The sequence below is a fragment of the Pongo pygmaeus genome, chromosome X (genome assembly GCF_028885625.2).
Source record: "Pongo pygmaeus isolate AG05252 chromosome X, NHGRI_mPonPyg2-v2.0_pri, whole genome shotgun sequence".
Classification (NCBI taxonomy): Eukaryota; Metazoa; Chordata; class Mammalia; order Primates; family Hominidae; genus Pongo; species Pongo pygmaeus.
This window is the reverse complement of record NC_072396.2, coordinates 107,745,187-107,806,134: the sequence shown is the minus strand read 5'-3', so window position 1 is coordinate 107,806,134 and position 60,948 is coordinate 107,745,187. Positions and strand designations below refer to the sequence as shown.

General features: G+C 44.4%; 2 protein-coding genes across 9 annotated transcripts in view; both read left to right on the top strand.

Moving 5' to 3' along the window:
- Window positions 1–8,280: 8,280 nt before the first annotated feature.
- On the top strand, window positions 8,281–31,372 carry LOC129025224 (glycine receptor subunit alpha-4). The gene is made up of 9 exons (XM_054472885.1): window positions 8,281–8,642; window positions 11,747–11,877; window positions 12,167–12,234; window positions 12,473–12,696; window positions 12,836–12,918; window positions 14,482–14,622; window positions 17,519–17,733; window positions 23,145–23,297; window positions 29,356–31,372. The coding sequence occupies exons 1-9, from the start codon at window positions 8,572–8,574 to the stop codon at window positions 29,644–29,646; spliced, it is 1,377 nt and encodes a 458-aa protein (XP_054328860.1). The 5' UTR covers window positions 8,281–8,571; the 3' UTR covers window positions 29,647–31,372.
- Window positions 31,373–48,798: 17,426 nt separating this feature from the next.
- Window positions 48,799–60,948, top strand: part of MORF4L2 (mortality factor 4 like 2) — a 12,641-nt gene continuing 491 nt past the window's right edge. The window contains exons 1-4 of one of the 8 annotated variants that reach the window (XM_054472890.2): window positions 48,799–48,977; window positions 51,710–51,799; window positions 58,284–58,436; window positions 59,890–60,948. The exon at window positions 59,890–60,948 is cut by the window's right edge and continues 491 nt beyond it. In XM_054472890.2, the coding sequence (XP_054328865.1) occupies window positions 59,914–60,780 (867 nt within the window). In that variant the 5' untranslated portion in view covers window positions 48,799–48,977; window positions 51,710–51,799; window positions 58,284–58,436; window positions 59,890–59,913 and the 3' untranslated portion in view covers window positions 60,781–60,948. Of the gene's footprint in view, window positions 48,978–49,795; window positions 50,335–51,709; window positions 51,800–58,283; window positions 58,437–59,889 lie in introns of those variants that run through there. The other 7 variants (XM_054472887.2, XM_054472888.2, XM_054472891.1 and 4 more) reach the window with 7 other exon arrangements.

Here is a 60,948-nt window from a genome sequence, read left to right as displayed (position 1 = left end):
TTTACCATAAGTCACAGCAAAGTTTCATTTGGGAGGAAGTATTGATCACAACTACTCACTGTTACTTAATATTTAAGGATCCAGTTTCTTCTTACTTGACTGGAGCAGCCAGTTGGGGGATAGGCCTACGTGGCTTTGTCTCTTGACTTGATGATGAACTTGTTTGACTTTGGGAAAAAGGCCTATGCCATCACCAAGCTCTGTGGAATGCAGGCTGGAGAAAGTTTAGTTTCTTCCTACAAAAGTCTCCAGGAGGTCGGGCACAGTGGCTCACATCTGTAATCCCAGCATTTTGGGAGGCTGAGGCAGGAGGTTCACTTGAACCCAAGTTTCGAGACCAGCCTAGGCAACAAAGTGAGACCCCCATCTCTACACAATAAAAACTTAGTTAGGTATGGTGGAATGCACCTGTAGTCCCAGCTACTCTTGAAGCCGAAGTGGGAGGATTGCTTGAGTCCGGAAGGTCAAGACTACAGTGAGCCTGTGGCTGTACCACTGTGCTCCAGCCTGGGTGACAGAGTGAGACCCTGTCTCAAAAAAAAAAAAAAAAAGAGTCTCCAGGGGGGCCTTTGATTCCTAGGAAAGCAGGATGCTTGTCCTTTCTCTACTCTCTACTCATCTGCTGAGCCCAAAGGGAGCTGCATGGCAGAATCAAGGCTCGTGAACGGATCATTCTATACTTCCTATTGCCCCATTCTTCAGATGAAGAGAATGACCTTGATTCCTACTGGGTATCAGGAGACTTCAGTTGAACTCTGGAAGATGATACTCTGAACCTGCAGGTGAGTAGAGGTCTGAGTAGATGCAGAGCAGTGGAGAGGCCAAAGACTGAATATGAAACTGGACATGAGACAGACATCTAAATATTTTCTGAACACTAACTACAAAAAGAAGCCTTGCATTATTTCTGCTCCAGTCTATCTTTTTGGTTGGCTTGATTTTCACCAACTTGCAAACATGGTATAGTTATGTTTGGGAAAGTGGAGTTGGAATGAGAGTGGAAGTATAAAATGTGAGGCAGAGAAGATAGAGATGTATAGTTTTTAGTCTTCTTTTTCCCATCTGTAAAATGAATCTAAGAAAGACCGATAATAGCAGATCACATTCAAACTAGGAGTTAAAGATACTGAAATTTATCGAATAATTGATATGTATTCCATCAACTTGAAACAAAGGATTTTCCTGATCTCTGATAATTTGGACACACATGCGGGCCAGAAACTTCTCCTTCATAGTAACTAGAATGACTTTCCAGTCTTCATAGGGTCAAGAGAATCTTTTTGGGGTAAAGAAATGGGGAGGGACCTATGGAACCATTAGAATCTATGGTGAACTGAGCTCTACACTAGGATGATGATTATGGTGATGATGATTATTATTATTTTGAGACAGAATCTTGCTCTTATCAACCAGTCTGCAGTGCAATGGTGCGATCTCAGCTCACTTCAACCTCCACCTCCCGGGTTCAAGCGATTCTCCTCCCTCAGTCTCCCGAGTAGCTGGGATTACAGATGCCAGCCACCATGCCCAGCTAATTTTTGTATTTTTAGTAGAGACAGGGGTTTCGCAATGCTGACCAGCTGGTCTCGAACTCCTGACCTCAGATGATCCGCCTGCCTCGACCTCCCAAAGTGCTGGGATTACAGGCGTGAGCCACCGCGCCCGGCCTACACCAGGATTTAATTAATGCAATTAACATGAGCTAAGACTCCCCAGGCCCTGGTCTTCTTAGCACTGATTAACAGCTGCTCCAGGATTTGGTCTCTGGTCTGAGGCTTATCTCTTTAGTTTAGCCTTCTCTGGGAATCTTCTGACTGCTGCTGTTTGCTACTTTATCTTGAACAGAATCTCAGCAAACATTTAGCCACAATCGGAGCCATCAGAAAAGAGCCACTTCAAATTCTCTACCTCCAGAGCTCAGGATAAGCTGAGCTCCCTGGCCCTCACTTCCAGTTTCCTCCTGGGTGTTTCTCTGCAGTGCTAAAATGTTCATCCCTACTCAGTGAACTTTCTAAATAGTCCTCTTCTACTTTATCCTACCATTTCATATACCTGGTTCTGTACATGGAAAATAATTTGGTCTCCCAAGTGCTTTTGCTTAAGGTGATGCAACTGAGCAGACTTCCTGGATCTATGCCATGGCTTGTCTGAAAATGTCAAGTCCTCAGCATCCTATTTGTCTTTCCCGAAACTGGACCATAATTAAGGCTGATTGTACTGGATTTGCAGTTGTGAAACAGCACCTGCCTTTGACTCAGCAGTGGGCACACTGCTGTGGAAAGTGAGGGGATTATAGAACACGTGGGATTTAATGCATGGTTAGAAAGGCAATGTGAAGGTTACAGAAAGAAACTGACAATGGGCAGGAAAGAAAAGTCAGAGTTCTCAAAGCAACACTCTCTCAGTGTCTGACGATGATGTTGCTGACAGTGCAGGAGTGGGTGGCAGCAAAAGCTCATGTATGTGATCTGCTGTGTGGTTTGGAGTTGCCTATTGTCTGATTAGTATCTGAGGTGACTCTTTAGGAGTGCCTGTCATTGATTAGAATCTGTGATTTGGGGCCATATGCAACATAACTCTGCAAAATGAATACCTCCCCTACCTTGTAGAAAGAGAAATGGCTCAATTTGGCATCTTACCTAGGGATTCCAATTATTCTGGGCAAGTGACTGGCTAGAAGCACTTCATTAGCACAGTAAATGTAGAGACCTCAGCCACAAAACAAAGACAAGATCTACCTGCACTCAGGATAAAATGGACTAGTCGTCACACTCCATTTTCTTTGGCCACACACTCTTGGATAATAATTGTTAGCAACAGGGATATCATCTTCAGATTATCAAGGAGAGTTCTGTGTGTGTGTGTCTGTGTGTGTGTGTGTCTGCATGCACACGTGTATACTCAGATAATGAACACTACAGAAGTGCAAGTTTAGGCTAGTACATCATTTGTAATGTTAAATTTATAATTTTGGCGTATAACATTTGCCAGCTATAACTATATGATTGGTGTTAGTAATGCAAATTCAGATTTCTGCACAATTCTATGCAGCTATCAACCAAACTGTTCTTTACTTTAGTGTCCAGTGTCCTATTACAACAAACATTGGATTTATTCATAGTAAAACCAAAAAAGAAAAACAGAAGAAAAGACAGGAGAACAGACAGAAAGATAGACTGAAGGAAAGATAAAGTGAAAAGATTGAAGGTGGAAGAAGGAAGGAAGGATCCTAAATAATTGGAAACCACTCAGAGAAGCACCACAGCTAAGGATGCTGTTAATCTCACCTAACTCTTCTAGTGAGGAAGGTGCTTGTTAACAGTTGCAGACAAATATGTATGCATCATCAGAGATAATCATGAGATTATCTTTTCAGGATTCTTCGGTATGCGTATTCTGTAGGGTTGGATTATTGAAGGATAAGCTTCTTGAAAGGGTGTCTAGCAGGTGGTGACCTGTGTGATGTGACTAGCAGAAAGATTCTGGGATAGATAAAAATGAAGCTCATTACTGCCTGTTGAAAAAAATAGTCTATTTTCTAGGCCATATAATAAATGCCCTACTCATATGCTGTGAGAAGCACTCAGGCCCTGGGGCATAGCTGATGACTCAGGCAGAAGGCTTCTTTGGGAAGGAATTACATTAGTGACCCACTAGAATGTAAGCTACATGAGGGCATGGACTCCACCTGCTTTTTTCACTGTTGTATCTCCAGAGCCTAGAATATCTGGCATCTGGCATATGATTTGCACTCAATAAATATTTGTTGAATGCATGCATGAATTAGTGGGAGTGTGATCCATTCCACACAGTAAATATTCATTTTTCCAAGTTCTGTTGCTTTTATGTTATGTAAGGGCTTCATGCCTTACATAGCATGCATTATCACAATCCCCAAATGAGTAAAATAAGATATTCATGAACATGATCACAAGCAAAAACCAATTTACCTTTGAGGAGAGGCATGACATGGTCCTATCATCCCCGAATAAGAATGTTGCAGAGTTACAAGAGCCAAGAGACAAGGAAAGTCAATGCAAACTCTGTGGAAACCTTAATGAAACTCTTCTGCACAGCTAGTGAATTGCTCTCAAGTGGCTGATGTGATGAGTAACGATTCTGAAGATCCATTCAGAAGGAGAGAAATGATGCATATCTGGATGCTAGTCACTACACCTTCCCTAGCTGGAGCTTCACCACTCTGTTGCTCCCTGGATCCTTAACAGAGAGCCCAGCAACAGAGGCAGGGCCATTGTTCACTGGTGCCATCCTGATGCTGACATCTGGTTTGTCTTTGGAGACTGAGAGGAATTCGGTTAACCTCTCCACTGGCCTCCCCAAGTTCACATACTTCACGTTTTTGTCTGCAAAACTCATGCCTGAAATATTCTATTAAACAAAAGGATGAAGCCAAATCTTTGAAGCATCAGACTTGAACCAGTCACTGTCCAAAAGTCAAGAGAGCACTGAATGTGTCTATCATATCTGCAGTTTTGTTCTTCCTTACTCCACCTGAGTCTAGGACTGTGAAACCTCCACCACCACTACTGCCCCCACACACTGGGCACAATCCCCTTAACTCCCAAGGGTGAAAGAGCTTCCTGCCTCTGATGCCAGTGCTCCTCAGCACCAGAGGTTGAGCCTCCACTTTCAAGTAAATTGTCATATCCTTGGTAGTTGAAAATAACCCTGAAAAGAAAAATTCACACGCAGCAAAAAGATGCAGCCTTGCTCCTTAGAGATCCAACTGAAACGCCACGGTCATTGTCAGCAGATTTTTAAAAAGGCGTCTGTCTTTTTTTCAACCCCCCTCCAATTTCTTACCCTAGTGCTTCTGAAGAGTAGCTAAAGCTCTGAGAGTTTCCTTAGATTGGGGAACACAGCCTGCCTTTCAAGCTACCCCTCAGCTCACTCTCTACTTCAATAAGTGAGATAGGCAATCTGGGGGCCATACCATCTGGGTAATTGGAATTGAGTCCAGAAAGTTATGCCAAATGGTTCTCCAACTTTGCCCCCCAAAATGTAGCCCTGGAAGTCACTGAATTTACCAAACAATACCCATCCCAATGCAGACCTGCTGCTCCTCAGACTGAGGTTTCAGGAAGCCTGCTTGTCAGCAGGGCACAGTTGCAATTTTCCCTGCATAGGGTTGAAATGTGACAGACTCTTTTCTGGAATGAAACACTTACGAAAATGTGCTTCATCCATTTTTAGCAGCTTGGTAGTTTTTTCACGACAAAATAATATCTTTCATTCTGAAAAACACTTTGCCTATTGTAGCTTCTATACAACTTCAGCACTGCAATAAAGCCAGTTCTCGGGTGAGTATGGCAGCCAGTTGCAAAACAGGAAAAGGGTGCGATATATTTTGGAACATGATGATGCATATACTCCATAGCTTAGTGATGAGAAGAGAAAAAGGTTATGGGGCAAGGCTCAACACAACTTTGTACCCTTCCCACAGCAGAAAATGCTGAGGTCATCTTTGGAAAGTGTTGCTTCCTGTTGTTACAGGGAACTCGTCCAATTCACACCTCTCCTGCTGTTTGTGAATGCCTAGTGCAGCTTACCCAGTTCTTTACCTTCCTATCTCCCTTCTATACCCCAAGAGCCTGCTTCCAGCACCCTAGGAAAGCTGTATCTCTTCACCATGTCAGCCAGACATTTGGTCATAGCTACAGCCTCTCACAAGAAGGGATCTTTCCTCTCATGAAGCTGACCCTGCTATGATCTCAGCACTCAGAGATCCAATCTGGCACACAGGAGGTGGGACCGAGACAATAGACAGGTCCCCAGGGGCCTATGTCTTCCATTAGCTAAGAATTCCAGATGACCAAGTGTGAGGCCGCAGACCTAAGGGACAAGGGAATAAAAACTGCTTTCTTATTTTTCCTTATTATCATTACGTCATGCTGGCCTCTCTCTGTGTGTCAAACTTCTTGTTTGACAGAGAGAGATGCAGAGGCACTGAGCTTGAGGAAATATTCCTGCCCAGGATGCATCTTTTAACAAATGTTCACTAATTGCCTATAGTGTGCTGGGGATTTGGTGGATGATGTGTCTCTGCTCATCAGGGAGCTCGCGATAGTAGGGGAGACAGGCAAGTAATCTGGTAATGTGACAGTGTGACAGAGTGCTGCAAAGGTGAGGGTCCTGTGGGAACACATTGGACAGTCTCCTATCCTATACCCAAGGGACATGGGGGCAGCTCCAGAAGTGTTCCTTACAAAATGACAACAAGACTCATTCCAGAAGGGTAAGAGTGGAAGGAAGAGTACTTTGGATAAAGGGAACAACATACAAAAACACCAGGAAGCTGGAGAGACAGAACACGAAACTCTAGATGCATCAGTGGGACAAGCAGAGTGACCAACCTTGGGCTGCAGCCTGAGAGCAATGGGGAACTGTTGAAGCAGGAGAAGTGACATGATGAGTTTTGCTACAGGAAGTGAGTTGCACAGAGGAGACAAGAGCCACACCCCTCCCCGCCAGACCCCCAGCAAGGAGCTCTGCCCTGGGAGGTTCTGTAAGGCTCAGTTCCTGCCTGTGGAGTGGGGGTCATGATGCTTAAAGGAAACAAGGAGGGAGGGTGAGCAGGTGAAAGGGCAGCTAAAGATGTTTTAGGATATTTTACATTTACTGACCAAATAGGCATTATTTGAGACTTGTAATGTTCTCAGTCCCAACTCCAAAAGCCCAGCTCCCCTCTCTATATTTTAGTGTGTATTCAAAATTCTCTTCTTACCCTTTCATTTATGGTTTGAAAATTTCTCTTCCTTAATAATAACACAGCCAAAAGGGAGCTGCAGTACAGGTTCCACTCATGGCTGCCTCATTATTAATCCTTCCATATAGCCAATAGGCCACGTGGAGGAGCTTCCAATCCCCTCAAACCCTCTCTGGCAAGGTTGAGGAGGCCACAGTCAGCTCCAGGATTGAACCTCAGAAGGTGGCACAGACCCCTCCCCACAGCATGCAATCAGAACTCCGCAGAGCTGGTGGGAGAGTTCCCCCTGAGGGAGAAATGAAAACGCTTGGCTTCTCACTGTTGTCGTTTTGGAGGAGAGTGTAAAAGAGTGAAGATACAGGGGAGGTGGAAAGAGAAAACTGGGGATGGAGAGAAAGTGAGGAAGAAAGAAGAAAGGGAGACAGGCACAGAAAGTGAGATGCAGAGAAGAAACAGCGAGGAAGATTGGAGATGGAGATGGACAGAAGGTCCATGAAGGAAAATTTCAGGGAGGGGGGAGGAAGAGAGGAGTAGAGTGAAAAAAAAGAAGAGAGAGCAAGAGGAAATGGGGGAGGGGAGAAGTCTCAGAGGTGTTTAGATAACACACTGGAACCTTTGAGGAAGAGTCAGGCAGGAGAAAATGGAGCTGCCAAAGCACCTTGTTGCTATAAGCAAATGTGCAGGAGGCAAGGGAGGAGGCCAGCCCACCCCTCTGCCTCTGTCCTCCATCCAGGGCTGAGGGCCACTAGGTCACTGCTCTTGACCCGCTGCGATTCCTCTGAAGCCAGCAAGGCCTACTGTGTCCCAGCCTTGCTCTGCATCTCTGTCCCTTCCCATGAGCCAGGCTGGGGAAGGAGTGTCTGGGAGGAGGAATTCTGAGAGCTATAGAGGACCCCAAGAGACGACGTGAGGGAGGAAAGCAGGCAGGGGAATGTCTGCACAACTACAAGGGCGAGGTGGGATGGGGGCAGGTAGACACACAAAGGGACAGACAGACTAAGCAGGCAGACCGCACCTGAGGAGGGTTCCCAAGTTCCTCTGTATCATACATCTTCTGTGTCTCTGTCCAGAGAGTTGGGGGAAAGCTATTCCTGCCCTCAGCCTCTTCACCTTTTCTCTAACCTGAAGCTGTCAGCTTGAGAATACCTGGTGGTGCTGCCTAAACCCTCTCAGGTCTTTTTCCCCCTGGTAAAAATCATTAGGACTTTACTGTTGGGCTCCAGCTTGGCTCCAGGATGAAAGGAAAGCTGGTCGGGAGTGGGAGGTGGGGGGCGGGGGGAGCAGGGCCACTTACATGCCCTCCTGCAGCTGGGGAGTTAGAGGTTGGACAGAACACCTCTGGCCCTCCCCAGGCAGCCACGGCAGCCCAAGCTCCTCCCTAGCACACAGGCAGGCTCTGAACCCCACTCCAGCTGCTGCCGACTGTGCCTTTAAATTACTGCTTTCGGAGGGTGCATCTAGGGGGAGGTGGGAGGCAGGAAAACATCTTCCTACCGGTCTCCCTCTTCCCTCCCCTCCAAGACTCTTCAGGATTTGGAGAGTGATTGCTGCCCAGAGAGAATCTTTTCCAGCTCCCAGCTGGCAGGCTAAGGCCCTCCGGAGCCCAAGGGGAGCCCAAGCAGAAGCCAGTAGGGTTATCTGTGTCAGGATCATTTCCAGGGGAATAGTTCTGGCCCCTGGCAGGTAAAGACTGGCCAGAGGAGAAGAGGCAGAAGAGGAGAGAGAGCAGGCTCTTTGCGAGCAGCCCAAGTTGGAGAAAGGCTCTGTACTTTTGGTGTTCCTGCAGGGATATCCTCTCTCACGTTGGCAGCCAGGCTGAGAAAAGGCTTCAAGATCCCCGCAGAATGACAACTCTTGTTCCTGCAACCCTCTCCTTCCTTCTTCTCTGGACCCTGCCAGGGCAGGTCCTCCTCAGGTGAGCTGAGTGGGGGTGAGAAGGAGGTGCATGCAAACACTAGCCAAGGGGGATGGGCAACCTGGGCATCTGGCACACTTTCCTCTAAGTTTGCACAAAGCCCGCAGTCTGGAGGGCTTCAGGGGAGGACACACCCTCTCCCAGTTAGGACCCCAAGAGCTTTTTATTAGAGATGTCAAGGCACCGGTCATGCTGAGAATGTTTCTGCACAGGTGGAAGCTTCCTAGGCCTGGGTAGGGGCTAGGCAACTAAGCCCCAGAATGGAGGGTGTCTGTCCAGCCACCTAACCCTGTTTCCCTATCATCTGGGCCACACACTGCTCAGATCACTAAAAATGACAGCAACATCTGTCAACTGCCAGCCCAAGAGGCTTCAAGTAGCAGGGATTTGCCCCAAGACCACATCAGGATGGAGCTGGGCTAGACGTTCTTTGGCCTTCTGCAGTCACCCTGCCTGTGCTCACTTGGTTGCTCCCTATTCCTTGAGGGGGAAAAAGTAGCAGTCACTTCCTGGGCTTGCAGGAAAGACATGCTTTGGGCTCCCTGTAAATGTTCCCCCACCAATTGCCCCTTTCTCATTAGACCAGGAGCCAGCCTAGGTTGGCAGGGTGAGCTGAACAGGAAAGATGGCTGTAGCCTGGGCTGACCTGATCATAAGAGGAGTGCCTCCCAAGGTGGAGGGGGTCAGTGCCACTGCAGCATACTCCTCCTCCTCCTCCTCTTAATCCAAGAAACATCGCAGGGCTGCTTGCCTCTGTGAAGCCTCCTGCCCCACTGTTTGCAGACACATTGGCTGGCAGGCAGGCAGGGATGCAGAGCAGGGCAATAAACTTCTAAAGAGTGAAAAGCAGCTCAAAGTGGAATGGCAGCACAGCTGGAGTTGACAGGAGGATGTAGGCAGAAGGGGGCACCACACTGGGCCTTGCAGGCGCTCCAGGAGGGGAGGCTGCCTCAAAGCTCAAGCTCCAGTAGCAGCATTCCCACTGGGGCTTGGAAAGCAGAGGCAGTTAGAGCAAAACAGACCCTTAGAGAGTCTGGAGTCCAAGCCCTTCATTGTACATACGGAAACTGAGGCCTAGAGATGGGGAGTGACCTGCCCAGGGTGGCTCAGCTACCTAGCACCAGAGTTAGAGTTCTCTCCCTGCACCACCCCAAGACTTTACATGAGAAAGACTGTCAGCTCTGGATCCTCCTAGGTCCTGAAGGTGTTTAGGACTTTCCAGGAATGAAAGAGAGGAAGGAGTGGCTGCACACAGTGACTCTGCTCTCAGGTCCTCAGATAAGTTAGCCCCAGAAGAGGGTACTGCAACAGGGGCTGGGGCCCAAGACTGCTAAGCCCATAGCCTGTCCCAGGATACTAGGTCTACGATTAGCAGGAGAGGTGACCTGAGAGTGGGGCTGAGGACGGCGGTGAGGGTCCAGTTTCTCCATGTGCAGGACCATGTGGCCTCCCAGCAGGCAGGTGGCAGGTGGCCAGAAGCAGCAGCAGCACCTGGCTAGCGTGGACAACCTGTGGTGAAGTCACAGACTTCTGCTTGCTCCAGCAACACTACCAGCCTCTTTGGATTTTCAGAGCCTGCCTCTGTCCCCAGGGTAAGGGCTTCCTCTTGCTTAGAAGATTCAAGGAGGCAGGACTACAGACGGTCAAGGTGGGGCTGCCACTGACCTTCCCCTACTTTGGCTCCTTGGCAGCCCACTCTGGGCTGCCTGCACCATAGTATTGTGATAGATAGAGCTAGTTTTAAAGTCAGTAGCTCTGGATTTGAATCCTGGCTTTACCACTCACTGGCTGCATGATCCTGAAGAATTCACCTCACGTTGCTGATCCTCAGTCTTCTCATTTATGTAATGGGGGTAATCATAATACTTAGTTGAGAGGACTAATGTGAGAACTAAACTAGACAGAGTGTGTAAAGCATTTAGCATGGTGCCTTAGCTATTTTTATTATTCTATTGGTCACTGGATAGTACATGGATCTACTGGGAAAGAGGAGCCCAATGGCTCAAAGAAGACTAGTCCCCAGCAGGACAGCAGTTACTCTGCTGCCCAGTCCCACAGTGCGGCAGCGGCAGTGACAGTGGTGGAGTCGGCTATAGAGCAATGACAGCAGGCAGGAGGGAGTAGGAGGTGCCTGGCCCAGCCTGAAGTCCAGCTGAGCTCAGCCCTGAGCACTGCTCCTGTCCCCAAGGCTTTGCTGAGCTCCTAGTCCCTAGTTTATCTGTTAGCTGGCAAGTTGGTAAGTAGGCATATGAAAGGGGCTTTGCTGCTGTTAGAGGGAAACCTGTTAGGGGAAAAGAGGGCTGGCTTCTAAGCTATGCCAAAGCACACTGGCTCCTTCCCCAAAATCAAGCTGTTAGCGGGGAAAATACGGGAGTTGACCTCAGCATGTCTACCCTACTGGGAGGCTTTTCCCCGTCCCTAGAGTCCTGCTTCCCCACCATAGTTGCCAAAACTAGTTCACCTGCCTGCAGTGGCATGGCCCTTAACTAAAACGTAGCTCAAACATAGCTTCCTGTTGGAGCACACGCCAGAAGCCAAAACTCCCTCTTCAGAAGCTGGGTCCTACTTCCTGAGCAGCCCAGCATAAAGCCCAAGCAACTGAAGCCAGCTCTCAGAAATACAAGTTGTCCTTGAGCCCTTCCCATCCTTGACTAGGCTAGACGGGCAAAACTTTGTAGTAGCCACATCATTTCCCACAAGACATCACTCACTGAGTGTTTTCCAAGTACCTTCAGAAAGAGAACACTGGATGAGGCCTCAGCCTAGGGTTTGAGTCCTGACCCTGTCACTAGCTCTGAGACTTTGAACAAGTCATTCCTCCTTTTGAAGCCTCAGTTTTCTCATCTGTAAAATGGGAATAACAGTCCTCACTCCCATCTCACTGAGAATTCGGAGGGTAAGAAGACCTACTGTCTGTGAAAACACTTTACTGGTACTAACTGGCAGGCTGCCGTGTTGACTTATGGCGTTTTTGTTCTCATTTTGCAAATGGCACCCAGATACCCATCATCTTCTATCCTCCTGCCTGAGGGGTATGGAAACTGAGAGTCTGTGATAAGTGCAGCACACAACTGGCCTCAGACTTTTTTACCTCTCCTGTCCAGGGTGGCCTTGGCAAAAGAGGAAGTCAAATCTGGAACCAAGGGGTCCCAGCCCATGTCCCCCTCTGATTTCCTAGACAAACTTATGGGGCGAACATCTGGATATGATGCCAGGATTCGGCCCAATTTTAAAGGTAAGAAATCTTCATCCGATAAAAACCCCTCCCTCCCCATCACCTTTGGCAGCACACTAGCCAGCCAGCCCCTATTGCCTCCCCTAAGGAAAGGAGGCTGGAGGTCCAGGGCTGGGGCTGGTTCTAACAGCTCAGAAGGAGCCTCCTCACCCCACTGCCCATGGGCCTGTGTATCTGGCACTGATTTCTCCCAGCAGTGCCCTGGCCTGCAGCTCAGGGAAGAAGTTCTGGAAGCTGCTCCCAGCCTCCTGGAATGCCCTGCCAATAGCCTGTGCTTTGCTACCCTCAGGCCCACCCGTGAACGTGACCTGCAACATCTTCATCAACAGTTTCAGCTCCGTCACCGAGACCACAATGGTAAGGGATCTCCCTGCTCCCTACTTCCAGCCTAGTGTGAGTGGGAGGAGCTCACCAGATAGCAAGCTGGCGTCTTTTGCCATATCAGCCCAAGGAAGACTCCTTCTCCAGTGAAAAATGCCTACTGCCCCGAGATGTGTTCCCAACATTCCTCCTCATGGCTCTCCTGCCCCTACAGGCTTGCTGGGCCCCTGGGAATGGCAATGTTTCTGAAGGGCCCATATCTGCACCCTCCTAGGACTACCGGGTGAATGTCTTCTTGCGGCAACAGTGGAATGACCCACGCCTCTCCTACCGAGAATATCCTGACGACTCTCTGGACCTCGATCCCTCCATGCTGGACTCTATCTGGAAGCCAGACCTGTTCTTTGCCAATGAGAAAGGGGCCAACTTCCATGAGGTGACCACAGACAACAAGTTACTGCGCATCTTCAAGAATGGGAATGTGCTCTACAGCATCAGGTGCACCGGGTGGATAGCCAGGAGAGTTTGCGTTAAGGGGAAGAATTTGGATGAAGACTGAGGGGTGGGAGGAGGGTTCCCTTGCACTGTGATGGGCCCTAGTAAGCCAATGTCCCTTCTTTCTTACTGTCCCCACTAGGTTGACCCTCATTTTGTCCTGCCCGATGGACCTCAAGAACTTCCCCATGGACATCCAGACCTGCGCGATGCAGCTGGAGAGCTGTAAGTGTCTATATAGAGTCACAGAGAGCCTGGAATAACGGTCAGTTAACCCGACCTCATGACATCACAGACAGGAAAAGGGCCACTCACAGTTGGGAGGAACTTACTCAAGCACACCCAGCCAATTCTTGGCACAGATGAGACTAGAAACCAGGGCTCCCTAACCCCTATCCCAGTGTGTTTTTCATCCCCACATTATTTGCTGATCTGGCTGTTCCATGGGGCTGGGGAACAGGAAGGCATCAGCCTTATGCACAAATGTGTTTGTGCTGTTTTGGGGGGCGATTTGAGCGACATCTTCTCTGCCCAAACGTATGTTCCCTCTCACAGTGCCTGAAGTAGTTCCTCCTTTACTTCTCTTGAATTAAGACATTGAAGATGCTTATAAAAATGCCAGAGTGGGCAGGGTGGGGGCACTCGTGGAGCCCTGATTCCCCACAAACACAGATAACCTTTGTAGAGAGGTAGGAGATGACAGTTCTAGGCAGAAGACAGTGCCTAGAATGAAGAGGTCAGCCAAGGGCTCCTCTGTGGCAGGGCTGCCAGCCTGGAGGGGCTGCCCAAAGCGCAGAGGAACCAAGGATGACAAGGTTGGGCCATCACTTATTTCCACTCCCTCCTCATCTCCTGGGTTGGGGGACACTGTTAGATCTGGAGTGATCCACTGGATGTTCACAGAAGAAGGCTTATAAGGCTGTTTCCAGCATAAAATAACTGTGATGCATAGAATGTGTCCTATGTGGTCAGCTCTTTAGAGTTCTTAAACCACTTTCACATCCAGGCTCTCAATATCCCTTCACAGCAACGCTGAAAAGTGGGGAGAGCAGCTACTATAATTCCCATTTTTCAGAAGGGGAAGCGACTTACCCAAAGTCACAGAGCTACTCTGGGTCAAGGCCCAACACTGGATGTCTGTGAGCCTTGGTGTTTCTGCTCCCATCTCTACCTGACATGTGCAAATATGGTCATATACGTGGCATGAGCCCTCATGAACTGCTATGTATGTGTGAATAACTTGACATGTTCAGACATTAGCTTCAAATTTGCCCCAACTCAAGGCCCTGGCTAGGATCTATGGTATGCACATTGTCCCATGCATGACTGGCAGGATATAAATAGCTGTCTCCTCCCTGAGGTGATGTGGCAGAAGCCCTGGCTCTGAGGCTAGCTCAGCTTAAGACATGTGTTCGGTACACATGCTTACTCCCCTCGGCTTGAGATATGGCAGGAGGCTCCCAGCTGTGTTCCTTGACATCTTTCCAACCCTCTTGACCTGCTTTCCAGGTCTGCCAGAATAATTTCTCTTTGGGCTTTTCTCAAGCTTGAGAACAGGGTAGGAGAGGAGTCTGTAATCTTCCTGATTTACCTGCCCACTCAGGATGGGCCCATGAGACAACTGACCAAGTGTCCTCTCCAGAAAAGTTTTCCTTTCCATGATGAGCATGAAGCTCCTAAACCCCAGACCTTACTCCTCACCTGTTCTCTCCTGCCTGTTCTGATCCTACCCCTACCCCCACCCAGCACCCACACTCTGCAGCCCTCTGCCATCTCTGTCACTTTCAGTTGGCTACACCATGAATGACCTCGTGTTTGAGTGGCTGGAAGATGCTCCTGCTGTCCAAGTGGCTGAGGGGCTGACTCTGCCCCAGTTTATCTTGCGGGATGAGAAGGATCTAGGCTGTTGTACCAAGCACTACAACACAGGTAAAAACCAGGATCTTTATTGGCTGTGAGCCACAGGAGAACCTTCAGATGTGAGGCAAGGGGACAAGGCAGCTGGCCTCTATCGAAGGTTCAATCTATGTCAGATATGGGGCCAGGTGCTTCATATAACTTATCTATTTGTGATAACAATTATAAACACCATTTTTCAGAAAGGGAAAACTGAGGTTCTAAGAAGTTAGTTAAATCAAGTGTCCAAGTCACACAGCTAGTAAATGGCAGATTTAGAATTTAAATCCAAGCCTTCTAACTCCAAAGTCCGTGTTCTTTTTCCTGTCTCATGCTGCAGAGCAAATGACAGTGGGTGGACAGTTTCCCACTTTTCCTGGGGTCAACTTTGTATGGAAGCGGGGAATCCACATCTGGTAATAGGGAGTGACTATGCTGAACCCAGAGGGAACAGGCCTGAGGGCAGTGGCCAGCTTACAGTCCACACCTCCCACTGTCGCTACCACTGCCAGCTCTCAGGAACTTCCCAAGTGTGAAATGTCAGCTAAGAAGTGGAGAAGGGCTGCTTTCCCAGGCTGAGCATCTGCCCCCCTGCAGCTTCTCTAAGAGTTGCTGGCTCCACATTTTCCCTGACAATTTGTCTGCGCAGAGCTCTGACCCTGAAGTAGAGGCAGCAGCCTGAAGAGGGGAGATCCCGGGTCCCTTCCATGGTGGACTGATATGTTTTGGGTGCTGCCCCATGAATATGTGTGTGCATGTATGTGGGGGTGTGGGGAGTGGGAAGAGGAAAAGGCCATTGAATTTAGAAAATGCAAGGGGGAATGAAAATTGATATAAACTTTTTGAAGTAAAAAAGTTGGCAATTTGTATATAGATCAGTGGTTTTCAAACTTTGGTGTGCATTATATTCCCCTGGGGAGTCTATTAAAATGTTGACTCCTGGGCTCTACCTCTCAGAGATTCTGATTATGGTTACCTATACTTGGAGTGATGCCTAGAAATCTGCATTTTAACAAGCATCCTGAAGATTGTGGTGCAGGTGGTTCAGCAAACATGCTTTGAGAAACTTTAGTCTAGAAGCTAAAATTGTTTTTCTACTTATTTATCCAGGAATCCTACTCCTTGAAATGTCTTATATGGAAATATTCCAAAATACTGCATTGGCCTTAGACCCCAAGGGGGCTCCTGGGTGGCTGTTTATATTAGCAAAAACTTGGAACTGTTTTAAATATCCACCGATAGGGCAGAGGTTAAGTAAATTACAATTACATGTGCGTCTGCTTGGTGGACTAGTATGCAGACGTTAAAAGGGATGGTTACAAGGTGCTTATATCAATGTGGGAAAGTACAAGTGAAAAAAGCTAAGATTCAGAGGTATAAATACAGAATGATTATATTATGGTAAAAGAAACAAACCAAAAGCATACATTTAAAAACCTTGAGTGGAAATAGCACTAAGTGTCTCTAAAGTAATGTGATACAACAGATAAGAGCAAGAACTTTGGAGGCAGATGGAGCTGAGTTTAGATTCTGGCTCCATCATTTACTAGTTGAGTGCCCTTGAGAAACATAATTTAATCTCTTCATGCCTCCGTATTCCTACCTGTAATATGAGAGATAATAATTTTACTTGCCCCAAAGAGTTGCTATAGGATTAAATGAGATAAAGTATATAGAGTCAGGTCCCTTAGTAAGGGTTTGATAAATGTAAGCTTACAAATATTATTATTCCTTCTCTACTTCTCATTTTCTCTATACTAAACAAGTTTTAATTTTGGAATTAAAAACAAAACTGCTATTGCCAAAAAGAAAGAAGAAGAAGGAAAGAAAGGAAAGAAAATATAGGTACCTAATAAAGGCATGTCACGGCAAGAATCCCAGGGTGGGATGAAGTGAGGTGGATTCAGGGAACAGTAAGAGGTCACAGCATCATACAATGTGTCAAAGCCATAATCAGTCATTGACAAAATCACTGACTTTGAAGAATCAAGTAGGCCTGATAAGACTACACCTAGGCCAGAATAAAATAACAATATATGCATCTTCTCCTTTTTGTTTGGATTATCCTGAGCCTCTGCTTCCAAGAGAAGCTCTGAGTTAGTATTTTCTCAGCCCTAGGGCCCCGGAAAGCAGAGTAAAGTGAAGGCTGGCAAAGGAGGTGGAGCATTGGTCGGTGTGCCTGGGCCAATGCACTTTTTGTTGGTGGAATAGAATGCTGCAGCCTGATGCTCTATGGGAACCCGCTCCCTGCTGTCTGGAGCTGGTCTCTCTGTTGGGCACTGTTTTCAGATGTTTGCTATCCGGCTCTTCTCACTTGCTTAAGACACAAGCAGTGTTTATCCCAGTGAATTGTTGTTGCTAGAGAGCTTCTGGGGCACTAGCAAGCACAAGCATGGCCCCTGAGATCTAAGTGGAGTCTAAGCTAATTGCTTTGTTAATAATGATAACAATAGTAACAGCTACCTATGTGTCAAACACCTCAAATACATTATCTTGTTTAATTTTTCCAATAGCCCAGTGATGCAGTTGGTATCACTACTCTGTTTTACAGGCAAGTAAACTGAAGCTCAAAAAGCTTGGGTGTTTTGCCCAAAGTCACACAGTGGAAGGTTCAGGATTCAAACCCAGGCAGTCTGACTCTGGAGCCCTCCTGCTCCTTATCCTCTTGCTGTGCGGTCACGTGAAAGGCCTTCTGCTGGAAATGAAAGTGCTGGGAGCCAAAGGCCAAGTCTTTGATGGTCGCTCTGAGAGCTTCCTTAGTACATACATCTGGCACTACCTGGGGCCATTATGAAAGGCTCATTCATTGGCCCAGCTGAGGTACCCAGAGGCTGGTCAGTAGAGGGCTGCCCTAATCCTGTCCTAATCCCCTCAGGCTCAGCTACAGGCTGGGTACCTGGGGCCTGACACCTCACCTCTCTCCTTGCAGGGAAATTCACCTGCATCGAGGTAAAGTTTCACCTGGAGCGGCAGATGGGCTACTATCTGATTCAGATGTACATCCCCAGCCTACTCATCGTCATCCTGTCCTGGGTCTCCTTCTGGATCAACATGGATGCTGCCCCTGCCCGTGTGGGCCTGGGCATCACCACTGTGCTCACCATGACCACCCAGAGCTCTGGCTCCCGGGCCTCTTTGCCTAAGGTGAAGAGACATGCAAGGGAACTTGCTTGCCATAGAGTACCCCATTTCCCATTCATCCCAATGTGCCCTCCTGCTCACCATTTACCTTGGATTTAAGGTTCAGAAGACCCACTGGGCAAAAGCTGATGTCCTGCATTCTCTCTCCCTGTAATATACTGCTAATAACATTGTTGACAATGTGGAGGCTGGGGTTAGGGATACTATCTGGCTAGGGAATGAGGAGAGACAGTGCTTTACTTTGACTCTCTTCAGGAAATACTAGCATGTCCAAGGTCAAAAGATCCTCAGCAAGTAGAAAGTCCTACTCCCTCATAATACAGATGAGGAGAATACAGCCCAGAGTGGTAAAATAACCTTCTTAAGATCATGCCTTATAAGAAACAACCAAAAGAATATCTGAGTTTTGAACCAATTTCTGTCATCTTACTGTATCAGAAATTAGAAACTATCACAAAGCGCTCTAGAGACAGTATCCATTCTTTTGGGATGAGAAAATTGAGGTAGAAAGCAGCAATTAAAGTCAGTGGACTCCAGTTGTCTGGGCCCGGTGATGTTTTGATTACGCAGGAAGATTTGTGCTGATGGGACTGGGCACAGATTCTCCCTGCCTCATGTCTTCATGTAGGGAATTTAGAGGTCACCTCAAAGTCCTTACAGTCAGCAAGGCTCTGAACAAATCAGGGAACAAGAACATTTATTCATTCAATAAATATTTATTGAGCATGTACTATGTACCAGCCACTGAACTTTGTCATGGAGAAATAACAGGAAGCAAAAGCAACACAGTTCCTTGTGGATCTTACAATGAACATATTCCCTCTTGCACTGATTTGTTGGGAACCAGGCCCTGTGATCTCCCATCTCTCAGTGCTAGTTCCTAAGAAGACTTTTTACTGGGGGCTTACACAGCAGGTAATTTCAGGCATCCATGGTGAATTTATGAATTTGCTACATGGCAGGGGTTGGGGGGCTAGTGATTAGGAGTAGGAGATTGGGGTCAGACAGATTTGGGTTTGTCTCCCAGGCTCATCATCTACTAATAATTTACCTTAGGTAAATTCCTTGACCTCTCAATCATCTTGCCTGTAACATGGGAATAAGAATATTACCAGTTCCGGCTGGGCGCAGTGGCTCAGGCCTGTGATCCCAGCACTTTGGGAGGCCAAGGCAGGTGGATCACGAGGCCAAGAGTTCGAGACCAGCCTGGCCAACATGGTGAAACCCCATCTCTACTAAGAATACAAAAAAATTAGCTGGGTATGGTGGCGTGTGCCTATAATCCCAGCTCTCGGGAGGCTGAGACAGAAGAATCGCTTGAACCTGGGAGGCAGAGGTTGCAGTGAGCCGAGATCTCACCACTGCACTCCAGCCTGGGCAACAGAGCAAGACTCTGTCTCGAGACAAAAAAAAAAAAAAAGAATATTACCAGTTCCATAGGGTTATTGCAAAATATAATGTATTAACACACAGGACAGTGTTTGGCACATAATAACCGCTCAATAAATGTTAACTATTGTTGTAATTATCAGGTGTCAAGGTTGATAAAACTGAGTGATGAATCTGGGGCTAAAGCAGCTGGTGTTGTCCCTAATTATTTTTGAGTTGTCAGAAACCCTTTGAGGTGATCCAAAGCCCTATAGCGATAAATGGTGACAAAACTCAGATCAGAATCACATGTCCCAGGAAACGTTGTTAGAGATCATTTTCTGTAAATGTGTTTTCTAGATGGACAGGGATATTGACAAGGCTCTGAGAGGCAGGCTGGACTTAGGCAAGGGCTACACGGCCAGACCAGGCTGTGATGGTCGTGTTTTGATAATGATGTTGTAAGGAGACCAGAAGCAGAAAAGTAGTTCAGACCTAAGAACCCTGCCCTAGTTTATTGCTTCTGCCATGCGAGGTGATTCATCTCTAAAGCAGAGAGGTACTGCAATTTATGCCTTATTCTTGCCAAGAGAACTTCCTTTTCTGGTTCCCTCCTGTGAGTGAACATAATCCATCTGCTCCCAGGAATCACTTAGTTTCCTTATTTGGAAAAAAAAAAGTTTGTTGGAGGGTTGTTTGCAGCATTTGGTACCTTCTTGTCAGATTTTAATGACTTCTTCATGGCCTCATTGGCCAGTAAGCAAAATATCCAGGCCTGCACCCTGAACTAAATAGCCTCATTAGCCAGCCCCTCAGAGCAAGGGGCTCAGTAAGCCAGGGACTGTCTGCTCACTCTTGAGTTTGTGCAACATTAAGTTTGGTGGGGGCCCATGAGGTCAGGCCAGGGGCTTCCAAAAGTCACACCAACCTCACACCCCTAATACAACTCTAGTGTCCAGAATGAGAGTGGTAGAGGCTTACTTCGTAAGGGAACTCGGTTGGAGTGGCCATTCCTCATGTTCCCAGGAAACAACTGTTACTTTGCCTTTATGGTGCCACCAAAGGCACTGATTACCACCTCTTTGCCAGGACTTTGATCCCCTCAACTGCAGGGAGCACAAAGCAGAATGGAAGGACTAAATGGAAGTTTATTCCAGAGGCTAGGAGATTAGACCTAAAGTTGCAGCAGGGAAGGAGCCACTTCTATCTAGATCCTATCATCTAAATGGCCTACAGCTATTGGGGCAGGTAGTGGTAAGGAGGGTAGAGAGCAAGCAGAAGCCAGCAGATATACACATCACATGTTGCTAAACCATCTAGCTGTTCATTCATTAAAAAAAATATTTACTATAGGCCAGAAACTCAGCTAGGCATTGGAAGCGGAACAGTGATCGAGATAGAAACAGTCTGTGCCATCGAAGAGCTCACAGTCTAGTGGAGGGAATGGCCAGGTATGTGATGGATGCTAAGAAGTTGTAGGTAACCTGAGCACATACAGCAGGACAACCAACACAGACTGGGATGATTAGGGAAGGCTTCCCAGGGGATGTGGTATCTAAAGTGAGAGCTGAAGGATAAGTAAAAGTTATCTAGGTAAATGAGAGAAAGGTTAGAGGAGACTGGTTCTTTGGGAAACTACTGAAATAGTTCACCACAGCAGATTACAAGGGGTGTAATGAAACTGAACAGGTAGGCAAAGGCTAGATATCATGATAAGGGGAGCAAAGACTGTATCGTAAGGGTAATGGAGAACCACTGAAGGATCATAAAGGGGAGTGATATAATCAGATTTACATTTTGAAAACAACTCTGGCTGCTGTTTGGAGAACAGATAGGAGGTGGCAAGAGTAGATGCAAGGAGACCATTCAGAAAACTTGCAACCCTTCAGATGTGCTAGGATAGTGAGTGGATAGATTCCTGAGTTTTTGTTTTTGTTTTTGTTTTTTTTGTTTGTTTTGTTTTGTTTTGTTTAGACAGAGTCTTGCTCTGTCACCCAGGCTGGAGTGCAGTGGCACAATCTCAGCTCATTGCAACCTCTGCCTCCCAGGTTCAAGCAATTCTCCCACCTCAGCCTCCCTAGTAGCTGGGATTACAAGCATGCGCCACCACACCCAGCTAATTTTTTTTGTTTTTAGTAGAGATGGGGTTTGGCTATGTTGGCCAGGCTGATCTCGAACGCCTGGGCTCAAGTGATCTGCCTCTTGGACTCCCAAAGTGCTGGGATTACAGGCGTGAGCCACCGCGCCAGGCCGAGATTTTTAAGATGTATGATTGACACACTCATCATTAACAGGACTTTCTTCCTAGTGCTTAAAGTGTCTTTTTCTTTGATGGTCTAAGGACCTTCATGGCCATCTCTTTATAATAATGAGTAATTACCTCATTTTTGATCTTGATAGCAGGTATTTGATATCCTTGGGAGCACTGTGGGACTGAGGGATGGTGAATGAAATAGAATGCCCTCTTAGTAAGTGGCAAAGTGGAGACACCAAAGGATGCTTCATCAGGGTTGCCTAGTAATCCACTGCCACCATCTCAGTGACATTGCCCTAAAAGAGTTAGAGCAGGGTTTTTCACCCTTAGCACTCTTGCCATTGGGGGCCAGATAATTCTTTGTTGTGTGCGTGCACGTGTGTGTGTGTGTGCGTGTCTGTATGTGTGTCTGTGTGTGTCTGTATGTGTGTCTGTGTGTGTGCGTGTCTGTATGTGTGTCTGTGTCTGTGCATGTCTGTGTGTTGAAGGCCAGGCAGGGAGCTGTGTACTGTAGGATGTTTAGCAGCATCCCTGGCCTGTACCATTAGATGCTTGTAGCCACCACCTCCCGCAAAATTGTGCCATCAAAAATGTCTCCAAATATTACCCAATGTCCCTGGTGGGGGACGGAGTTGTCCCCAGTTAAGAATCACTGAAGCAGAGGATTTATTTATCCAGTGAAACTTGCTCCTTACCTGGGGTCTGCAGCACCCTCCTTTCCCATCATAGCAGCAGCTGATGAAAGAAGTGGCCTGTCCGAAATTCTGTTCTTGCTGGGGTGCCCTATGTGGTGAGCTCAGCAGCTCAAAACTAAGTAGCAGGTAATTTGGTCGAGAAGATGAAAAGGTCTAAACCTGAGCTCTGTCCCCTACTCCTGGCCCCATCCAGCTGCAATGCCTGGAAGAGGCCAGAAAGTGGGAGACAAAAGTACTTAGAGGCTGCCAAGGAAAGCAGTGAGAGGAGAGTACAAGGGACTGGATAGGTGGATGCCAACCACATCTTGCAACTAGCAAAGAATCCTTAAAGGGATGGGTGGTGTTCCCTCAGTATCCCTGCCCTGTTCTCTCCAGGGTGAGAGATGAGGCCCCAGCTCACTACTGAGCTAAATTCATCAGCAGAGCCTTTCCAAAAGAGCAATAAGGAAAACCACAGGACCAAGGGAAGAACAGGGGTGGAGGTGGGAAAAGAAGGAACTCCTAGTCTGTCAGTGAGACCGCAGCCTAAGTAAATGGCAATGCCACTGAATTGAAAGCCCAGAACCCTCAGGTCCTAGTGCCACCTTCTCACTGGGTAATCTTGGCTAAGACCATCTGCTCTGGGCCTTAAGTGTCCTCATGTGTCTCACATCGGAATTGTGAACCCTGCCTGACCAATTACCACTGAGGCTGTGAGGACCCTAGGAGATAACAGAGGGAAGACAAATGCAGTGTTCATGCTCATTGCTGTTTATTGAAACAAAAGAATCAGAAGAAGATCAGAATGAAGACAATAATAAAAAGCAGAAGCAGAAGTACAAGAAGAATAAAGAAAGAAAGGGAAAGAATTGTAGGAAGGAAAAACTTGTAGAAGTAGAGGGTGGAGAGTGCGAAGAGGTGGAGTATGATGGGCAGTCCGATCTTTTCCATCTGGGCTTTCAGACAATGGGATATGTCGTGGAAAGCTTCTTTAAACACCAGAAGAAATTCAGGATAAAGCTCAAAAAGAGCAGGCAATCGATAGGGGTTGAAAATCCACTCAGTAGGCCACGGAAGGACTCTAAGAAGGTTGATAGTTCTGTCGCTGGATGTTGTAGGTGTCCTACGTGAAGGCAATCGACATCTGGATGGCTGTGTGTCTGCTCTTTGTGTTCGCTGCCTTGCTGGAGTATGCTGCTGTAAATTTTGTTTCTCGTCAGCATAAAGAATTCATACGACTTCGAAGAAGAAGGCAGAGGCGCCAACGCATGGTGAGTACAACTAGGGAGGGGCCCACTGCCTTTCTCCTTTGGACTCCTTCCTCCCTACTCCTCCTCCCCACAAACCGAGACCCACCCCAGGGCTGCAAGGACTAGATAGGCAATCAGAAACCCTGGATTCATACGGGCGCAGTGGCTCACGCCTGTAATCCCAGCACTTTGGGAGGCCCAGGTGGGTGGATCATCTGTGGTCGGGAGTTTGAGACCAGCCTGATCAACATGGAGAAGCCCTGTCTCTACTAAAAAGACAAAATTAGCCGGGTGTGGTAGTGCATGCCTGTAATCCCAGCATGCCTGTAATCCCAGCTACTCGGGAGGCTGAGGCAGGAGAATCACTTGAACCCAGGAGGCGGAGTTTGCGGTGAGCCAAGATTGAACCATTGCACTCCAGCCTGGTCAACAAGAGCAAAACTCCTTCTCAGAAAAAAATAAAAAAAGAAAGAAAGAAACCCTGGATTCTAGTACTAAGCTGGTCACTGTTAAGCTAAGTACTTTAATCTCTTTGATTCTGTTTCCTTATTTGTCCAATGGGACATCTGTAAGTCAGTATAGTAGACTGATTAAGGGCATGGGCACAGTGCTTGACATAGAATAAGCACTGAAGATGTTAGCTAGTAGTAGAACCTTACCAAGTTAGCTAATAAGAGATTGCTTTGCCAGGCACGGTGGCTCACGCCTGTAATCCCAGCACTTTGGGAGGCCAACGCGGGTGGATCACAAGGTTAGGAGTTCGAGACCAGCCTGACCAACATGGTGAAACCCTGTCTCTACTAAAAATACAAAAATTAGCCGGGTGTGGTGGCGGGCACCTGTAATCCCAGCTACTCAGGAGGCTGAGGCAGGAGAATCGCTTGAACCTGGGAGGTGGAGGTTGCAGTGAGCTGAGATCACAGCACTGCACTCCAGCCTGGGCAACAGAGTGAGACTCCGTCTCAAAAAATAAGTAAATAAATAAATAAATACATAAAAAAAGATTGCTTTGAGAAGTAGTAATTGCTCCCCCACAACCGGGAGAAAGGTAGCCCAGGTTATCATACACTAATTGGTGGTTAAGAATTCAACAGTCAGGCATTGGTGCCTTTCTAGGGGAGCATTATAAAAGGACCCCCATAACTAAGTTGGAATTGAGAAACCACCACTTGCCTGTTCTGACTGTTGGATTTCTTCTTCTTGATCTTCATTGGGTGCATTAGAGTTGTTGGGCTTCAGTTGTTGTTCTCCCTCACTCTTTTCTGTTAACCTCATTTCTTCTACAGTAAAGTGATCACCTGGGGAAATATAAAAGAATCTTGTCGTCATGACAACAGAGGCAGTTTACCCCCAATTGCCCAGACAATAGGTGCTAGGTAAGTTGTCATGACAACAGAGGTGCCTGGGCCAGCCTCACAGATGCAAGTGTCCAATTATGAGCAAAGCTGAAAGGCTTGCTGAGCTACATAGTGGTTGCTTAACCATTAGAGACACAGAGTTCTGGTCTGTCTTCAGCTCTGACTCCATGTTTTCTGTCTAATCTGGAGGCTCTAAAGCCAGAGAGGCAAGAGCATAATGACCTCTGGGGGATGGGAAACAATGCTGTGAACCCACTGTTAAAATCCTGACTCTAGCTTGTCTGGGCCACACTAGCACAAGGAATGTTCTCTCCTCCTAACACACCACCTCCCACCTCAGCTGCTCCAGGGGCACCCCTACCATATGTCCGCACTAAAAATATCTCACAAACTGCCTCTTTGGTTTCATGTCCCTTGCTAAGGTCCCTTTCTGCTGAGGGCAGGGCTCCTGTCTCATCTAGTGGTTTGAATTTATCAGTCCCTACCCTTTAGTCCTTTAGTTGATCCCTGGGCAGTACGCCCTCTAGTGGACTAATCCACAACTACATGTCCTCGAGTAGGACTCATTCTTCAAGAAACCTTAAAGCATTTCCTAACCCATACCAAGGGTTAGAAAAATATATGTATACACCTAGCAGAAGGGCAAGAAAAAAGGACACTCCATTTTCTTTTTTCTTTTTTTGAGACGGAGTCTCTCTCTGTCGCCCAGGCTGGAGTGCAGTGGCGCGATCTGGGCTCACTGCAAGCTCCGCCTCCCGGGTTCACGCCATTCTCCTGCCTCAGCCTCCTGAGTAGCTGGGACTACAGGCGCCCGCCACCACGCCCGGCTAATTTTCTGTATTTTTAGTAGAGACGGGGTTTCACCGTGTTAGCCAGGATGGTCTCGATCTCCTGACCTCGTGATCCGCCCGCCTTGGCCTCGCAAAGTGCTGAGATTACAGGTGTGAGCCACCGCACCCGGCCAGGACACTCCATTTTCTAAGCTAACTGTCCCCACCCCCTCTTTAGCTGTGTCGAACAAATCTGCCTGCAGGTAACAAAATCTTATCTTTATAGGAGTTTTGATCTTGGTGCCTTCTCAATGCCTACCTTGGAAAAAAAAAAGCAGACTGCCAACCAATCCAGAGTCCTTTCACCAGCTAAGTTGCCTGTATGGATGTCCCAGCAACAAAAAGGCTGCCATTGTTACTGTAGAGCTATTCCAGGTTGACTCTAGTCCCACCTCCTTTCCTGAACTCCTGCAACCCGCAACTGCCTGCAGCCTGTCCCCTCCTGCTCATACATATAGGCTGATCCTGAGCTCATAATGGAGTCTGTCATGACCAGTGCTCAATTATTACAAAGTTACAACAGCAGCCTGGGCCTTGCTTAGGACTCTGGGGCCTGCCTAAAAGTGGGCTGAGGCTTATTATTAACGTGAATAAAACTGAAAATCAAACCCGTGCCATTCGTCATGTCCTTTTTTGAGTCTTCTAAAGTCACTGTTATCCCAGGACCTGTAGCAGGTATTTTGGAGGCACCAAGCAGGCTGAAAAAATTGATGGAGAGTTCATCCATTTCTAGAACCTCTGTCCGGGCCCCACTGTTCCAGCTAGGGAAAAAGAATTCTTCAGTCTGAGAGGGCAGGGAGAAAATCCATGTGATCTCCAGGGAACCCTTAGCCAAGAGTCAGTTAGGAGTGTTCTAGAAACCAGCCAGCCATTCACGTCTTTTCTTCCCAACTCTCTCCTCAACCAACAACTCCATAGCATGGTGGCCCCCTTTCATGTCACTGCCTAAAGTGGTTTACTTTTTACCCATGCGATCCTACACTGTCTTCCCGGCTAGTCCATAAGCTTCCCCAGGAAAGGGAAGCTCTTTTTCATCTCCTCAGCAGGCCTTAGCACCAGGCTCTGGCCACAGCAGTCATGTAACCCAGCTCACCAACTTTTACAGGCTGATTGGAGAGGACTGTTTTTCAAACTGGACAGAGCAAAAGCTTTGCCATGATCAATAGAATAACTTGATAACTGGAAGAAATTTCAAAATACTGCCCAGTCCTCTCAAGGGCTTGGTCCCAGAACCCTGCCCACCTCTCTTCATCCTCCAGCACCTTCTTCATTCCCCATTCTCTAATCTCTTTTTTTCTAGCCCCTCTCACTTCAATACAAATCACTCTTTCCCATCTCCACACTTTACCTCCTACACTGTGCATTCCCTCCTTAGCGTGGTTTTGAGATATCTTCCCTCTCTAGCTTCTCAGTCCTTCTCCCCTATAGATAGCCAGGGAAAAAAAAAGTTCTATTTTAATAGGCACGTAAGCCACAAAGTGGTATTTAAGGCTCCAATGTTCCTTTCCAGCACACACACACACACCCCACACACACACAAACACCCCTCAGAATTTGGCCTAAATAGAGAATAACCAAATGCAGGATGCCCCACCCCTGGATTTCAAGCCACTCATCTTTGCTCCTCCAGCTACAACAGGTGCAATATGTTAAAGTCACAAAAAGCCAAGAGCAGCTTACTCTATTGGTCATATTTTCTCTCCCGTGTGAAATGGCTTTTTCCAGCCTGGGAAATGTGTCCAAACAACTCCCTTTAGATTTACTATGATTGGAGAAAAGGGAAAATAATTAGATCTATAGAAACAGAAATAGCAGTTGGATCCAACTTTCCCCTTCAGAGCTTTTTTGCCAACATCCTTTGCTTACATCCTTTAGCCGGGGTAGGGCTCAGGGGATCAGGGTGAGTACTGGGGAACAGGGTTATCTGAGGGACCCTGAACTGGAAATCAAGGGAGAAAACCATTTTACTTACTCCCCTCATTTTAAAATTATTGCAAAATATTTTGTTTGCCTCTGGTTCTTCACCTCGAATATGGGTCCAGCACAACCTCCCTTGTCAGAATAGTGTAAAAATGAATTACAGAGTACATGTGAGGTGAATCAAGGCCTGTCTTTATAATGACAGGTCAGTTTCTAGACATGTCATTATCGAGGGTTACTAGGACCTACACCACCAACATCTCATACACAAAGCCACTTTTCTTTTTCTTTTTTTCTTTTTTTTTTTTTTGAGGCGGAGTCTCGCTCTGTCACCCAGGCTAGAGTGCAACAGCGCAATCTCTGCTCACTGCAACCTCCACCTCCCGGGTTCAAGTGATTCTTCTGCCTCAGCCTACTGAGTAGCTGGGATTACAGGTGCCCGCCACCACGCCTGGCTAATTTTTGTATTTTTAGTAGAGAAGGGGTTTCACCATATTGGTCAGGCTGGTCTCGAACACCTGACTTCGTGATCCGCCCGCATCAGCCTCTCAAAGTGTTGGGATTACAGGTGTGAGCCACCGTGCCTGGCAAAGCCACTTTTCAGTGTGTTGCCATAGCTGCAGAGGTCCCATCATAAAGACCCCGTGGTGTCCCTCTAACTGAGAGGGACAGAGTGTTTAAAATCTACTTTATCCACATTTTGTATATATCTATGTCATACCTATACAATACACACATATCTTTCTCTTATAATTTTTAGTAAATACCTCAGGTAGCCACAGAACGACCGACTCTTCCTGATTTTCCTTGTACTTCCCCAGTTTCAGCCCTGAAAGACCCAAGTCTTAGGAACCCCTTCCGTTCTGTACAAACCGAGATGACAGTTTGCATCGTCCTCCAAGAGGCCATTGCACTTCAGGTGATTTCTTAGATACCTGAAACTTTGACTCTAAAACCATGAATACTTTAAGAAATTACCACCATCTTTGAAGGAAGCATTTCTCAACTCTGTCCTTTAGAAGTAAATAAAATTAGGCTTGTTAGGGTTGCATATAAAATAAGACTAAATAGGCTGTGAATGGGGGCCTGAGGGCCTCATATAAGTAAAGCTCTCTCTATTGACACTCAGAGGTTTTGGTTTTCTCTCTCTCTCTCTCTCAACTTTATCTTTCTGTCCCTACTTCCTGGCTCCCAGCTGCGTTTAGCTACTAAAGGTTGTCAGCTAACTATTGGAAAATGGACTTTCGGCAGTCTGCTGCGTCACTTAGTGCTTATATAAAATTTACCCCTCACTGGGCATGTGTTTATCATACTGCATGCTTTATATATGAATGAAATATGCCTTGGGTAATAAAAATTACTCTGGATATACTGACCCCTATGTCAAATCTGCTGATTTGCAGAGTAGCACACGTATCTGCAATAGAGTGATCAGCTTTATCCTAATTTGGATAACTCATTGGGTTATTTAAAACTTTTTGAATTTTCAGTTTTAAGTTGAGATACATTTTCAAAGATACGATACAAAAGGGGAATGAATTCCGAAGCTTTTGAAAGTCATTAAAGTCAAGTTTACTAAGACTGAATATCTCAGCTTCACTATCTAATAGTTTTGTTGTTTTGTTTATTACCAGTCAGAGATAACTTGACATTGAGATGTCCTCTCACAGTGGCTGGCACTTCACTGGATTTTAGATAGCTCTAAATGATGTTTTGCATTTTACATGGGTAGCTTAGAGCCTATCTGCCATGGACTCATAACATACACTATATATAGCACGTATAGCTGCTTAGCATACATCTATCTCATGAGTAGTGTTGTGACCATAAAAAGCATGCAGTGGGCCTGTGTACCCAAGGCACCTTGTCTGCATAACATCCCCTATGAGATATTGGTGGGTGGTCTGTTCTCTATCCCTCTGCCTTTGAGCTTTGACCTCAAATTCTGCCTTTTCTTCCTTGTAATTCCAGGAGGAAGATATCATCCAAGAAAGTCGTTTCTATTTCCGTGGCTATGGCTTGGGCCACTGCCTGCAGGCAAGAGATGGAGGTCCAATGGAAGGTTCTGGCATTTATAGTCCCCAACCTCCAGCCCCTCTTCTAAGGGAAGGAGAAACCACGCGGAAACTCTACGTGGAGCAAGCCAAGAGAATTGACACCATCTCCCGGGCTGTCTTCCCTTTCACTTTCCTCATCTTCAATATCTTCTACTGGGTTGTCTATAAAGTGCTACGGTCAGAAGATATCCACCAGGCTCTGTAAATAGGGTGGGAGCTATAGAGTCCTGCTGCTGGCCTCCTGCTTCCTCCTGGGTGGGCTTTCTCCCTCAATTAGACTCCATTAGGGGCTTGGACAGTTCCTTCCTGATCTCCCACTCAGAACTTCAAATACCAGTCCCAAAGCTATGTGGGCCTATACTGCATGGTGCCAATGGTGGCTGTACTTATAAAGATGGCTTATCTACCCTAGTCCATATTTTCTCCATACTTTCCCATTTCTCATGAGACTAAGGTTTGGCCACATTCCTGGGGCCAGGATGACCTTCTGCCCTTGCTGGAGCCTCCCTGTTTTCCCATACTCCAGTGGAGAGTATTCAGAACACTGCTGCTAGATTCCAGCATTTGTCATCTTAATCTGCACCACTTCTCCCCCTGCCACCTCCCACCCAGAGCCTGGCCATTACTCTGTCCTCTGTCCCTCCTGCTGCAGATTCAAATGGTGAGTTTCTCCTATCCACAAGTGCTGCCCTGTGGGGCCTAGTCAGGTTTCCTTGAAGTGAGAGGAAGGCAAAGCCGCAAGTTCCCCACCTCTCGAGAGGGTTGGAACAGTCATAGGCTGCACTGGGCTAGCGACTATATGGCCCAACAGAGAGGTGTTCAAGTCTCTTGGGAAGCCCCACACTTTGTCTTTATCCCTTTTCCTATTGCGCTTGTCTGCTCTTTCCTGTTCACTGAGATACTCCACTTGTCTGTCTCTTAGTTTTGAGGAGAGCGTTCTGAGCTGACCAGGGTAGCTGGTTCAGAAATTACTGTCAGAATTGGGGCAGAGACTTTGGGTTCTCAAAAAGACTAACCTTCCAGATCCACCTGAGCATTCTGGTCTCAGAAATATTCGTTCCGTTCCCTAATTAACTAGCATGGTGGCAGGATCTGTTGGACAGCTGGGGAGTGTAAAAAGAGAAAAATACTTGTTCTTTAAGAAACTTACTTTATGATGCTAGAAAACTTTTGAGAAAGGTGAGATCCAAGGTAGTGGAACCCAGGAGGAGTAGAATAGAGAAACTATTTGCAGAGTGTCTTTTGTTGGCTGGGCTTTCATTTGTTTCTTCTTTCTCACCAAAGTCTCTATTTTCCAGGGCCCTTCATTTCCAACCTGGTCTTTCACCTCCTTTTGGTGAGCAAATAAAGGTGCCACTGCAACCTTGGTAAGGATAGAATGTGCTTCAAGTTTGCTGGGGAGGAACTAGGCATGTAGAAGACCCCTATACTAGATCAACATTGATTTGACCAACATCAGGGTACCAGTTGTAGAAGTTAAAGAGCCATAATTCAGAGTTGTTTCTTCACTCTTCTTGCTCCATAAGGAGAAGCAGTGAGCAGGTGTAGCAGTCAGTTGAAGCTACCAGAAATGTCCAAATAGAGAGAGTTGGTGTGGAAGAGCCCACTTCAGGCCTGACATACCACTGGGACATGGGGAAGCATGTGCCTGGCACACTGAAACCTTTGAAGTGACCAACTGTGAGCAACTGAAATAGGAGAGATTAAAGTGTGGGACTGACACTGGAAGAAAGAAGTGATCAAATGATCTCTTAGACATCTTGTCCTTTTCTCTGGACCTAGAATAATTAAGCACATAAGTCCAGTCTCTCTCTCTGCTTCTCTCTTTCTCTCTCTCTTTTTCTCTCTTCCTCCTTCCCTCCCTCCCTCCATATGGTGATCCAAATTGAAAGTCAATAAATCCAGTGGCCAAAGCTAATCCTATAATCAAACCAAGAGCTTGACTTTGTCTTTATCCCTTTTCCTATTGCGCTTGTCTGCTCTTTCCTGTTCACTGAGCTACTCCTCTTGTCTGTCTCTTAGTTTTGAGGAGAGCATTCTGAGCTGACCAGGGTAGCTGGTCCAGAAATTATTTTTATTGGCAATATTATAACTCTGGTGCCAAGGAGATTTAAAACAAAATAACTGGCATAAGGGAGCAGATTGAATTGAGAAGGGCAGAAAACCCCTGTTTTCCTATTTCTGCCCAGGTAGTGCCAATCAATGAGAGGCCACAAGCAATACTCCTTTGAAAGGAGCAGAGAGCATCTCTTTGATACTCTCCATGGAGGGGCTGGGGTGTCAGGCTGCTGCAGCCCGAAGGCGGGGGTAGCGGGGAGGGTGGACTATGGAGATGAGCTTATTGCACAGAGCTCTACTTGTTATAGATCTTGTCCAGATGGGCCAACTGCACAAATCTGCCCTGTTGGAAGTCTCAAGAACAATGCCCTGGAGACAGCTACAGCACTGAGCAATAGAGCCTGCCCAACTGGGACTCAGATCAGGGCATCAGCTGGTGCTGGGAGCCAAAGAAGCCAAAGTACCAACCAACATAATAGCCCACAGGAGCACACAAAGCCACTCAGAGGCAATGCCAGGTGGAAGGTATTATTCCTCCCCATTGGAGCCCCCAAGAAGGGAAGGGAGATGCATGGTGTCAGAATCAGGTGCAGATGACTTTCATTTTCCTCACCCTTCCCACATATGCACAGGAGCTGGGAAATACTGGATCTCACTGGGAGCATCTGTCACCTAGCAATCTCTCAATCATACAATAAAAATTGAACCCTTCTTACCACAGTGAATCGGCAGGAGGTCACAGGAGGCTCACTTGGAGGTTGCTTCCATTTATCATCATTCTTATAGTACTTATCCCTCCAGAGACCACACTACCTTCTGCCTAGATCACATCTGAAGTGATGTTGAGATTTAAAACAGCATTTTTTAAAGAGGAAAAACTTCCTACATAAATAAAGTATTTTGGGTGTTTTCATTAATTCATTTTTAATATTTAATGCCACCTAAATATTTTATACATATATTTTTCCAGGGAAACAGCTTTATGTATTCAGTTGTTGTTAAGGCTATCAGTGCCTCCATCTTCCCTTCGGTTTGCTCTGCTCTCTGGAAAACCAGTGGTCTGTCATCTTTTATTGCCTCATTCTACAACCACAGCCTCTTGTTCTCCCAGAATTCACAGGCAAAGCAAAAAGAGCTTTCTACATGGAAGAAAGGTAGTGAAGAAAATTTATTCCTTTAGCTTTCTCCCATAAGCATTTTTCCCTACCTGTCACCAAAGAATGGGCATGCTTCTAGTTGAAAGGTTAACTTGACTCTTGAAGTTATTTTCTCTTTTCACTGGGCCATGCAACTATCTCAACTTTGTCCAGAACATATCACCTCCTGGGAATCTTCCTGTGTGTTCCCACTTGCCTCTCTGCACTCTCAATGGAATATTATTATCTTATCATTTCTTGCTATCAAAATCTTAAATTTCATTTCACTATGTTAGGATTAATGGTCTTCCTAGGCTGTGCTGCTAATGAAAGACAAATCAACCAAGCATGGGAACCACCAGGGAATTAGGAAGCCAGGTAGCATTATCATCTGCTCAATGGAGGAAATGTAGAATAAGCTCTTTGACGGCAAGGACTGTGTCTTATACAACTTCTTTTTTTTTTTTTTTTGTAGAGACAGGGTCTCACTCTGTTGCCCAGGCTGGTCTTGAACCCCTGAGCTCAAGGGATCCTTCCCCCTTGGCCTTCCAAAGTGCTGGGATTACATGGGTGAGCCACCATGCCTGACAATTATACAACTTTTTAGCTCACATAGCTCCTGGTACCTAGCAACACTCAGTAGGTACATGTAGAATGATAGTGTGACTTCCTATTCTGTTTGCTGTATACTACATTCATTCTCTTTCTGTGAACTTATTGGTCACAGAAAAAATAGACCAAGAAGAGATTTTATAAAACCAGATAGAGTTCACACACACACACATGCATGCATACATACCACACACACAAACTGCTCTTTGGGTGTAACAGAACCAAAGCTAAGAAGACAACAGAACCAAAGCTAAGAAGACAACAGAACCAAAACTAAGAAGACAGCAGAACCTTGTAAATTGTATCCCTGAATTAAGAATGACAATGTTCTCAAGCATACAACTTCCTAAACACACTGCACATGCTCACTTCCCGAGGGTAAGGAGGGCACTGTGCATGCAGGCAGCCCACCCTAAGGGAAGAATCACGGGAAAGGGGCACAAGACACCGGAGGTGCGCCAGCCTATAAAGTCCTAGGATCATGGTTAAACGGGGCACTTGTTCTTCAAGTCGCCCACTTGGATCTCTTCAAAGTGCACTTTCCTTTATTTCCTGCTCTAAAGCTTTTTAATAAACTTCCACTCCTGCTCTGAAAAAAAATGGTAATGTTCTGATTAAACATTAGTAATATTCCAAATCTGAAGACTAGTATCAAGCTATATTTCAAAAACCAATCACCCGATAAAAGCCCTGGCAGTGACTAGTGAGTACAGTAGCAGGGATTTGGGCCTCTGCATGCTCCACACATTGTTCTCACTGGAAAGCCAGTCATCTCTGAGGGGATAGCAATTAAGCTGGTCTTCTCAGCTCACACTCTTCGCTACATGATGAGACTTCACAACTAGGATAATGTGTACAGTCTATGAACTTGGGCTGGTGGTATCAGAACAGCTTGTTAGGAAATCCTAGAAGGGCATCTGAGCCAGGGGCTTTCTCCCTCACAAAGCATTCTCTTCATGGAAGGATGATGAAGTAAATCTTATATCAGGGAGCCACCTGAAGAAGTCACATGAGAACTCAGCTATTGTCACTCTGCCTGTGTAGCTCTGTTTTTCTTAGTCTCTGCTTTCACCATGAGGCTTTCTACAAATATCCTGGTTGCACTATACCGTATGGGGCATTACCAAGGAAGTACATGCTCTCACTATCAATTTTATGGAATAGGGCAAATTCGTACCATCATCTAAATTCAGGGAACATTTAGCCTTACAGAGCTGGATCGAGAAAAATGCACACATATTCTCTATTTTAATAGCTTCTATTCATGACAGTGTAGTGATTACTGGTGGCTTTGGTACCAGACAGAGCCTGGGTTTGAATTACAATTCCAGCACTTACTAAATATGGGTTCTTGGACAAATGACTTCACCTCCCTCAGTCTCAGTTTCCTCCTCTAAAGGGACATTTGAAGGCTCTGAAATATCCAGCATGCAGTAACTATGTGGCCTTGAGTAAATCATCAAATTTTTCTGTGCTTCAGTTTTTGCATCTGTTAAATGAAAGCAATAACAATACCCACCTCATAGGGTTGTTGTGGGAATTAAATGAGATAATGCAGCACGCCTGTAGTCCCAGCACTTTGAGAGACTGATGCAGGAGAATTGCTTGAGGCTAGGAGTTCAATACCAGCCTGGGGAACATAGCGAGATCCTGTCTCTACAAAAAAAATGTAAAAATTAGCTGGGCATGGTGGTGCACATCTGTAGTCCTAGCTACGTGGGAGGCTGAGGTGGGAGGATTGCTTGAGCCCAGGAGTTTGAGGTTACAGTGAGCTGTGATTGCACCACTATACTCTAGCCTGAGTGACAGAGCGAGACCCTGACTCAAAAAAAAAAAAAAAAAAAAGAGAGAAAGCAAGAGATAATGCAGGTAAAGTGCTTTTTTGTTTGTTTGTTTGTTTTGTTTTGTTTTGTTTTGTTTTTTTGAGACGGAGTCTCGCTCTGTCGCCCAGGCTGGAGTGCAGTGGCGTGATCTCGGCTCACTACAAGCTCTGCCTCCTGGGTTCACGCCATTCTCCTGCCTCAGCCTCCTGAGTAGCTGGGACTACAGGCACCTGCCACCACGCCCAGCTAATTTTTTTGTATTTTTAGTAGAGATGGGGTTTCACCGTGTTAGCCAGGATGGTCTCGATCTCCTGACCTCGTGATCCGCCCGCCTCAGCCTCCCAAAGTGCTGGGATTACAGGCGTGAGCCACTGCGCCCGGCTGGTAAAGTGCTTAAATCAGTGCTTGGCAAATAGTAAGTGCTCAATTAAAATTAGATTTTACATGACCAGACTACATCATCATAATCTCTCTTCAAATTCCATGCTGTGAGTCTCACTTGCTAAGCCCACAAAAAGGGTCAAGCTAAAATCACTTCTCTTTATATTTTGTTTCTCAACTGACACTAGGTTCTTCCTGCTGGCATAAAACGTGTTTAAAAACTATACAACCACGGAAAATGGCTTAATCTCTCTTAGCCTCAGCTTTTTCAGGTTCAGGGAAGAAGAGGAAGAAGGAAAAGGAGGAGGGAGAGGGGGAGGAGAAAAAGAAAAAGAGGAAGAAGTGAGTCTCCCATCCAAAAGAAAAAATGAGACAAACTACTCTCCATTGGACCTTGAATTTCTCTCCATTGACCTAATTGACCTATTGCCATCCTTTTATTCACCACCAAGTTTCTTTTTTCTTTTTTCTTTTTCTTTTTTTTTTTTTTGAGATGGAGTCTCTCTCTGTTGCCCAGGCTGGAATGCAGTGGCGTGATCTCAGCTCACTGCAGCCTGTGCCTCCCAGGTTCAAGAGATTCTCCTGCCTCAGCCTCCCAAGTAGCTGGGACTACAGGTGTGTGCCACCATGCCCGCCTAATTTTTGTATTTTTAGTAGAAACGAGGTTTTGCCATGTTGATCAGGCTGGTCTCGAACTCCTGACCTCAAGTGATCTACCTGCCTCTGCCTCCCAAAGTGCTGGGATTACAAGTGTGAGCCACCACACCCGGCCCAAGTTTCTTAAAAGAAATGTCCTTACTAGCCATTTCCACATTGTCACTTCTACCATTTACTTCTTCACACACTGTAATCTATCTTCTGCCTTCTTCCCCCTACCCACCCCTCAAATGCTTTTCCCATGTTCCTCATACTACCTTCTTTTTTTTTTTTTTTTTTTTTGAGACGGAGTCTTGCTCTGTTGCCCAGGCTGGAGTGCAGTGGCCCGATCTCAGCTCACTGCAAGCTCCACCTCCTGGGTTCACGCCATTCTCCTGCCTCAGCCTCCAGAGTAGCTGGGACTACAGGCGCCTGCCACCACGCCTGGCTAATGTTTTGTATTTTTTAGTAGAGACAGGGTTTCACCATATTAGCCAGGACGGTCTCGATCTCCTGACCTTGTGATCCATCTGCCTCGGCCTCCCAAAGTACTGGGATTACAGGCGTGAGCCACCATGCCCGGCCTCCTCATACTACCTTCTTAATCGCCATGTCAAGTCACACTTTTCTGCCCTAATCTTCCGTGATTTCTCTGTAACATTTGTCAGAGTTGTCACACCTTCTTTGAGATTCTCTTCTCCCATGGATTTCATTCTCTAATTTCCTCTCTTGACCCTCTGCCATACCTTCTTATGTGTTCTTATTCTCCAGGATTTAATCTCCCGATCTCACTTCTCCTCACCACACGCCTACTGCTTGGTTGTTCTTCACTGTTTCCATGGTTGTGATAACCTATGTGCTGATGATTCTTACATTTCTGACTTCATCCCACGGGTACCTCAAGAGCCAAAAAATGGCTGGGCGTGGTGGCTCACGCCTGTAATCCCAGCACTTTGGGAGGCCGAGGCAGGCGGATCACCTGAGGTCAGGAGTTCTAAACCAGCCTGGCCAACATGGTAAAACCCCGTCTCTACTTAAAATACAAAAATTAGCCGGGCGTGGTGGCAGGCGCCTGTAATCCCAGCTACTCAGGGGGCCGAGGCAGGAGACTCACTTGAACCCGGGAGGCGGAGGTTGCAGTGAGCCGAGATCGCTCCATCGCACTCCAGTGTGGGGGACAAGATCGCAACTTCATCTCAAAAAAAAAAAAAAGAAAAGCCAAAAAACTCACAACCTCCTTCAAACTTTCTCTGCCACTCTGTCCTTCAATCTTCCTAATCTTGATGAATCATCTAAGCCAGAAACTTGGGAGTCGTCCTTGAAAACTAGTTCTTCCACAGCCCTCAGATAAAATCAGTTACCAAGTCCTGCTGTGTTTACCGTTCAAATATTTCTGAATTTCCTGCCTCCTTCTCTATACTCCCTGACTTCATCTTGGTTCAGTCTTTGACTCCAGTGTGGTTTCCTATCCTCCACACTATTGCCAATTTGACCTTTCTAAAACAGTCTATTTATGACACTTCCTTGCTTTGAATCCTTCAACGGCTCCCTATTGCCTCAGGAAAAAGCCCAAGTAGCTTAAGTTGGCCTACCAGAAATTTTCTTCTCTGGGTCCTGCCAGTGACTCCAGCCTCTTCTCTCATCACTCCCCTCACTCCACTAAATGCACCCTTAATTTGGCCATGCTGATCCACCCACAGATCCCTGAACCCAGCAACCCGGATCCTGTCTAACGCTCTGTGCCTTTGCACATGCTGTTCCTTAGCCTTTCAACGCCTTCCCTTGACCACCTGAGGTACTTCTACTCATCTGTCAAGGCTCTCGCCAGATATCATGTTTTCTGTGAGGCATTCTCAAACTGCTATGACCCTAACATCCAGATAGATTTAGGTTATCTGATAATGCCCTGTACATAGCTCTATATTTGTACTTGTAAGATTACTGTTCTTTTGTCTATTTCCCTCACAGATAAATGAGTTTGAGGTCAGGGATTATAAGGTATTTATCTTTGTATTCCCCATACCAAGCTTATAGCAAGAAATGAATTAGTGTTTACTATGTAAGTTTTTAAAAGTAATGAGTACTGTCGTTCAAAAAAATTTTTAACCACCCAATTGCTGTGCTAGTTCTCACTAACTATACTTTCTTTGCAAGGGTCGTGTCATGAAGTACTACACTATCAAGGTAACAAGTATCTTTGTGTTTTTTTTTTCCCCCCTTTTCAAAGCTCTTAAGTGCCATGTCATCCTCAAAGCAAACTTGAGGTAAGATAACCAGGTATCCATGTAAGAGGTGAGGAAATGAGGCTCAGAGACCTTAAGGGACTTACCCAAAGTTACCTATTTCTCAGTACAGTACAATAATTTATCTATTTGGCAAAGGATTTTCAAAGTCATTTTCAAGGAGTCCTAGGGTTTCATGGGAAGGGAAAGAAGGACAGGCAGCCATACCCATCCCCCACACACATATACAGAGGTTTCAATCTGCATAACTCCACTCTCAGTTTATATACTTGCTTTACCATAATATTTTCTTTGGAGTGAGGCGAGAGGATGAGAAGAGTTTACTGCTTCTTTAAAAAATTTGAAAATCAAAACTGCATCATCTGTAACTTTCAGTTTAAGCCATTTAACAGGTCAAGGGATGTTTCATCTGTATTATTTGGCAATATTATAGAAAGATCATTTTTTGAGAATAGGCTAAAGTCAAGGGCTATGATGATAAAGGAATCTAACAACTGGGCATCTTTCTGACTCTAAGCCCCTCTTCAAGTTATCAACCTACAGAAGTCCTGAATACTTGTCACCCTCCCTCCCCTTATACTTACTAACAATGCCTGGCTAATGACCTCAGTCTTATCAGTCCTCAGTTTAATGCTAATTCTTAACTACTTCAGACAATGAGAATCATTGTTACAAAGACAGCCCTGACCATCAGAAGGGCAAGAATGCTTAAGACAATTGGCCACAGCAACACATTTGCTATCTTGACTGTATTTAACTCTCACCAATATGCCCATGCAGAGAAATAAACAGTTGGCTCTTTTAGAAAACAAATGTCTCATGGGATTTCCCATAAGACAACTGGCTCAACAGATAACAATGTCTTAGAATTTTAGAACCTGGCGGCTGAGCGCAGTGGCTCACGCCTGTAATCCCAACACTTTGGAAGGCCGAAGCAGGCAGATCACGAGGTCAGGAGATCGAGACCATCCTGGCTAACACGGTGAAACCCCATCTCTACTAAAAATATAAAAAATTAGCTGGGCGTGGTGGCGGGCACCTGTAGTCCCAGGTACTTGGGAGGCTGAGGCAGGAGAATGGCATGAACCTGGGAGGCGGAGCTTGCAGTGAGCCGAGATCGCGCCACTGCACTCCAGCCTGGGTGACAGAGCAAGACTCTGTCTCAAAAAAAAAAAAAAAAAAAAAAAAAAAGAATTTTAGAACCTGGCACAGCAGAGCTAGAAGGGCCTTCCCAGATCATTTAGTCTAGTCTGCTCATCAGACAACATGGGGATACTGTGGGCTTGACTGGGCAAAGCTCAGGCCCTCAGTGTAGTCCCCCTTTTTTCTCAACTTAGTTGAAGCTGTGAAAGGAAAGAATAGAACAGGAAGCAAAAGATTAGAGTGTGTCATCATTTATTAGCTCCAGAGGCTCACTTCTGGGATGGCTCTGACTTATAGACAGCAACAGATTGAAGGCCAAAGGTAATCTGCATGGGAGAAAACTGTTTCCGTGATGAACATTCAGTTCCCAACCTCTGCCCTGTTCATCTGTTGACGACACTCATATTAGATATTCACAGTCCCCACAGAAACGGGATATAGCAAAAATCTTGGCAACAGTTACAATACTATTACAGGTGTGACATGGTCATGCCAAGCTCCAAATAGCAGAAATTCAGGATTTCCTTCACCAGGGTTTCTTTGTGAATTTGTTAATCCCTTAGACTTATACTTCTTTTAGTCTTTGCCTAGCAGAAACACAACCTGTTATCATCATTTAATTGGCCTAAGCTTCAGGTTGGTCTATTAAGGAAGGAGACAATATAGTTTCTCGTGAATGTGTTGTTATTCTTCTATGAAATATACTTCACTGATTTTGGAGTTAACCCTTCCTGTCCCATCTCATTAGGATGTCAAATTCCAGGTGTATGAACTGTCTTCACCCAAGGCTACCTAACAGGCACAAATAATGAATCATGGAAGTTAATCTCATTTGTCTCCATCTGCTACATATAGTCTCTCTCCCTAACATCCTGGTGGTGGATTCATGTTTAGGGTAAAGGATTCAAGGGGGAAAGAGAGGGTCAAAACTGATGACTATATCTTTAAAGTGTCACTGATACCATGTATGATGTTACTCTTCAGCCAAGAGATATCCAGTTAGGACTTCAGCTACAAAATAGTATCCATTTCTTTCCTTCACCCTTCTTTGGGAGTGGGGGGTGTGAAGGGGTGAACATGCACTGGCTCTCTGATGTCTTAATTTGCTACCCCCTAATTAGCTGGGAACTGAATCTGAGATGAAAAAACCATACCCTGGCATTAAGGGCTACCCCAGGGTGAGTGGGTGTCCTCTGATTATCTTTGGAAGGTTTCTTGGAGTTGCATTCTTATTTCAGCCCCCCTCAAAGTGCAAGGCAGTGCCTCTATTTTTAATGAGAAATCCAATTGTTTCTCCTGTCATTCCTTGAGTTTTTCCATGCTGCTTCACTCAAGAGGTGCACCTTGGTGGCCTGTTTGCCTTAGTAAGCCCAACCTAATAGGGTTAAGGAATGGCTGATGCCTAAACACCCTTCCAGATATTCACCACCCTGCCATTTAGCCTCCTCACAGAAAGGTAACAGTCTAGTGTAAACTGATGTAATTATCCATCCTCTGAGTCTCACTGAGTCCCCAGTTTTACACATGGTCCTGAAATTGAGGTCTTTTGCAGGCTCCAGTACCCTGAAAAGTCTCCATCACAGAGCCCAGGTAAAGCAAAGCCCTTCACTAGAAATTTGAAGTCACAAAGTGAGTGATAAGTGTAAGGGGTTCACTCAGTTGTGAGCACCATCAAGGTAAGAAAAAAGTCTCCATCTGTAGCTATGAGCACAGCACTTGGAACAATGGAGGTGGGCAATAAATGCTAGCCCAAGGAACAACTACAAATGTCGAAGTAAGTGTATTTGGCCATACTGCCAAATTTCTCTGGTTGGAAGGATCAATGAGTAAGTTTTCTTGTGTTTTTGGAGGAGGGAGTGGTGGAGGAAACAGAAAGGAAGAGAACATGAGTCTACAAGATCACTGGGAGGCCGGGTTTAGGGTAAGCTGAGGTTGGAGTTCTCTGGGTTTTGTTTGATCATTTTTTGCTTTCTTCTGTTTGTTTTGTCAGAAGGCAGGGTTCTCTCATGATTTTTTTTATATCCCTAATTAAAAACTTTTAAAGATTTCCCTTTGCACAGAAGTGTAAGATTAATCCTTCAGTTGGCTACTAATATTGCCTTATCTCCCTTGGATTTATTCACAAATGTTTGTGGAGTGCCTAACACAATATGCCAGGCACTGTGCTAAATACACAGATAGATGGTGAAGAAGAAACATAACTCCTGCCCTCAGAGGGCTGATATTCTGGCAGGGGAAACAAACTTAGATAGAGACATTTAAGAAGTGACCAGAAGGAAAAGTAAGATGGAAAGAAGCAAGAAGGACCAGGAAGGCAAAGGAGAAGGAAGATGTTAGAGGTAGGAGAGTTTCCAAGAGGGGAGTGATGTAACAGATTTGCATTTGCAAAAAAATTCTGGCTGCAGAGTGGAGAATAAATTGTAGGGAGACATGAGTAGGTCATCAGGTGAAAATAGTGGTGTCTTAGAAAGGGGAAAGTAATGGGTGCTATGGGAACATAAAGCAAGAGTACTTAATCTGGCCTGGAGATCAGGGAAGGCCTCCCTGAGGAAGTGACATTTAAGTGAGTTTTGAAGACTGGGTTAGCTGTGGTGAGGAACATGACGGGGTGAAGACTGAAGAGAGTCTATGTCATACAACTTTCTGCCTTCACGAAGGCAGGCCTCATTTTTACTAACAATTTGGTTCTAGCCTGGAATGCCTGGTATCTTTTTTTCCCTAGCCAAATTGTGTCTATCTTTCTATAGCCCTCTCAAACTCCATTTTCTCTGATGATGACCAGATATGACTACTCTTGTTTCTAAACTCTTATTCTATGTCTGTCACTTAGGATTTAAAGTCATACTATTTGGTATTGTGACTTAAGGTTACACGTTTACAAACTTCTTGTAAGTTCCTTCAATTTACAAGCTGTCTTGTATTACTTTGGCATCACCCAGAGTACCTAGCCCAGTGATAGGCACATGAGGTATTCAATGAAAGAATGAATGAATGAATGAGGCACTAGAGTCCCTGCAAGCCTCCTTTGGTAGTTCACTATTATCTGTGAAGCTGACAATGAAAGGGGTCTGCTTTCCCTATAAGATTTGTACTAAGTACTTGGATATACAGACCCAAGATCTGAAATTGACAACTCCTTCCCTCTGGTCACTGATTCTCACCCCCTTGCAATCCTGCCCACCCCTACCCACCACCTTCTATTGTTTCTTCTGTCTTCTGGTTCTCAGCCAGGATGAGAAAATGGTCTAGCTGTCCTCAGAGACTTACGCCAGCCTGGACTGCTCTGCAGTGCCATGAAGGGCCAGGACTTTTGTTTACAGCTGGGAGCATGGTGAGGTGGTGAGCACAGCTGACAGCCCCACTCTGGAGCAAACATCAATCTTCCTCTGTCCTCTCGGCCAAGTTTCACAGACCAGCTCTATTGAAAGCTGGCTGTACCGGCCTGGGTCTCATTGACGTCCCACCCAGAACTCTGGCCTGGGAGCAGCGGGGTGAATCTCAGCTTTGTACCTTTTAGGAACTGCCCTTGCTCCCTTCTCTGTCCCCAGTTTCAAACCATTTTATCTCAACCTCAGAACCTTGAGAGAACATGTGCTCTGAGTTCCCCATGCCCTAAACAGTGCCCCACCTCTCCAACCATATCTGCTCACTCCCAGCAGTGTACAAACTCCGTCATTTGCTTAGTTACACAGTGAAAACACAACAAAGAATGAACAAAACCACATAGTTTTCAATGGGTACTCTATGGAACCCGCCTTTCCAAGCAGGTTCAGGCTGGACCTGGAACAGTCAGGTTCCAAGTCCTTGAAAGTGTGTGTGTGTGTGTGTGTGTGTGTGTGTGTGTGTGTGTGTGTGTGTGATCTTTGCCTTCAGGCTGTGTGTGTGTGTGTGTGTGTGTGTGTGATCTTTGCCTTCAGGCAGCTTTCCCATTGTTTTATTGTTGTTGTTTTTGTTGTTGATTTTTGTGTATGGTGAGAGACAGGGATCCACTCCACTGTTTTAAAAACTGCAGGTCAGCTGGGCGTGATGGCTCACACCTGTAATCCCAGCACTTTGAGAGGCCAAGGCGGGCGGATCACCTGAAGTCAGGAGTTCAAGACCAGCCTGCCCAACATGGCGAAACCCTGTCTCTACTAAAAATACAAAAAGTTAGCTGGGCGTGGTGGCGGGCGCCTGTAATCCCAGCTACTCGGGAGGCTGACGAAGGAGAATCGCTTGAACCCAGGAGGCGGAGGTTGCAGTTAGCTGAGATACACCACTGCACTCTAGCCTGGGCGATAAGAGTGAAACTCCGTCTCAAAAACAAAAAACAAAGAAACAAAACAAAAACCTGCAAGTCAGATGGGGCCCAGAGCCTTCCAAGAATACCCTGAGGTCCTGAGTGAGGGCCTCTTTGCCACATATTCTGCTCCCTGGTGTCCTCTGTCATTAGCAGCTTTGTCTTCTCCAGCACTCACCTGGGGTGAGAATGAAGCCCCATTACACTCCAAGTTCCATCTCCTGCCCCAATATTCCCTTTGCCTGTGCTTCTCTTCCTGCTGGCTAACAGTTTTTGCCAATTAGCTGAGGTCTGTTTCCATGGTTTTCAAGCTCCCTCCACTCTCAGTCGCCCAAGGGATATGATATACTTCTTTCACCAATAGTGGTTCATTACAGCAAGACTTACTTGTGGGGTTTGGTGGAGGGGGACTACAGGCAGAAGGATATTTCCCTTCTAGAAGACCTAATCAGAATTTTTGGCAAAGACGCTTTTTCAATCTAAAATGCCCCCCTCCCTAGATTTTTACAGGGTATGTATCTACTAAAGGGTGTACATTCTACCCAACCCCTTGGTTAATAAGTACTCTTCTAAAGAGAAACCCATGTGCATTCTCTTACTCAGGACTGATGAAGCACTTTAAAACATTTTTTGTCTTTTTAAATGTTTTATTATGGAAAACTTCAAAAATACACAAAAGTAGGAAAAACAGTATAATAAACTCCCACGTAACAAGCATTAAGCTTCAACAATTTAGATGCAGCACTTTAACTACTACTGGTTTGTCATCTTTAATAATATGACAGCTTATATTTTCAAAAGGCATAGTTTTTATCATTCCCAGTGTAACGGGGACTGTAGGTGGAGGTTAGAAGCATAAGCAAACTTAACTCTGGAAAAATGACTCAAGGCATCCTCTTGAAGCAGTGCTCAGATTGTAGGACTCAGCATACACTGGAGGAAAGCGGTCCTCATTTCTGTGGGTTGGTATGTAGCATGGATGACTTTATATGATCATTCCAAGTGAAGTCTGTGGCTCAGGAAACCACAAATTCTGGTAAATTGTATGCTAAACTATTAACTCAGGAAGGGGACAACAAGGAATTATGTGAGAGTCTGGCATCCCAAGGTCATCCAAGGACATTATTGATTAGGTTCAGGATCTCAGTGTTTTGGGTCATTTGAAGAAGTAATCTCTTTCTGTCAAATGGGTAGGTCAGTGTCGGGGTGGGGATTTGTCAAAGGAGGAGAGAGGAACTAGAAGAAGACAGATACCCCTAAAAGGATAAAACTTTCCCGTGACTATTTTCATCTTTGCCCTGGTCTCACAGGCTAGCAAACTAGATTGATTCAGACTACATTCCTGGACTGGCTTTACAAAATTCCTATGGAATGAGGCAGGTATAAATAGATGGAAAAACATCCTTATTAAAGAAATACCATTTGCTTAGCTGAAATATTAGGTTTTATTTTTAACCTTTACATTAATCAAACGTTATTCAAAAAAATCCAATAAGCTCGTCAGAATCAAAATTTTAAAATACCAAATTAACCTTAGAATAGACCAATTTTATCTACTACCCAGAAACCATGGGAAAACACTGGTGTCTCTCTCCACCCTCCAGAACAGACTGACTGCTACCTTCCAGACCTAGGAAGGCTCTCTTAGTCATGAGGTAAGACAGGGCCAGCAGAAAATGTTGGGCAGGTTACACCCTCCCCAAGGGTGCCCAACTAATAAGGTAGAGTCCAGGCTGAAATTCATTCTTCAGCTGCTCTGATGAGGTTGCAACAGCCTACAGAAAGAAAAGTTATTTTTCTCATTGTTCCACTGGAATGGGCCCTTCTCTACAATTTGTCTGCCCCCCAGGTGGCATGCTTTTCTAATTAGCACAAAAGCAATGTATGAGCTAATGGTGGCCTTGAAAATTAACACAGGGTTCTCAGAGCCATTGCCTGTCCTTTGAAGGCTGGGACCATAAATATTCTCTGTCTGGCCTTGGGCCTTGGAGCCAAACAAACATTGACCTAAGCTATTTTTCCATTCCAGTTGAAACAGACTGTGAAGACAGCAGTTCAGCTATACATTCAAAAGAGGAGTAATTCCCATTTTCTGAGGACCCACTAGTAAGTGGAGGTGGGAGGGGAGTATTCACATTTGAGGGAGTAGCATGACATAATGGGAAAAAGCCTGGGCTTGGTCTGCCATTTACTTGCTGAGCAACTTGGGGTATTTATTCTCTGGGCTTCACTGAGGATTTGCTAAGATAACAGATGTAAAAAGCTGGGCACAGTGCTGTGTGGCACACAGGAGGCATTCAGTTCCTATGCCTTTTTCTGCTACCACCCTGACTCCAAAGTTAATTCACACTGTTCACATGCATAAAGCATAAGGATGTAAGAGTAAAGCATAAGAGTAAAGCATAAGGATGGGTATACTAGACAGAATGTTAGAGCAAGAGTCAGGAGATGTGGGTCCCAGTGCCAGACATATCCCCTATCACACTACCTTGGGTAAGTTACTTCCCTCTCCCAACCCCATCAATAAAACAGGAGAACACCCCTAGCTCTGATGCTGAAAGAAAAAAGCAGACGAGATCACTTTTCTCGGGCATCTGCCATGAGATATGCACCGTGTTAGGCCCTTTTGTATACCTTATATCCTCTAAATCAGCACTGTCCAGTAGAACTTTCTGTGGTGGTGGAAATGTTCTGTATCTGCACTGTCTAATATGGTAGCCACTAACTGTAAGTAGCTATCGAGGCCCTGGAATGAGACTAGTGCAACTGAGGATCTACATTTTTAAATTTTACTGCATTTAAATTTAAACAGTCACATATGACTAATGGCTACAGTATTGGATAGTGTGGCTCTAAGATTATGAAATAGAAATATTTGTTCCTATTTAATATGTGACACTGAGGCTTAGAAAAGTTAAATAACTTAAAGTCACTTAACAAGTAAATAACTAAACCAGATTCAAAGCCAAAAAGTAGAAAGCTTAGTAAAATAATATGGGCAGATATGCCAGGAATTATCCGGGCTCCACTATTTACAAGTTATATGACCAAAGATAAATAACTACACACTGCAGAATTCACTTTCATTCTCTATAAAATAATGATGATTTCACCCAATTTGCAGGCCTATTGTTGAGATTAATGGGTGTATAGAGTGTGTGGCCCATAACAGGTTTTCAACAACTGTTTCCTCACCACCTTGATAACTTCAACACACATAGAAGAGATTCAGACATATGGCTGGGTGCAGTGGCTCACGCCTGTAATCCCAGCACTTTGGGAGGCGAGGCGGGTGGATCACCTGAGGTCAGGAGTTTGAGACCAGCCTGGCCAACACGGTGAAACCCCATCTGTACTAAAAATAGAAATATTAGCCGGGCGTGGTGGCACATGCCTGTAATCCCAGCTACTCGGGAGGCTGAGGCGGGAGAATTGCTTGAACCAGGGTTGGGGTTGGGGGGAGGGGAGGGCGGAGATTGCAGTGAGCTGAGATTGCAGTGAGCTGAGATCGCGCCACTTCACTCCAGCCTGGGCGACAGAGAGAAATTCCGTTAAAAAAAAAAAAAAAAGAGATTTAGACATAAATAAAAAAGGCAACTGCAGAGTAAAGAGAACATTATTTGGGGAATTAAAAAACAAGAAAGAAAACATTTAGAAGCCTTGATGTGATATCCTATTATAGAATGGAGATGAGGAAGGGTATGAGAATGAAACATCGAAATATTTCCACTTACTTGGTTTGCTTTCCTGCACTCTTCTTGACACTCCAGTCAACATTAGCCAAAGCAGGGAACAAGATATTTCTAATGTATTTTGAGGCTTGGAAAGACAAGTCATCACGGTTAAACAACAGAGTACTATTAGGGGCTTGGGCTAGAGGCAGGTGAAGTTCAAATCCTGGTTCCCATACTTGTTGCGTACACTAAGAAAATAATTTGACATCTCCACACATTAGTTTTTAATCTGTAAAATAGGACTGATAATATGGAGGGTGTCTGAAAACATATACTGTGCATCATTTATTATTTTGCTTTACATTCTGTAGCACCCTCTAGTGGTGTGTACAAAAATATGCATTGCATTTCTACTCTCCAAAGCAGTGGCTCTCAAACTTCAGTGTGTGCTGGAATCACTGGGATAGTTTGTAATAACACAGATTACCAAACCCCACCCTGCGAACTTCTGATTCATTAAGTTTGAGGTGGGACCTGAGAATCCGAATTTCTGACAACTTTTCAGGTGACGCTGATGTTTCTGGTACATCCAGGAAACACACCTTGGGAACCACTGCTCTAAAAAAATCCCTCCTGTGTGGTGTACAAGTATATAAGATAGATAATTGAAAGGGGTATGATTTTTGTTGTTTGACTTTGATCTAGTAGTGCTCATCTAATAAGGACTTGGTGATGAATAAAAAAATCGACGTGAACGATATAACACAGCATCTAAAATACAGAAAGCATACAAAAAACTGAGGATCACAGAACATAAATCATTTGCCCAGGGTACTGAGACTAGTAAGTGGTGGAATGAGGTTTACAATTAGGTCTCTTTATCTTACTCCAAAGACACAATAAAGTTTACCAATACCACTACAGAAAATAGGGTGCAAAAACACATATCTGATACAAATTTCAAGAGAAAAGGAAAATCAGTTTTCAATACCAGGGTCCAAGTTTTACTGATGAGTTCTTATCTATCTTTACTGATGGAACAGCTATCTGTATTTTCAGTTTGGGTGAGTTGCGAGCATTTGAAAAGGTGAGGAAAAAGGGTTAGGATCTTCAGCATCAGTGCTTGGGTCATTCATTAACTCTTTGATTAAACAAGGCAAGGAAAAAAGAAGAGAGGGATGGAGAGGGGCCTTTTTTTTTTTTTAATCCAAGGAGAAAAGGAAAGAAATGAGCAAAATTATTTGGATCTTGGGCCACAGTCCCCTGCTTACTAGTGCTATCTACAGAAGTTGATTTTATTTTTTCCTAGGAATGAACGATATCCATGATGCCTATAGATACTATCGTTCAGCAAATCAGAAAGAGGAGGTGGGAGGGAAACAAAATCCCAGAATCCCAGGGACCAAACAGCCAATCCTTTGCTGGGATTTGGCGGCATCTAGTGGCAGACTCGAGAGGTATAAACCTTACCCACAGAACTTTCTGGAAAATTAACAGTGCGTATTTGCCTGAAGAAGGTCAGTGTGCTTGCTTGGAGATCAGGACGCAAAGGTAAGAGCGCCTCAGTCGCCACAGAAATCCGGAGTCCCTAACGGAGGGGAAGGCTGTCGTAGATAGATACTCTTATAGGAAAATTGTATTTGTGCCAAGAGAACTGCACGCAACCTTGAAGGGAGGGGGGAGGTGTGGAGGAGGGGAGGGAGGAGGATACTAGAGAACTTGAAAGAAGCCTCCCTTTGGAGTTGCTAATGTGGTGATGGAAGGGTTTGGCTCTGAATCATTGGAGGGCTGTGGTTTACGACAGGATTTTGGCACAGAGGAAAACGTAGGAAGTGTATTTTTAAAGTATTTAATTAAATCAGTAGGGAAAGCCAAAATATTTCTGACAGTGCCCCTTTATCTGTTATTGTCGCCTTGCCTTATTTCCTTTCCTTTTCATTAGAACATTTTCAAATATAATACAGAAATAGGTAACAACCTGCGCGCAGTAGCTAACCCCTCCCTGCACCGCCCCCACCATCACGCACGCGCGCGCGCGCGCCCGCCGTGGCTCTCACCAGTCCCAACGCCAGGGGCGCACGCCTGCGCAAACACATCACCTCCCGCGCCACGAGGGCCGCTCACACAGCAACCCCAGGGCCACATGAGCCTTCCCGCACACTAACACACTGGCCTTAATGCCTTGCGTCCGTTGCACTCACGACCCTCACTCGCAAACACAGCAGAATGCCCACTGCGCCTTTTTTTTCCGTGTTCGGGGAGTTGCGCCACAGGACTGGGGGCGTGGCCCCAGATTTGACCTCGCGCTTCCCCACTCGCGGGAACCTTAGCTCATTTCCGCCTATCCTATTTCCGCAGGCCACGTAGACACTTCCTCTCCCAGTGGGGGGGGGGGGGACACAAACCCATAATGCCTCCCTGCAGGAAAAAAAAAAAGGAAAAGGAAAAAAAAAAAACCCTCTGGTCAGAGGAACTCTGGGTCGTGAAATAGGCCACGTGAACATTCTGCCCTATAGACTTATGACCCAACGGCTGTCACGCTTTTGGAGGGCGGGCTAAAAAAAAAACCTAAGAGGGCAAACGTCATTGGCCGGAACTGGCACTAACGGAAGAAGAGGATTGGTTTGCTGTAGGCCTTAACAGTGAAGAAGCAGGTTGCTAGCACCCGCCTTTACTGCGGCGAAGTGTCATTGCTGACGTGGGGGTGGTTGTCCAATCATTTGGTTATGGAACATTCTAAAACTTAGACAAGACGATTGTGATTGGCTGAAGGGCATACGCCCTCCTCCAGGGTGACGTGTCTGCCTATGGATATCAGTTGCCAGAGAAACCTGGCTTTACTATGGCGGTTGGAGGAACGGCAGTGATCACACGTCGGCTGCTGGGAAGATCTGGATTCTCGTTTCAGGTTTCGGGGTGGGGGTGGGGAGAAAGGGTCGATGATTTCCTCTTTTCGTCGGGTATAGACGGGATTACCTAGTGCCTTCACAATCGGTCAGAGCTGGATTTAGATTCCTGCTCGCCAACGCCCAGCTTGGGCAAGGCTCCTGTTCTTTCTGTGTCTCGGTTTCCATGTTTGTAAAATGGTGATAATAATAGTATCTACCTCAGAGACGTGTACTGTATAATAGTGCGTATAAGGCACGTAATATGAAGCCTGGCCCCTGAAGATATTAGCTATTGTTATGGAGATAAATAATACGCGTAATAGAATGAGAAAAATTATAAATTATATAAATTCGCTAATTGTAGTGCCCTTTCTGCCATCAACTTCTTTCCTAGAATAAATTAAAGATAAAATAGATATATCAGTGTTTACCAATGAAATAATTTGTTATTTGGGAATTGCCTCAAAATAGCAGAGATTGTAATTTGCCCATATTGAAAAGTTAAATAAAAGGTGGGGGGGGGGGAAGTGCAAGAAAGAAAGAGATGGAGAACGAGAGCGAGCTGGAGATGAACCACATGCGATGAGTAGGCCTTGTTTGGATCCTGAATCGAACACACCAACTGTAAAAATATGTTTAAGACGCATCGGGAAAATTGGAACACGGATTCGATATTTGATGTTTTTTAGGGAATTGATCTCAATTTTTTTAGGCGTCACAATAGTATTGTGATTATGTTTTCAAATTGTCCTTTTTTGTAGAGACATACGAAAATATTTACGGATTAAATACTATAATGTCTGGGATTGGCTTCTAAATACATTAATGACTAGGATTTGCTTCAAAATAATCTCAGCGGTAGGGGGAAATGGGGAGGGGTATAGATGAAACAAAATTGGCCCTAAATTAATAATAGTTTTTTGCTGAGTGATAGGCAGTGGGTTCCGTATATTAATCTGCTTTCCTTGGTATACGTTTAAATTTTTCTATAATAAAATACAGAAGTCAGATATTCCAGTGAGCTTGAAAAAGTCGGGGGTGGGGGGGAGCAGTGGGTGGGGTTATAGATGAAACAAGATGGCCTTCAGTTGGTAATTGTTGAAAGCTGGATGATGGATTCGTGTAGGTTTATAATACTATTTCTTTTATTTCATCCATTTGAAATTATATTTAAGGAAAAGTTAAAAAAACAAATTTGTCAGAAATTATACAAATGTACAATAAATTAAATTTGAAAATATGGCCACAAGAAAGGAAAAAGAAACACTTGTACATTATTTATCAGCTTTGGTGTCCTTTGTGTGTGATGAAATTGCATTGGCTGATGTAGAAGAAAGCCATATCTCATATCTTTTTATTTTATGTTCTTTCTTGTCCTTTTGTTTGACCTTCTAGGTCACCATCAGAAAAGCTAAGTTTGCTGTATAGTGAGGATCAGGAGATCTGATCCTGATTGCAGAATCTTCCCTGATTACAGAATCTTGGGTAAGTGCCTCCTTCTGGCCTCAGTTCTCAAACAGGATAATACCACATAACCTTCCTAACTGTCCAGGAATATTTTGAAAATTAATAAGCTCCTATCTGGGAAAGTAGTCTAAATTCTGAGAAGGGAAGGATGGAGCTAAGTCCATTGGTAGTTCCAGTATAGAAAGTGCATAAGCAACAGAGGGCTTTGTAATCTTACATCCCTTGATAAAAGATACTAGTCAATCACCTGTAGTAGTTCCACAGTTCCATATATTACATTTTTCCTTGGAGCATCCTATATGCAGCATAGTTTAGTGGTTAAGAGCAAATACTTCCTGAATTTAAATCCTGGCTCTGCCACTTAACTATGTGATCTTGGGCAAGATATTTACTCACTTTATACCTAAGTTCCTCGTATATGAAACAGAGATGATAATAATAGTTCCCACTTCATAGGATTGTTGAGAGGATTACATGTAAAGTACCAGGACAGTGCATGGCACATGTAAGTATTTGCTTTAATAATAATTATGGTTTTGTCAGTCCTGATAATCTCATGTTTTATCTACACATTTACACCTACTTCTAAAAGCAGTGGATATATTTCTTTTTGGAATTGTGTAAAAAAAATAATAATAATTAATACTGTTGATTCTCTCATTTTCCAGAAGCAGCAGTTACCACTAGAACTGAATTCCGAAATTATGACTTCTGGCTTGTCTTAACAATCTAGAAAGGTTTTAAGTATATTGATCATATTTATTTATGAGGGAATTTCCAGGAGCTATAATTTTAGCTAGCAGTTCAAACCAAATTTATAAATAAGCAAATCTTTTCACTGAATATTCAGTCTGCTAACAGCTTTTATATGATTCCTCCTTTGTCTCAGACTTAAAAAAAAAAAAAATTTATTACATGTAATGGAAATGTTTCAAGATCCAGAAGAGAAAATTGATACGAATGTAACTGATATGGTATATGTGCATTTAAAGGTTTATTCCAACAAAATGTTACTCACACTCTTTTCTGACACATGCATACACAGAAGATGTTAGCATTTGCAGTCTGATTCCCAAATGGCCCATTGCTTGTATGGAGAGATGAAGTAGGGTTTGAAGGTTTTTCAGCCTTTTGACAGCTACATATGGAGTCACTGTAATTTCCTTTTTTTTCTCCCTTCTGAAAAGTAGGTTTCGGAGGAGGGCACTGCCCTCGTGGAAGAGATGCATTAGATCGGTAGGCACAGAATACCTTTACATGAGACAATTTAGAGAATGATTAGGAGCCAAAGGTAGGGGGTGGACTGTTGAGTCAACAGAGACTCAGAGAAAGCAAGGGTCAGGATGACCTGAAATAGAGAAAAAAAGCCTCACAGAGGAAGAGGACCTTGACCTGGGCCGCAGAGGATGGGTAGAACTTAGAAGGAGGGAATGAGCCCAGTCTGAATGATACGTCTACAAAGTATACAGTATGCAATGATGATTAACTGAAAAACTGGGCTGGCCATTTGTGAGATCCATGAATAAGAGTAGATCAGAAAGTCAGTGTGAGTTTTAAATATATATATTTTATTATAAAATGTTAATCACGTAATATGTGAAGTCACTATTGATAACCTTTTCTATTGGTCCTGGTGTTTTGCTATTTAAAATAATACTGCATCAAATATTCTTAGTGTAGCCATCCATTTAGAAGTGTTATTTTCAAGAGCAACACTTATGCCTTTAAACTGTGATAATTAAATAATACTGGTGAGAACTATCAGATATACCACTGTGACAGAACAGATGGCCTAGAGACAGTGATACCTTTAAAAGTTAAATAATTGCTGAGTGCGGTGGCTCACGCCTGTAATCCCAGCACTTTGGGAGGCCAAGGCGTGTGGATCACAAGGTCAGGAGTTCAAGACCAGCCTGGCCAAGATGGTGAAACCTGTCTCTACTAAAAATACAGGTGGGCGCCTGTAATCCCAGCTACTCAGGAGGCTGAGGCAGAGAATTGCTTGAACCCAGGAGGCGGAGGTTGCAGTGAGCCAAGATCACGCCACTGCACTCCAGCCTAGGTGACAGCGAGACTCCGTCTCAAAAAAAGAAAAAAAAAAAGTTAAATAATCAAAAATCATTCGGAAGAGAGTACCTTAAAAGACCCATATACCTCTGAGAATTTAGAATGTTATAAAATGGTATTTCATACCAATGGGGAAAGGATAAACTCTTCAGTGATGAATATTAGAAAAAGTTAGTTATACATTTGAGGAAAACTATAAAAGTACCAGTAATGAGTAGGAAATCACTTCTGCAGTATTTTTGGAGCATTTTCCTTAAGCATGACATAAAAGCCAGAGGTCACAAGGGAAAAAACTGATAGATTTGTCTGTGATATTGAGAGATGTATGCACATATACATACAACAGTCATAGTAAGACACCATTAGACAAAGTGATGGTTTGGAAAAAAATTTCCAACATAAAATAAAACTAATATTTAATTATTAGAAAATAATAGCAAACAACCTGGTAGAAGAGAGAACAAAAATATTCTTATAACATGTGACCATTGAATATATGAAAGGATGATATCACACAAATTCAAATGAAATTATCTTACTACATGTTAGATTGGCTCAAGAAAAGCCCCTCTCTTTTTTTTTCAAAAAGTTGTTTTTCCAGTGTTCTTGAAGTCATGAAAAAATGAACTTTTATATTTTTGTTAGGAGTACAAATTAAAACATTTCTTTGTGAGGTGAATTTGGCTCTATCTCATTAAAGTTATAAATAAGCAAATCCTTTCGCTAAATAGTTCCTCTTGGAATATATCCTTCAGAGGTACTTAACTGATGCTCTAATATTTGTATACACTGATGTGCATTGCAGTATTTTTCTAAGAATGAAATATTGGGAACAACCTAAATGTTCAGAGACTGGTTATGGTACATAACAGATTATGGAATGTGTTATGAATATTAAAAAGAAGAGGTAGGTATGTACTGACATGGAAAGATGCCCATGATAAGTGAGCAAAGCAAGGTGCAGAGCAGTATGGATCTCACCTTTGTCAAAACAAATTAAATAAATGCATGCTATATATTCACATACCTATGTGTATAATATACACATTGAGTCTTTAAAGTTATGTTTTATGTGAATGTGTACATGAAAAGATTTGAAGGCATACATGCTCACTCAGGATACTCCTAGGATTGGGGTGGGAGAGGGGGAGGTGATAAGGGAAGAATGTTCATATCTTTATATAATTTGTTATCTATAGTTACATAAAGGAAATATAAATGGTACCACAAGATCTAATTACTTGAGGTGAACGAAGATTGTCAGTTCATAACTTGCAAACTGGATGGATTAAGGAGTTAAAATATAAAAGAAATCTATCAAAATATTTGTTCTTAATTTTTAAACTTAAAAAATGAAAGGAAAAAAACTTTTTAAATGATCCCCAGTACTGGCCAGAGCATGAGGCATAGTAAATATTTTTACACACTGCTTGTGGGATTAGAAATTGGCAGAACTTGTGCAGAGGGAGTAATTTGGCAGTGTATTGAGAGTGTTCTATCTCTTGACTCACTAAGCCCGCTTCTGAGAGTCTTAAAGGAGCAATAGGAAGCGAGAGCAAAAAAATGTTTACACAAAATGTTTTCGTTGATTATTAAGGAATAGATTGGTGGGAGGTGTGCACTGGATATTTCCAGGGAAGCAGTGGCTAAGTAAATTAAGGTATGCTCATTTGACAGAATATCTATTATATGACTCAAAATGGATGCATATAATAACCTTAACATGGGAAGATTATTGGTTATCATAGTAAATTTTTTAAAAGGAAAAATCTAAGATTTGATAGCCCTTATGAGCTCACCTCTGTTTAAATGTATTATTTATACAGAGATTAAACTGGTATAAAATTAAAGATAGAAAACTAAGACAAACATAAGTACAAATGTGTTTTCTGAATTTCTGGCTTACCCTAGAGCTGACCTGTAGGGAACAGGTGGCAAAATAGTTGGTAACTGTTGTCCCTAATTTGTGCCCCCATTTTCTCCATGTGTTGAGTTACAGCCCCTCCACCCCAATTCACAATTTATACCCACCAGGGACCAATGTGACTTCCAGCATGGTTTTTGTCCAGCTTGGGTCTACTTAATGTGTTTTACACAGTCTGGTTGGCACTAGGTCATGTTGCTTTCTTTAGGTGGTATTTTCACTATCATCCCTTTGTTTTATGGAACCTCTGCACTATGAGCCCCAAGATGGGCTTTCTGGATTTACTCATGCAGGTTCAGTAACCTGAAATGCTCAAAAATCTGAAACTTTCTGAGTGCCAACATGCCACTAGTAGATGATTCCACATCTGACCTCATGTGACAGGTGCAAAGAAATGTTTAAAATACTGTATAAAATTACCTTCAAGATTATGTGTATAAGGTGTATATGAAACATAAATGAATTTCCTGTTTAGACTGGGGTCCCATCCCCAAGATATTCTCACGCATATGCAAATATTCCAAATATTCCAATATCTGAAACACTTCTCATCGCAAGCATTTTGGATAAGGAATACTCAACCTGTATTAACAATTCTCTGAAGTCTTCAGATACTGTATCTGCTCTGTCCTGGTCACAAAGCAATTCTTTTAGAAACATTATTCTGGAAGCATGATAGCTTACAATTTAATGCCATGATACACTGGCCACTATCACCACTGTCTGATCCTTCACAGGGTGTGTCTCCGTGTCCCTCTCAGCCAGAAGGTTTCTGATTCCCACAGGGATCAGTCTCCATATTTACAAATTTTGATGCTTTCTGAAGACTGACTTTACCCTTGAATTTCTGCTCAAAGCTTTGTGCTCTTTCAGTTAGAGGATATTGTTTGCTTAGTGAAAGCACTAGCATCCAGGCCTTTCTTCCCAATAACTGGCTTTCCTGGTTCAGGGATCTAGTCTTCAAGCATGCATGCATGCATATTTATTTGTTTGTTTGACAGAGTCTCACCGTCACCCAGGCTGGAGTGCAGTGGCACGATCTCCTGGCTCACTGCAACCTCCACCTACCAGGTTCAAGCGATTCTCCTGCCTCAGCATCCCAAGTAGCTGGGGTTATAGGTGTGCACCACTATGCCTGGCAAATTTTTGTATTTTTAGTAGGGACGGGGTTTCACCATGTTGGCCAGGCTGGTCTTGAACTCCTGACCTCAAGAGATCTGGCCACCTCGACCACCCAAAATGCTGGGATTATAGGCGTGAGCCACCGTGCCCGGCCTTTTCTTTTTTTTTCTTTTCTTTTTTTTTTGCCCACAGGTGCTACTAACAAACATTTCTTGTCTCTGATTTTCTCAGAGCCTCCCTGACATCTGCCTACACAGTGTTAATGGCTACAGAATGGCTGATGGGCTTTTTCTGTGGGTGAAAGTTGTAGTTACTAGAGAAACCTGGTTTAAGGCTAGTCTACCATCATCCCTTTCTCAGAGGTTACCCTGATTTTAACAGGCTGGTATTTATCTGTCTAGATATTTCCATGCACATTTATAGACATCTGTTTAAAAACACACACACAAATGACAGCACACTCTTCCTAAAAACTATTTTACACTGATGCTTATTTCTCTACCTGTACTATCTTTTTTTTTTTTTTTTTTGGAGATGGAGTCTCTGTCGCCCAGGCTAGAGTGCAGTGGTGCGATCTCAATCTCAGCTCACTGCAACCTCTGCCTCTCGGGTTCAAGCGATTCTCCTGCCTCAGTCTCCTGAGTAGCTGAGACTACAGGTGTGCACCACCATGCCCTGCTACTTTTTGTGTGTGTGTTTTTAGTAGAGACAGGGTTTCACTACGTTGGCCAGGCTGGTCTCAAACTCCTGATCTCGTGATCTGCCTGCCTTAGCCTCCCGAAGTGCTGGGATCACAGGTGTGAGCCACTGCTCCCGGCCTTATCTGTCTCTTTAAGATCCTATTGCATTTGGGATCCTATAGTATTATGCCACCTGCCTATTTACCTAATAATATATATTGAACATCATGTCAGTACACAGATCTCTGCTTAATTCATTTGAATGTTTTTCTGTAGTATTCATACATAATTTATGTTATCATTTTCCTATTGAAGAATAGGTAGGTGTTTTCCAGTTCTTCAGTATTGCAAACACCACTGCATTGAACATCTTTGTATCCATGTGCAAATATTCCCTCAACGTGCTGTGCTAGCTGTTCAGCCACATCACCTTTATGAAATTCTCACAGGAGCCTGTGAAGGCTATAGGTAATTTGCCACATTCCACAGATGAGAAAAAGAGGCTGAGAGAGCTTACATGTCTTGCCTGAGGTCTCACAACTCATAAATGACGGAGCCTAATGGAAGTAAAGATCTGTCCGACAGCAGAACTCAAGTATTTTCTCTGATACCACGATTTACAATTGTGGTATATGATTCATATATGTGTTTAAATGTAAACATATAAACCACATGTTTATAAATTACTCATTTTTTTTCTTTTTCTTAGATGATTTCACAAAAGTTCATCTTCATTGCAGATACCTGCCTTTCTTTCTAGGTTGTATCTCCCACTTCACCCTTCTAGACCATCCCAGAAGATCTATAAGATTTCATCTGGGAAATCACTAGGAGTTCTTGGAAGGGAAAGAAGGAAGATTGTGTAAGTCAAAGGAGTTGTTTCCTCTGTCACACCATAAGAATAATGGAAGACTATTTTTTGCATCCTTATCTTACTAGCACTCCCTGCTGCACTTTACACTGTAGATTATACCTTTTTCTTCTTGGAACGCTCATCTTCTTTGGCATCCAAAATAACATTCTTCTAATTATGTTATGGCTACTCTTTAACATTTTTGTTTCATTTGTGGTCTCTCTGCGCATCCCTTAAATGCCTTTCGTCCTTAGGTTTTCCAGAATTCCATACTTGAAGTTCTTCCTCTCTTCTCCCTGATTTCACTGGCCCTCGTAATGTCCACTACCAGCTATGTGATGTTTACTCTCAGATCTCCATTTCTGGCTTTTACTTCTCACCCGAGCTTTAATTTTTTTTTTTTTTTTGGGGGGGGGGTTGCGGGGCGGGTACCCAGTTAGCTGGACAAAACTGAGCTTTACAATTTTATGTTTAACTGTACACCTCACACACAATAGGCCCAACACAACTTTTCCTTCAATCCATTTTCTCCACCTATAAATGGAGGAGTATTATCATTTGGTGATAATACTAATGACCTAATCACCCATACCTGGGAGTCATCACTGACTCCTCCCTCGCCAATCTTTTTTTTACCTTCTTAAACAATCACTGACGGTGGTGTCATGTTCCATTTCTTGTGTCTGCTCCCAAACTGTTTTGTGCCTATAACTGTCATTATACTAACCTTATTGTTTTATAATTGTCACTTTAGATATTTGGATCTCTAGCAACTACCATAGTACTTGTCCCAAAGCAGATATGCAGTAATGTATAATGACAAACTGAATAGATTAATGAATGGATGAATTACCTATGTTCTGTCATTTTATTTCTGATTCTAAACTAAACCCTAAATTCAGTGCTTTTATTAAGTTCATTAATTACCCAGGCTTGAAATTGCAGATTCCTCCCTCCTTTGGTTACTATATTCTTCATGATTTCTGTACTCTTTAGTTTCTCTTGACTCTGTCATCATCCTAGTTCAGGCCTTTCTGGACTTATACAAGAACCTCTACTGTTACTCATTTTGCCCTTAGTCAATTAAATATAACCTTCCCTATTCCATATATTTCTCCTGTTCAAAAGTCTTAAATTTCGACTCCAGTGCCTTTTATAGTTTTTCATTTAATTCCTTCTTTCTTTAAAATTGCTTTCCTATCTTGTGAGTGGCATCAACAGAGTAATTTATGGGTAGTTGTGATGAGTATTTGGGTGAGATGAGAGTAGTGGCTGGTAGTGAGGATCAGAGAGAGGGAAAGGAGGTAAAAAAATAAAAAGTCACTTACAAAGGGTCCTGAAATAGGATTTGAAATCCAGATTTTAAGGGAGTTAGAATGTGTTATTCTCTGATGGGCCTTTATGAAACATAGTTAAAGGTTGCCATAGAAAACAACCAAGTAAAATATTTTATATATTACAGTGGTTGGAATAAAAACAGGGTTGAATGAGTTCCAGAAAGCAGGGTTCTCAACCTCGTGGACAGCAATCTGCAGAAGAAGAGAACTTCAAAAAACCAACTAGAAGCAACATGCAGAGAAGTAAAATGAGAGGGGCCTCCTCAGGAAAGAAGACAGCTGGTCCACAGCAGAAAAATCTTGAACCAGCTCTCCCAGGAAGATGGGGGGGTCGCTCTGCAGAGAACCCCCCTTCAGGATCCGTGAGGAAGACCAGAAAGAACAAGCAGAAGACTCCTGGAAACGGAGATGGTGGCAGTACCAGCGAAGCACCTCAGCCCCCTCGGAAGAAAAGGGCCCGGGCAGACCCCACTGTTGAAAGTGAGGAGGCGTTTAAGAATAGAATGGAGGTTAAAGTGAAGATTCCTGAAGAATTAAAACCATGGCTCGTTGAGGACTGGGACTTAGTTACCAGGCAGAAGCAGCTGTTTCAACTCCCTGCTAAGAAAAATGTAGATGCAATTCTGGAGGAGTATGCAAATTGCAAGAAATCGCAGGGAAATGTTGATAATAAGGAATATGCGGTTAATGAAGTTGTGGCAGGAATAAAAGAATATTTCAATGTGATGTTGGGCACTCAGCTGCTCTACAAATTTGAGAGGCCCCAGTATGCTGAAATCCTCTTGGCTCACCCTGATGCTCCAATGTCCCAGGTTTATGGAGCACCACACCTACTGAGATTATTTGTAAGAATTGGAGCAATGTTGGCCTATACACCCCTTGATGAGAAAAGCCTTGCATTATTGTTGGGCTATTTGCATGATTTCCTAAAATATCTGGCAAAGAATTCTGCATCTCTCTTTACTGCCAGTGATTACAAAGTGGCTTCTGCTGAGTACCACCGCAAAGCCCTGTGAGCGTCTACAGACAGCTCACCATTTTTGTCCTGTATCTGTAAACACTTTTTGTTCTTAGTCTTTTTCTTGTAAAATTGATGTTCTTTAAAATCGTTAATGTAACAGGGCTTATGTTTCAGTTTGTTTTCTGTTCTGTTTTAAACAGAAAATAAAAGGAGTGTAAGCTCC

Excerpts from the sequence above, each read along its gene's own strand:
- LOC129025224 (XM_054472885.1), top strand. The coding sequence starts at position 8,572 with ATGACAACTCTTGTTCCTGCAACCCTCTCCTTCCTTCTTCTCTGGACC. Across the intron at positions 8,643-11,746 it reads CCAGGGCAGGTCCTCCTCAG|GGTGGCCTTGGCAAAAGAGG; the intron begins GTGAGCTGAGTG and ends TCTCCTGTCCAG. Across the intron at positions 11,878-12,166 it reads GATTCGGCCCAATTTTAAAG|GCCCACCCGTGAACGTGACC; the intron begins GTAAGAAATCTT and ends TGCTACCCTCAG.